Source organism: Physcomitrium patens, chromosome 6 (assembly GCF_059467195.1).
Source record: "Physcomitrium patens ecotype Gransden chromosome 6, ASM5946719v1, whole genome shotgun sequence".
Classification (NCBI taxonomy): domain Eukaryota; kingdom Viridiplantae; phylum Streptophyta; class Bryopsida; order Funariales; family Funariaceae; genus Physcomitrium; species Physcomitrium patens.
The window spans coordinates 16487466-16559554 of NC_143415.1; the positions used below are offsets into that span (position 1 = coordinate 16487466).

The 72089-nt window shown below is 32.7% G+C and overlaps 4 protein-coding genes and 2 long non-coding RNA genes across 7 annotated transcripts; 4 read left to right on the plus strand and 2 right to left on the minus strand.

The window, feature by feature from the left end:
• Positions 1-28723: 28723 nt before the first annotated feature.
• On the plus strand, positions 28724-29496 carry LOC112283193 (uncharacterized). Its single transcript, XR_002970036.3, has 2 exons — positions 28724-29038; positions 29341-29496. It is a non-coding gene; the product is annotated as an uncharacterized LOC112283193 (long non-coding RNA).
• Positions 29497-30735: 1239 nt separating this feature from the next.
• On the plus strand, positions 30736-33764 carry LOC112283190 (uncharacterized). Its single transcript, XM_024521615.3, has 3 exons — positions 30736-31498; positions 31625-31769; positions 32193-33764. Exons 1-3 carry the CDS (start codon positions 31388-31390, stop codon positions 32354-32356), a joined length of 420 nt encoding a protein of 139 aa, XP_024377383.2. The 5' UTR covers positions 30736-31387; the 3' UTR covers positions 32357-33764.
• On the plus strand, positions 31807-33764 carry LOC141044372 (uncharacterized). Its single transcript, XM_073534592.2, has one exon. It carries the CDS (start codon positions 32524-32526, stop codon positions 33538-33540), a length of 1017 nt encoding a protein of 338 aa, XP_073390693.1. The 5' UTR covers positions 31807-32523; the 3' UTR covers positions 33541-33764.
• Positions 33765-34535: 771 nt separating this feature from the next.
• LOC112283192 (thylakoid lumenal 17.9 kDa protein, chloroplastic) lies at positions 34536-36067 on the minus strand. The gene is made up of 4 exons (XM_024521618.3): positions 35748-36067; positions 35390-35507; positions 35197-35266; positions 34536-34989 (listed from the first exon to the last, which is right to left on the minus strand). The coding sequence occupies exons 1-4, from the start codon at positions 36065-36067 to the stop codon at positions 34757-34759; spliced, it is 741 nt and encodes a 246-aa protein (XP_024377386.1). The 3' UTR covers positions 34536-34756.
• On the plus strand, positions 35686-36754 carry LOC149989186 (uncharacterized). The gene is made up of 2 exons (XR_016503451.1): positions 35686-35826; positions 35998-36754. It is a non-coding gene; the product is annotated as an uncharacterized LOC149989186 (long non-coding RNA).
• On the minus strand, positions 36529-40771 carry LOC112283191 (uncharacterized). Of its 2 annotated transcripts, none has more exons than XM_024521616.3 (12): positions 40685-40771; positions 40106-40232; positions 39420-39724; positions 39139-39179; positions 38754-38808; positions 38573-38645; positions 38353-38425; positions 38026-38108; positions 37654-37762; positions 37363-37441; positions 37138-37202; positions 36529-36963 (listed from the first exon to the last, which is right to left on the minus strand). In XM_024521616.3, the coding sequence occupies exons 3-12, from the start codon at positions 39682-39684 to the stop codon at positions 36904-36906; spliced, it is 903 nt and encodes a 300-aa protein (XP_024377384.1). In that variant the 5' UTR covers positions 39685-39724; positions 40106-40232; positions 40685-40771; the 3' UTR covers positions 36529-36903. The 2 variants fall into 2 exon arrangements, with proteins under 2 accessions (XP_024377384.1, XP_024377385.1); XM_024521617.3 differs by having other exon boundaries at positions 39420-39734.
• Positions 40772-72089: the final 31318 nt, after the last annotated feature.

Genomic DNA, 72089 nt, shown 5'->3' on the forward strand with positions numbered 1-72089 from the left:
GATTTTTAAGAAGGAATTCAATTACCATTTGGATCAATCTATAGCTTATTGCAAAACAAGTTGGCTACATTCAAGAAATATACTCACAAAAACTTAGTTAAGAATTTCATAGACCATTAAAAAAATTTAGAATGTATTCTTATTTTATTTATATAAAAAAAAAGATAGATCATTACAAATGTGTATAGATTATAAACGACTCAATAAGATCACCATCAAGAATATGTATCTTTTATCTTTGATTTCAAGACTTCTTAATCAATTCAATCAAGCAAAAATCTATACAAAAATAAATTTATAAGAAACATAGAATTTGATACATATTAAAGAAAGAAATGAATGAAAGACTACATTTCAAATCAAGTATGGATATTTTAAATATAATGTCATGCCTTTTAGACTTACAAATGCATATGCTACTTTTTAATATCTAATGAATGATATTTTTTGAGATTTTCTTGATGACTTTTTTGTTTTTTTATCTAAAGGATATTCTAATCTACTTTAAGAACAAATAAGAATATAAAATTCTTGTATGTTGTGTATTACAAAAACTTAGAGAAGTAAGACTATATGCTAAGATGAAAAAATTTGTATTGCATAATACTTAAGTTGACTTTTTAGGATATATCATTTTAAATAATAGCCTTATGATGGATCCTAAGAAGATCTAGATCATCATAGATTGGAAGGTCTCAAAAATGATAAGAGATGTTAAATATTTTTTAAATTTTTTTAATTATTATTAGATCAAATTGTGTCTCTTTTTATATATCTTACATATAGAGACAAACTTGAGTGGAGCAAAGAAACTAAAACATCTTTTGAAGCTTTAAAGACATCTTTTATTTATATACTAATTTTATATCATGTTGACTTTTCTAACATATTCTTTACGAAAATAGATGCATCAATTTTTTTAAGAGCAATATTATCACAAATAAAAAAAATAATAAAATTCATCTATTAGTTTTTTATTTCAATTTTTTTTTGCAATTGAAATCAATAATGAGATCTATAATAAAGAACTTCTTATAATTGTGGATTCATTTCAAGAATAGTGTTATTATTTAGAAGACACTTTCAATTCAATAATCATTTATACAAATCATAAGAACCTCAAGTATTTTATATCGATACGTGTTTTAAATTGTTACCAAATCTACTGAAGCATGTCTTTATTAATATTTGATTTCAAGATCACTTATCAATCAAAAAAAAAAAAAAATTTATAAGATATGATTTAAAAATATTCTTATCTTACATTAAAAGAAAGAAATATAATTTTTAACTAAAAAAAATAATTCTCTTGAAGTCAAAGCTTTTTTATCTTTGAACAATGAAATCAGTATTGATTAGTGTTTCAACTTTTTTTAAGCAAGTTTGATTGAGTATGTCCTTTGATAATTTTTTTTATGATATTAAGAATAAGTTTTTTAAGTCTTATGATAATTCCGTATTAAAATTTAAAAATAATCTATTCTATTTTTAGAAGTACTTATATGTTTCAAAAGATGAAACATAATTATATGTTCTTTAAGCGTATCATAATTTCTCAACAATTGGACATTTTGGATACAAGATTTTGAAGCTAATATTTAAAGATTTTTAGTAGTTTTAAATATATAAAGCTTTCAAAGACTTTGTACAATCATTTAATATTTTTTTAAGATAAAAAAAACTCCTAGACATTGACCTTATAGACTTTTTCAGCCATTACTTATTTCATAACAACCATGGTCTTCTATTTCTATAGATTTTAATATGGATCTTTTAGTCTGAGATTTTTATGACTCTATATTTATGATAGTAGATTATTTCATCAAGATATCATATTTTGTATCATTTATAAAATCTACCACAAGTGAAGAAATAACTAAGTTTTTTTTTAATAATATCTATTATTATCATTAATTTTTTAAGGATATTATATTAAATAAGGGAATTCAATTTGCATCAAAATTTTAAAGAATTATTTTCAAGATTTCAAAAATAGACATGAAACTATCTTTGGTTTTTATCTTCAAATTAATAAACAAATAGAAAATATAAATCAAGTTTTGAAGTAGTATTTGGAATATATCATTAAGTATCAATAAAATAATTGAATAATTCTTTTTCCATTAATAAAGTTTGCTTATAATAACATGATACATTCTTTTATGTAACAAATATTTTTTTTTATTAATTATGATTATCATCCATGATTTGATGCTTTTAACTTCTTTAAAGTTGATAATCTTATGGTAAAAGATTTAGAAAATTGTTTATCTAAGCTATATATAATAAAAAAGGTCTAATTAAAAAAAAAACTCAAGAAAAACAAAAAATCAACATAAATGCCTATTGTAAGGAACAACCTCAATTTCACCTTAGTGAAAAGATATGGTTACTTCATTGTAATATCAAGACTAGCCACCCTTATAATAAATTGGATTATCATAAGCATGGACTATTTTCTATTAGTAAACAAATCAATCTAGTTGCTTGTCAGTTACATCTATCAAAGTTTATGAAGTTCCATATTGTTGTTATATGAAAATACGACTATATGGTGAAGGATTAAAAAAAATATGAACTTTATTATAAAAGAACCTAATAGAAAAATATAGTAACAAAATAAAAATAAATGATATGAAGATAATAAAAATTTTAGTCTTAATATTACTTTCTAATAGAGAAATTTTTTACTTATTTTGTAGAGACATAAATGAGCCAAATCAAAGTAGATGAGATAATTTATTAATGAATTCATCTTTAAGAGAGTTAAAAATATGGTTTAACAAAAATTATTGAATAATACTAAGAATTGATATCCAGAGAGGATCAATTATGAATAAGAGTAAGAATAAAATCTTGAGGCATAAAATTATAAATTGATAATAATTTCAAGATTCTTTGGTTGATCTAAGAATGGAAATTAATGACAAATTTTTGAAAAGATTTTTACAAATTGGTTTTATGTGATTTGAAGACATATTGAGTGTTTAAGGGCTTTTCAAAAAATAAGATATACTTAATAGTTTTGGATTTTGAGAAATAAATTGAAGGTCATTAATTTAAAATTATGTAAATTTTTTAGGTCATTTATAGGTGAAATTTTTTGTAGCTATTATTGTACTTATTTTAAGTATATTTAAAAAATTTAATTTTCATATTGGTTTAGAATTTGATTAAAATTTTGTTAAAATTAGTTTAAGATTTGATTAGAAATTTTTAGAATTTAATGAAGATTTATTAAGATTTATTTAAGATTTTATTAGAATTTATTTAGAATTTTTTAGAATTTCTTTAGGATTTATTGAAGACTGTATTAAGTTTTGATTAGGATTTACCTAAGATTTATTTATGATTTATTTAAAATTTATATTTAATTTTTCAAAAAGATTCATATTTTTTCTTTAAATATATTATTTTATTATCTTATTCTGATTTTTTTAAATATTTTAAAAAAATTAATTTATGATTTGTTTTTTAGAAATTAAAAAAAAATTCTTTTGAATTGATTAAATTTTAATTAGGTTTATAAAAAATTACTTAAAATTTATTTAAGATTCTATTAGACTTGATAAGATCTTGTTTTTATATTTTTTATTTAACTTCCACAACTATGTGCCTAGTGCATTTTCAAGCAAGAATTCACAAGATATGACATTGTATTTCAAGCATCTCTTTTTGAACCATATAAGATAATGAATATGTAGGAAAAAAGACAAATGCCACTATTTCATATAAAAGTGAATAATTATCAAGAGTTTGAGATAGAAGAAGTCTTAGACTCAATACAGTGTTGAAATAGTTTAGAATATCTTATTCATTAGCATAGATATGATGTTAATAAATATACATAGGACTTAACAAGAAATCTTACAAATACAATAAAAAATGTTAATACTTTTCATCCACGATATCAAAATCAAGATGAAGAATAATAAATCTTTGCTATAAAAGAAATACAATTTAAGAAAAATTATATTCTACTTTCTATCCATGTTTGTAGTTTCTAAGTATTTGTGGTACTATAGAATTAGAGAATCAGCAATCAACAAATTTAACTCAAGAACTATTGTTTATTGACTTATCAAACAAGATGTTACAATTGTCACAATCTTTAAGATGACATAATAGAGATGAAGGCCTTCAAGAATGACATGTCATTTCTTGAATAAATGGTAAGATATAACTCATTTGGTATCTTAACCTTAGAAAAGACTCTCCATGTGTCAAGAACTCGATGAAAAAATAATTCAGACAAGTGAGCCTTCACTCAAAGAGAGGTAAAAAAATATATATAAACAACTATATATATTGAAAGAGAAACTGGAATGGCTATTGCCTAAAGACAAGAAAATTATAGACCCTTGAAACTAGACTAGAAGCAAGAAAGGAGTTGACAAGAGTGAAGAAGCCTTCACTCTTGTCTCTATATATATTATCTAACTAGGGGCTACGTGGCGACGTTCTATAGGACCTCCAATATGTGTTGACTTTGTAGGACACATGCCTTGACTTACAAGGCAAGTTTTTCTATGTATGGGCCACATAGTTAGCTTGATCTTCAAGCTAACAACATGTGTTGCACATGGCCAACTTGTTGACCACGTTTCTAATCCAAAAAGTCAATTAAAGACACCTATGAAGTCAAAGCAGCGTCTAGAGAGCTTCTAAGAAGCTTTCATATTAAATATTATAGAATTAACTTACTTTTACCTACTTTTACTTACTTCTACCTATTTGTATATGTAATTATTAGCTTACATGATTATGGCCATGACACCATGTTTGGTAATTTTATTAGAAGTAGGAACGACTCTTAATGGTGTTACAAATGTTTTATTTGAAAAAAATTATAAAGGTCTCAATAGTGATCAAATATCAAGGTAGTTGTCATACCTTGAAATGAGATATTATTGATGGCTAAGATAACCTATCAATTATCTATGAAAGACATGAACTGGAAATAGATGCATAAACCTAAGAAATCTATATAAAAAAAGTGACAAAATGAAAATAAAATAATGTTAATATTATAAAAAAATTGAAATATCTATTGATAAAAGACAAAGAAACTAGAAACTCTTAAATCTAGACTAAAAGTAAGAAACAAATTGAAGGGAATGATGAGGGTTTACTCTTACCTCTATATATACTATCTAATTAGAAATTACATGGCAATATTCTATAGGACCTCAAATATGTGTTGACTTTCCAAATTACATGCCTTAGCTTATGTCAAGGACAAAGACTCGATAAGGGAAAATATACACAAAAAGGCTATCTCGATATAATAAGTCAAAATATAAACAAGTAGATATATTAAAAGGAAACTGGAATGGCTATTGTCACAAGACAAGAAACTAAAGACTCTTGAACCTGGATTAGAAGCAAGAAAGAAGTTGACAAGAGTGAAGAAGCCTTCATTCTTGTCTCTATATATACTATCTAACTAGGGGCTACGTGGCGACGTTCTATAGGACCTCCAATATGTGTTGACTTTGTAGGACACATGCCTTGACTTATAAGGCAAGTTTTTCTACGTGTGGGCCACATAGTTAGCTTGATCTTCAAGTTAACAACATGTGTGGCACATGGCCAACTTGTTGACCACGTTTCTAATCCAAAAAGTCAATTAAAGACACCTATGAAGTCAAAGCAGCGTCTAGGAAGTTTCTAGGAAGCTTCTATATTAAATATTATAGAATTAACTTACTTTTATCTACTTTTACTTACTTCTACCTATTTGTATATGTAATTATTAGCTTACATGATTATGGCCGTGACATTACCTCCCCTTCTAGAGACGAGTTCCACGAGGAGTGGTCATCATATGTTGAGGAAATCTATGATGCGACGAATTGTATTCGCCACATACTCTGATCTCTGTTCTCTTCGAAGATGATTGATAGGGCCTCTCAACCATCGGTAGTGTCCCATACCAGGGCGGGAAGTCCACCCAGTTATTTGATCATTGTTGAAGCCTTCGTAACTTTCTTCGAATAGAATATTTGGAACACCATCAGGAGTTGTTCCTACCTCTAGCAAAATCACCAAACATTGGGAGTCCCTTCCCAAATCGTGATACCAAATGCGTTGTATCTCACCATCTATTCGAGGAAGAACATGTTGTTCTTGAAGATGTTCATCTCGATTGCGTCGTCTTGAAGGTTGTAACAATCGTAATGTCTCGTCCGACAGGTCAGCAAATGAAGGTTGTTGAGTTGAATCCGCTGGTTGTTGGCTCTACATCTAATTAGCGTCACAAATGCAAAGAAGTTACAAACAAGGATAGGAAATTGAATGTTATCTTGCCTCAATCTTGTCTCTTTTATAAGAGAGATTTTCATCTTGGTTTCGATGGATGTCGTTGATGAAAAACTTTGACTTTAGCTGATGCATTTGCTAGATTCCTGGATGACTCCCATGTGCGTTCACTAATATCATATCCGTGCCAATGAACAAGATATTCCAACTTATTTCGGCGCCGCCTTGAGTCTAATATCTCTTCCACCTCAAATTCTTCATTATTATCTACTTCTATAGGAGGCGGTGGCATTTGTCTTCTTCCTTGTATATCCACTATCTTATATGGTTCAAGAAGAGACACGTGGAATACAGGATGGATCTTCATTGACTCCGGTAGATAAAACCGATATGCAAGTGGGTTGATCTGTTCAGAAATAGAAAAGGGGCCAAGCCTACGATAGTCCAACTTCTCACAAGGTCGAGTAGTCTTGATATTACGACGAAGTAGCCATACCTTATCACCCACATTGAGTTGTGGTTGCTCTTTACGATATAGATCTGCGTTTATCTTTTGTCGTTCTTGAGCTTCCTTCAATTGCGTCATCATTATTGCATGTAACTCTGACAACCGATTTGCCATATCTTCTGCTGCAGGATTATCAACTTTTGAAAAATCAAAAGTATCAAGTCGTGGATGATAGCCATAATTGGCAAAGAAAGGTGTTTGTTGCATAGAAGAATGTACCGTATTATTATAAGCAAACTCTGCCAATGGCAGAAGGGTTGTCCAATCATTTTGTTGGTAGTTGATAGTATACCTTAAATATTGCTCCAAGACTTGGTTTATGCGCTCTGTTTGTCCATCAGTTTGAGGATGGAAAGCCGAAGATAGCTTTATGTCCACTTTTAAAATCTTGAAAAGGGTCCTCCAAAAACTTGACACAAATTGAGTTCCCCTATCCGATATGATATCTTTAGGTAATCCATGATAGCGATAGATATTATCAATGAAAAGCTTAGCTGTTTCTTCACCTGTGATAGATTTTGTACATGGCACAAAATGTGCCATCTTGGTGAAATGATCTACTATCACAAATATAGAATCATAAGATCTTGAGCTTGGAAGATCTGTGATGAAATCCATAGAAACAGAAGACCATGGTTGTTCTGGTATAGGTAATGGCTGAAGAAGTCCGTAATGTCGATGACGAGGAGTTTTTGATCTTGAACAAATATCACATGATTGTACAAAGTCTTTAACTGACTTCCACATTTGTGGCCACCAAAAATCTCTTGATATGAGTTCCAAAGTCTTATTATATCCAAAGTGCCCTGCTGCTGGAAAGTCATGACGTGCTTGAAGAACACGTAAACGTGCTTCTCCTTCTGGAATATATAGGCGTCCTTCAAAATATAATAGATTATTCTTGAACTCGAACTTACAAGGATCATGAGACTTGGAAGAATTATTCTCGATATCATGAACAAGAGGGTCTGAGGACATACTGGACTGGATTTGCTTGAAAAAAGTTAAATCAACAGTCAATGTTGATTTCATTGCTCGGAGATGAAATTGCTCCGGTTTCAAGAGGACCGTTCTTTGTTGCTCAAAAGCTGCATCTCCTTCTTTTGGTGCAAAATAAGAACGTCTAGATAGGGCATCGGACAAACCTTGTTGTTTTCTTGGCCGATAAGTGATAATGAACTCGAATCTTGACAAAGACATACTCCAACGAGCTTGACGACGATTCAACACACGTGCTGACATGAAATACTCGAGGTTCTTGTGATCTGTATACACAGTGACTGGACTAGAAGCGCCTTCTAGATAATGACGCCATTCTTGAAAGGAATCCACGATCACAAGAAGTTCTTTATCGTGGATCTCATAATTGATCTCGGCTGCTGAGAATTTTCTTGAATGAAAAGCTATTGGATGAAGTTTGTCATCTGTTCCCATTTGTGATAAAACTGCACCCAAGGCAAAATCTGATGCATCTGTTTCCATAAAAAATGCCTTGGAAAAGTCAATACGATATAAGACTGGTGCAGAGACAAACGATGTCTTCAAGGCTTCAAATGCTGCTTCCGCTTCTTGATTCCATTGGAATTTATCTTTACTAGTCAAGCGTGTAAGTGGAGCTGCAACTCGTGAGAAATCTTTGATGAAGATCCGATAGTAATTGGCAAATCTCAAGAAACATTGGACATCTCTTACTGTCCTTAGAATCTTCCAATCCATGATTGTTTGGACTTTCTTAGAATCCATCATGAGACCATCATTTGAAATGATGTATCCTAAAAAGTCAACTTGAGTAGTGTGAAATACACACTTTTCCATCTTGGCGTACAATCCTGCATCTCTAAGTTTCTGTAATACTTGACGAATATGTATTTCATGTTCTTCGACGTTCTTAGAATAGATCAGGATATCGTCTAGATAGCAGACAACAAAATTGTCTAAGAATTCATGAAATACATCATTCATGAGATGTTGAAAAGCAACTGGTGCATTCGTGAGTCCAAAGGGCATGACATTATATTCGAAATGTCCATACCTGGTTCGAAACGCAGTCTTCCATTCATCTCCTTCTTTGATCCGTACTAGATTATATGGTCTTCTTAAATCTATTTTTGTATAGATCTTAGCTTGATTCAACTGGTCAAGGAGTCCTGATATCAAAGGTAATGGATACCTGTTCTTGATTGTGATCTTGTTGAGTCCTCGATAATCAACACACATTTGTAAAGATCCATCTTTTTTCTTTACGAATAGAATTAGAGCTCTTGCTGGAGATTTTGAATAGCGTATGAAATTCTTTGCTAAATTCTCGTCAATATATGTCTTGAGTTCAGCCATCTCATCTTGCGATAAACTATAAATTGGTCCAAATGGTGGCTGAGTTCCTTCCTTGAGGTCGATTGAACAATCATATGGACGATGCTCAGGAAGAATATCTGCATTCTTTTTCTCAAAAACGTCTTGATACTCTTGATATTGACTTGGAATGCCACTTGAAGTCTTTACGTTTTCAGAAATAGGTGTAGCATAAACAGCAAAAGTTGATTCTTCTTTTGCTGCGTGTATAAATGCTTTTGCACCTATCAGTACGGGTTTTACTATACTAGACTTATAATTTTTTACTTGGTTAGTAGAACTATTAATAACGCTCTAGGAAAAGTCAAGTTTACACGAATTCCAATCTATTCGAGGGTTATATTTTTCTAGCCAGGATAAACCTAAAATAACTGGATTGGACGGGGATTTAATTATGTTAAAAGCTATGTAGCTATCATGACCGTCTATTGTTACTTTTATAGGATGAGTTTCATGAGTGACATCTCCAGAAGACAAGGGACGACCATCTATGACTTCTACATGTATTGGTTTAGGTTTCTGTACAAAGGATATTTTACGACTTTTAACAAATTGTTCATCTAAAAAACATGCTGAGGCTCCCGAATCTAATAAAGCAGAGGCTTTGTAATTCTTAGGTCCTAAATATAAGTCTATTATAAAACAAAGAGATGGTTCTGAGGAGAGGATAGGACCTTCATTAGGAATTGTACAAGGTTCCAGCTGCACGGTCCCTATTGTAGCTGGACGAATCTGTTTTCCGACATGTTGTCTTCTTTGATCGTCGTACCCCTCATTTTATAGTTGCGTCGTTTCTTTGGACAATGTTGAGCAATGTGCTTAGGTTCTCCGCAATATAAACATAATCCTTCTTGACGAGGACGAATCTTTTCTTGCTCAGTTAGGGGTTTAAAACGTACCGCGTCAATTTGCATGTCTTCTACTTCTGAATGTACGTTTGGCAAAGATGTTGATGTTGCCATTGAGTAATAACGTTGAGGTTCCCATGAATGATTCTCAGATCAAAATTCGAAAAGTCGATTATCACATTTTACTGCAAAATCGATTGCTTGACTCAAAGTTTGAGGATCAGGTAAGTTGAGCATCAATTTCTTTACTTCGTATTGCAATCCATAAAGAAATTGACTAATGAGTGCAACATCATCCTACTTGATGTCAATTGTAAGTTGTCGAAATTGTGAAGCATACACTGTTACTGAGTGATTTCCTTGTCGCAGAATTCGGATCTTATTTGTTGCAACACGAGTTGCATCGTGTTCACCATATATAGATCGAAACTCTGCCAAAAAAGCTTCCAAATTATCCAATATTGGATTTCGTTATTCAAGAAAAGACGAAAACCATGATAATGCAAAACCAGAAAGTAGAGTGCCAATAAACCTGACTTGTGATCCTGGAATTGGATAGCTTTGCGGTTGAAGTTCAATTACCAATTGTACTTGATTGATGAATCTTCAAAACTTAGATCTCGTACCATCAAATTTCTCGGGTAAGGCAATTCTTGGTTCTCTAGTGCTTACAGGGTGTTGTACAATTGGAGAAGGAAGGTGATTTGTTGTAGATGTTGAAGCAGCTCCGATCATCTCTATATCTCCACTTTCTGCTATTCTTGTTCTTTCCTGTGTTGGTGAATTGAGTTGATGCATCGCAAGCATTAACTCCCTAATTTGCTCTTCCATTTGTGCCATTGCACTCTTCATTTCAACAAGCTCTGCCATAATGACACTAAGAAAAATTTGTATGATACTGCTCAAGACAAAAGAAAAGAAAGACTAGATAACAAAGAAGATACTAAGAACAATATCAGTTTAGAAGTGGGTAATCCGCAAACTTCTAATACGCTTATGTCTTGTCAAGAGAAAGAGATAATCCACTCTCACTCAAGAAAAATAAAGCTCTGATATTGTAAGTGTACTCTTGTCAATCTGTCAAGGACAAAAACTCGATGAGGGAAAATATACACAAAAAGGCTATCTCGATATAATAAGTCAAAATATAAATAAGTAAGTATATTAAAAGGAAACTGGAATGGCTATTGCCACAAGACAAGAAACTAAAGACTCTTGAACCTGGACTAGAAGCAAGAAAAGAGTTGACAAGAGTGAAGAAGCCTTCACTCTTGTCTCTATATATACTATCTAACTTGGGGCTACGTGGCGACGTTCTATAGGACCTACAATATGTGTTGATTTTGTAGGACACATGCCTTGACTTATAAGGGAAGTTTTTCTACGTGTGGGCCACATAGTTAGTTTGATCTTCAAGCTAACAACATGTGTGGCACATGGCCAACTTGTTGACCATGTTTCTAATCTAAAAAGTCAATTAAAGACACCTATGAAGTCAAAGCAGCGTCTAGGAAGTTTCTAGGAAGCTTCTATATTAAATATTATAGAATTAACTTACTTTTATCTACTTTTACTTACTTCTACCTATTTGTATATGTAATTATTAGCTTACATGATTATGGCCGTGACAGCTTACAAGGGAAGTTTTTCATGTGTAGACCACATAGTTAACTTGTTCTTCAAGTTATCAACATTTGTGGCACTTAGTCAACTTGTTAACCACGTTTTTAACCTAAACTATTAATTATAAACACCTACAAGATCAAAGTAGCATCTATGAAGCTTCTAAGAAGCTTTTATATAAGATATTATGGAATTAATCTACTTTTAATTACTTTTATCTAATTATATAGGTAATTATTGGTTTATACATATATCTTAATGACATTATCTCTTCTTTTAGGAACAAGTTCTATGAGGAGTGGTCATTATATGATGAAAAAATCTAAGATGTGGCAAATTATATTTGCAACATACTCTAATCTTTGTTTTCTTCAAAGATAGTTGATAGTGCCTCTCAACCATTGATAGTGTTGAATACTAAGGCAAGAAGACCACCGAATCATTTGATTGTTGTTGAAGCCTTCAAAACTTCTTTCCAATAAAATATTTGGAATACGGGAAAGAGTTGTTCTTACATCTAGTAAAATCACCAAACATAGGAGTTCCTTTCAAGATTATGATACCAAATGTATTGTATTTTGTTGTCGGAGTAAAGAGAGTTTGCCTCAAGAAAGTACTGGACTCTTGGCTACCACTAATTTCTCAATCAAGACTTGAGATAAGAAAGACTAAGTTTGAATATATATATATATATATATATATATATATATATATATATATATATATATATATATAAAACTTTTAAGAAAAATCACATCAAATATATAAGTCTTAAGTTCATAAAAACATCCAAGATATGATAAAAAACTTTGAATCCTTATATATCTTTGTGGGATATTATACTTGAACTTGAAGAACTTATATTTTTCAATTGGACCATTCAAACACAATCAAATTGTACATAAAGTACTGATGTATTTCTAACAACTATCACAACAAATTTCAACTACAAATTAGTTGTGGATCTTATGATATCACCAAAATCCTAAAAATAGCTTCAAATCCTAGTTTTTATATATCCTCATGTAATTTTCTTCATAACTCACAAATTAAGTACTTAAATACCATAAAATTTAAATTTTTAGCTTTTTAATGTAATAATCTATCTTGTTCAAAAAGTTTGAATGAAAAATTTGTCTAAAAACTCAAGATATGGTTCCAACCATTACTATGAATAAAATCACTTACTACCTTTGATTAGGATGCACTAACTTCAACTCTGTATAATTTTTTCATCTTGATCCCAAATTCATCAAATAGTATATGAAAAATATAGTCAAAAAAGTGTTCTCTCCAATCTTAGTTGTTGATCCTTTGTTGCTCTTCGAAAGCATATGTTATATCTTAAAGAGTGACCCTAGGTATGAAATTAAAACCTTAACTTTGGGAACCAATAACTCCTTCATAGAAACTCTAAATCATACAAACTTTGTACTTAATCTATATCCAAAATCCTAAACTTATTGATTTTATCCTTCAAAGCTCAAATGACCTCAGAAGAAAAATCCTAATCTCTAATAAGACCTTGGGTAGCCTCCTTGAAGTCCATTGAACATGGCCTTTGACCAATAGGGATGAAGATCCTTATTCCTTGCCTTCATCCGACCATACCATACTTTCATCTCTCTCAATAAGCCTCTTGCTAATTAAAATTTTTATCTTTAGGTGTTGGAGACCATATATAAGAAAAGGATTCAAGACTAAGGAATGGAGTTAACTCAACATTAAAAAAACAACTAGATATAAGGCAAGAAGGTCCTGGCTAGACCACAAGATGTGAGTTGTCGAGAGTGAGGATTCCCTCAACCTCAACTCCTATATATACTAGGTTCTAGGAAGCTTTTTGAGAAGTTTTTATGAGGCTTGAGAACAAAGCAAGCCTAAGATCCTTCTTAAGTAACTTCCTAAATCATCTAAGGCCTCCTAGAATCTTCTAAGATATCTTCTGATCTTCTAAAACTTTCTTAGAATCTACAGGAACCTTCTCAAATCTTTTGGAATCTTTTAAAATCTTCAAGAGTCTTCTTAAAATCTATTGGTACTTTTTGAAACCTTTTTTTGTTGTATGTCTATGACATCACCTCCTCTTCTAGCTTTGAGGTCTCCGAAAAGTAATGTTACAACAAGCTAGTATATGCGAAAGAAATTGAAGTTTTGTCGCATAGTGTCTGCTATATATTCTAGTTATTTTTTGCAAGGTAAATAGTCCATAGGTCATTGTAGCCATTGATAGTACCTCAAGCCTTCTACTTGTGACCAAGCCTGAACTTTGATATCTTCATTATAGAATTGTCCTGCAAATACTCCTTCTAGACGTCCTTCATAGATAGGTTCTACCTCAAACACAATTACCAATGATCTATTACTAGGTATTCTTCATCATCTTCATGATTCAGGTGACTCTTCATTTCAAGGTCATCTCTACGAGCTACTTGGTTGGGATGGTATGATCAACAAGGCGTCTATCTCTTAACTATCTATATCATATAAAGTATATAAGATGAAAAGAATATAAATAGGCTATGGTCGTGAACTCAAACTATTGACTTATACTATTCTAAATATTTGACAATAATTGCCTCTTTAGAGGTTGCTTCATCCCATTCTTTATGAGGCCAAGAACTAAAAATCTTCATGATGAAGACATCTTACTAAGCTATTGTTCTTCATTTTGCAGCTTTTAGTTTGGATAGATGTTATTGATGGAACCTTCGAACCTTCATTTTTACATTTATAAGGTTGCCAGTTAGTTCCTATATGTAATCGTTGATATCATATTTGTGCCAATGAACTAGATATTCAAGCCTTCTATGTCTTATCCTTGAATTTAATATCTCCTCTACTTCAAATTCAACTTGATCATTGATTTCAACTATAAGAAGTAGTGGTTGTCTTTGACCTCATATGTTTGATTCATTATACCTTTCCAAAAGTAAAACATAAAAGACTAGATAAATCTTCATGGATGAAGGTAACTCCAAGCAATAAGTTACGGAATTAATTTGTTTCTAAATTAAAAATGATTGCAGCCTTTGGTAGTCCAACTTATCACATGGCATGTTAGTTTTTATACTTTGTCAAAGAAGCCATATTTTGTCACTAACTTGGAATGGAGGATGTTCTTTCTTCAATTCATCTTCCAATAGCTTACAACATTGTTGAGCCCTTTCTAGGTGACTCTTCATGGTTGCTTGAAGTTCGGCCATCTTTTTAGCAAATTCTTCTACTGCTCGATTTGTCAACCTTGAAGGTTCTACTATATCCAACTTTGGATAATGATCGTAGTTTGAGTAGAATGATGTTTGTTGCATAGATGCATAAATTGTGTTATTATATGCAAACTTTGCCAAAAACAAGTAGGAAGTCCAATTGTCTTGTTGATAATTGATGGTACACCTCAAATATTGTTCAAGAATTTAGTTGATCTGCTCCGTTTAGCCATCTGTTTGAGGGTGGAAGGTAGAGAAAAAGATTGATATCAATCTGAAGAATCTTGAAAAGTACCTTCTACAATCTTAATACAAATTGAGGTCCACGATCCAATACAATATCATCTGGCAATCCGTGGTGATGATAGACATTGTCAATAAAGAGTCTTGCCATCTCTTCACTAGTAATTGACTTCTTATAAGATATAAAATGTGCCATCTTGGACAATCAATCAACAACTATGAAGATAGTATCAAATAAGTTTGATGGTAAGAGATCTATAATAAAATCCATAGAAATAGATGATCATGGTTGTCTTGAAATAGGAAGGAATTGAAAAATTCCGTATGATCAATGTTGAGGGTTCTTTGACCTTGAATAAGATTCTTATGATAGTATGAATTCTTTAACGTCCTTTCACATTTTAGGCCACTAAAAGTCTTTAGACAAAAGTTTCAAGGTCTTGTTGAATCTGAAATGTTCGGCTCTAGGGAGGTCATGGCGTGTTTGAAGAACATGAAGGCAAGTTGGTCCTTTAGGAATAAATAATCATTCTTCAAAGAATAAGAAGTTGACTTCATACTTAAATTTAGAAGATTCTTTAGGAAGCTTTTTGATAAGATGCTTGATATTAAGAACAAGAGGGTCTATGTTTGAGACTTTACAAACCTGATCAAGAAATGGTAAATCCACAAGTATTAATATATTAGCTGCTCAAAGATGAAATTGCTCAAGTTTTAATAAGGTTACCCGATGTTGATCATATGATGCCTTGCCTTCTTTTGGTTTAAAGAAAGAACATCTTGATAATGCATCTGATAATCTTTGTTGGCTCTTGGATTGATATGTGATGCAAAAGTCAAATCGTGATAAATATATACTCTAATGTGCTTGGTGACAGTTCAATACTTTGACTCACATGAAATATTCAAGATTCTTGTGATTTGTATATACAATCACTTGACAAGAGGCGCCTTCAAAAAAATGGCACCATTCTTGGAAAGAATCTATGATAGCAAATAGCTCTTTATTGTAGATTTTATAATTAATTTCTACTATTGAGAATTTTCTAGAATGAAATGTAATTGAATGAAATTTTCCATCTATTCTACATTGTGATAAAATTACATCCAATGCAAAGTGTGAGGCATTGGTTTCCATAAAATAGGGCTTGTTGAAATCTAGATGTATTAAAATTGGAGCTGTTGTGAAAGCATCTTTTAAGATTCAAAAAACTTTCTCTACTTTAAGACTCTAGTCTATTTTGTTCTTACATGTCAATCACGTAAATAGAATAATAATCTTAGAATAATTCTTAATAAAAATCTTGTAGAAGTTTGCAAATCCAAAAAAGCATTAGACATCACGTACAATTTTGGACTTTGTCCAATCGATGATTGCTTATACTTTCTTTGGATCCATAAAAAGGCCATTGTTGGAAATAATATATCCAACAAATTCAACTTGAAGTGCATGAAATACACACTTCTCTAGTTTTGCATATCATCCAATACTTTGTAGTTTTTCCAAAACAAGGCAGATATGTTTTTGTGGTCTTCTGAATTCTTAGAAAAGTTCAGAATATCATCTATATAGATCACAACAAATTCATGGAGATACTCACAAAATATGTCATACATTAAATATTACAATATAGCTGGAGCATTGGTAAGTCGAAAAGGTATGACATTGTATTCAAAATGTCCATACCTAGTGCAAAATACTATCTTCCATTCATCTTCTTTGTTAATGCATACCAAGCTATATGCACCTCGTAAATCAATCTTTGTAAAGATCTTTGCTTGGCTAAGTTGATCAAAAATTTTGGATATTAAAATGAATGGATATTGATTCTTTATTATGATTTTATTAAGACCACAATAACTGATACACATTTGTAAGGATCTATCTTTCTTCTTCACAATTAATATCAGAGCATCAGTTGGTGACTTGGAATGTCCAATAAAATTCTTAGCAAGAATTTCCTCAATATATTCTTTTAAAGTCACAAGCTTATTTTGAGATAAATTGTAGATGGATCCAAATGGTGGTTGAATCCTTTCTTGAAGGTCAATCACATAATCGTAAGGGCAATGCTTTGGTACAATATCTACATTTTTTTTTCAAATACATTTGTAAAATCCTTTTACGCCTCTAGAATTGTTATTGTAGCAACCACAAGTTTCAATTGTAGATTTTCATAGATAACAAACGTAGTACCTTGTTTGGCCGTCTTTACAAATACTTTAGCTCTGATAAATAAATGTTGTTTAAATTTTGGCTTATTGGATGTTAGAAGCTTTTTCATAGATTTAGGTATTCCATGATCTACTAGAAGAAGTTCTAACTTTTGTGATATTCAATCTATTTATGGATTGTATTTTTCAAGCTATGAGAGTCTTAAAATGATTGGACTTGATAGTGATTTAATGACGTTGAATGCTACTTGGCTGCTATAGTTGTCAAAGGTTATTTCTAATGGAATTGTTTCATGAGTGACATCTATAGAGAATAAAGATCAACTATCTATTACTTCTACATGTATGGCTTTAGATTTTTTAATTATACATTTTTTTTGTGATTTAAAAAATTCTTTATCAATAAAACATATAGAGGCTTTCGAATCAAGGAATGCATGATAATCTAATTTTATGACTTCTAATCATACAAGTATAGTAAAACAATGAGAAGGATAGGTAGAGAGTATAGGACCTTTTTTAGTTTCTGATAGTAAAGAATCTAGCTACATAGTCCTTACAGTGGATGGACACCCTCATTTTCTTGCAATTCTTTTGATGATGTGACCACACTCCTCATTTGATATGTACGCTAGCATTTTTTTGAACAATTATTAATATTATGGCCAAATTTTTTGCAATATAAGTATAGGCCAAGTTTCCTTTGATGCTTTTTTTTTGCTGAAAAAGAAGTTTGAAGCAAACTGCATCAATTTGTATATCTTCTACTTCCAATTCCTCATTAGAATTGGGTGGTGAAGAAGCTGCAGAATAATTGGTGTATACATGTGACATAATTGAAGAACATTTATCTTGTTGTCATTGAAATAAATGGTTATTGGACTTCTCAGCTTGACTAATGGCTTTATTGAGTATAAGACAATCTGGCATAGACAACAATAAGTCCTTGACATAGTCTCTTAATCTCCAATAAAATTGACTCATCAATGTATCTTCTCCTCAATTTATATAACATTATCAAGTTATGGTTCGGCTACTATATGAAAATAATATAATTATATACTTAATATATAATTTATTAAGTAACATGGTGAGAGCCATGTTAGTAGATTTTAGTTGGTTGTAAAATATAATTTGATTATTACTTTGAGAAGAGGTTCTTTAAAAAGATTACTATAGAATTTGTATAATTGTAATTTTCTTTTGATAGTGGCTTTTAAGATTGGTTTTGGTTGATAGTAACTTCTAAATATTTAGAGTCACTTTTGTTAGACATTGGTGACCTTTAGAAACTTATTTTGATTCTTTTATTTGGTGTTTAGAGCATAAATTATACAAATCTTATAAGAAAAAGGATTGAAGAAGGATTTTGGTAACAAAGGGAGTAATTAGGGCACCAATATAGATGAATGGAGATGGATGATGAAAATCTCCATTCCTATTGGTCAAAAATCATAACCAATGGGCTTTGAGGAGGCTGCCCGAGGCCATATTAGAAATTAGGGTTAGTTTCTTGAAGCATTTGAGCTTTGAATGCTAGGGTCAACAAGTTTAGGTTTTTGGCTATGGTTTTGGTGCAAGATTTGTATGGTTTAGAGTTTATATGAAGGGGATACAAACACTCAAAGTTAAGGTGTTGATTTGGGAGCTATTGTCACTCTTTTTGGCATAATGCATGCTTACATATAGCAATTGAGGATCGGCAACTGCAACTGAAGAGAGCACTTTTGCGGCTATACTTTTCATATATTGCTTACTGGATTCCAAGTTGAACTAAAGGAGTTATTGAATTTTGAAGTCAGCGCATACAATCTAAGGGTAGTAAGTGACCCAATTTACTAGTGGTTGTGTCTTGAGCTATATCTTGAGTTTTTTGATAAGGTTTTGGCTCAAAATTTCAAGAAATGTGTAATTGCATGTTAGTAAACTTTTTACATAATTTTTATGATATTTAAGTATTGAGTTCTTGAGGTACAAAGAAAATAGTACTCGAGTGCTTGTAAATTAGGATTTAGAGCATCTGATAGGATTTCTTAGATGCTAGAAGATCGGGGGTGAATTTGCGGTCGGTTTTTTTTAGATAAAAGTTAAGGATGAATTCTACCTATCCTATAAATTTGAGACAAACTGAATGATTAGATCAAGAGATATGAATTTCTAAAATTTGGAAAAAGAAAACCCTTTGCGAGAAAAATATGTTTTTAAGGGGATTTTGTTATATTTTGAGTTTTATGCAAAATAAAGGAGTATTGGAAGCTAAGACAAGATTAATATAAAGGTTTAAGCTACACTCTCTATAGCTAGATACCCAGTGTATTCCGAGATAGTAAATTATACCATACGAAAATGTACTAATTGTCAAAAATCTGAGGCATATGTTGATGCAGAGCGGGTTTTTTTATTGAAGGCTTTGAATTGTAGGTTTCAAAGAATGAACCTTATTATATTCATCAAATACTTCTGCAAATGCTATCAAAAATGCTTCAAATTATACAATATAGGAGAATATTTTTCAAATAATGAGGCAAACAAGGATAAAGCTTGATCTGAGAGTATGGTTCCAATCAAACCAACATGAGAGGCTTCAATGGAATATTGTTGAAGTTGAAGTAAGGTGATTATTCGTACTTGGTTTACAAAGCCACGAAATTTTGAGCGGGTACCATCAAACTTTTCCTGAAGGATGATCCTTGTTTCTTTTGTTGTTATTATTCTCATATCATTGCATTGAATAGACACACTTTCTATGTTTGAAGTACACATAGTCATTTGAGAATTTGGAACCTTTGTTACAATTTGATGTGGTAGTTGAGGCACTGTGACTCTTTAACCATTATGTATAGTCAAATATAATTCTTCATTCTGCTTTGACAAAGTCTCTATCCTAATCTTCAATGCTTCAAGAGCATTAATAATAGAATCTAACCTTCTACCATAAAAAATCAGAGAAACACACGCCTTCAAAAGAAAAAAACTTCATCTAATATATAAAGAAATGAAATAAAAAGAATATTAAAAAAAAAATTAGTATACAGGAAAGTAATTTGTAACCTTTAGAATATTATAATACTTCCAAGAAGAAGGGTAATCCATTCTCTATCAAGAAAGATCAAGCTTCCAATATTGTTTTATGGCAGTCTCAATAAACTGTTAGGGATCATATACAAAAGAAGGATTAAAGACCAAGGAGTGGAGTTAACTCGATATTAAAACAAAAACTAGATACAAGGCAAGAAGATCCTAATTAGATTACAAGAAGTGAGTTGTCGAGACTAAGGATCCCCTCAGCCTTGACTCTTATATATATTAGATTCTAGGAAGCTTCTTGAGAAGTTTTATAAGATTTGAGAACAAAGCAAATCCAAGATCCTTGTTAAGTAACTTCCTAAATCATTTAAAGCCTCCTAAAACCTTCTAAGATCTCTTATGACCTTCTAGAACTTTCTTAGAACTTGTCAAAACTTTCTAGAACCTTCAAGAGCCTTCTTAGAATCTATTGGTACCTTTTAGAATCTTTTGGAATCTTCTAGAACCTTCTAAAATCTTCTTTCATTGTATGTCTGTGATATTAGGCTCTAATCTCCTCTCAAGACTTCATTCTAAATATCTAAATCTTACATAATATAAACACTATAATGAAAATAGATAAACCTCCAATTAAATTTTCTTATATCAAATTTCTTTAAATTTAGTTACTAACCACTTTAATCTACATCAAGACTTATAAATATAATATATATTTTAATTAATTTTTTACATATTATAAGCAATTATAATATGATATTGTTATCTATTCAAGGAAGAATATGTCATTCTTAAGGATCTTCATCTTGATTGTGTTATCTTGAAGGTTATGGCAATTGTAATAACTTATTTGATAAGTCAAAAAATAAAGGCTCTTCAGTCAAATCCGCAGGTTGTTGGTTCTCTATTTCCTTAGTGTGACAAATATACAAAAATTACAAATAAAGATAGAAGGTAGAATGCAAACTTTTTTGGACCTTATTTCTTTTATAGCAAAGCCTTATTATTCTTCATCTTAATTTTGATAGATGTTGTCAATAAAAAGCCTCCATCACCTTTGTTGCATTTATAAAATTCTTTACTAGCTCTCATGTGCGTTCACCAATATCATATCGACACTACTAGATAAGATATTATAATTTATTTTGGCATTACTTTGAATCTAGAACTTCTTCCACTTTGAATTTTTTATTATTATCCACTTCTATAAGAAGAGGTGGGGCTTATCTTCTTCTTGGTATATTCACAATGTTTTACAGTTCAAGATATATAGAAGACATGATGGATCTTCATTTCTTTTGGTAGATGTAATCGATAAGCAATTGTATTGATTTTTTCACAAATAGGAAAAGATTCAAGCTTACAATGATTCAACTTATCACAAGATAAGTAATCTTAATATTATGATGAAGTAACCATACCTTGTTTCTTACATTGAATTATAATAGTTCTTTTTGATAGGCATCTACGTTAATCTTTTGTTATTCTTGAGCTTTCTTTAATTGCACCTTTATTGTTGCATGTTGCTCAGACAAACAATTTGCAAAACCTTCGGCCATAAGATTATCAACTTTTGAAAAGTCAATAGTATCAAGTTATAGATGGTAATCACAATTGACAAAGAAATATGTTTGTTGTATAGAAAAATGCATCATATTATTACAAGCAAGCTTTGCCAATGGTAAGAGGATTTTTCAATTGTCTTCTTGATAATTGATGGTACACCTTAAATATTGCTCCAAAACTTGGTTTATGCACATTATCTACCTATCAATTTGAGGATGAAAGGCCAAAAAAAGCTTTATATCTACGTTTAGAATCTTAAAAATATTTCTCTAAAATCTTATTATAAATTGAGTCTCCCTATCTGATATAATATCTATCAAAAATTCTTGATATTGCTAAATATTGTTAAAAAAAAGCTTGGTGGTTTTTTCATCTGTGATAGATTTTGTCTATAGTATAAAATGTGCCATTTTGGTGAAATGATTTATTATTATAAATATAGAATCACACGAATCTAAGATTGGAAGTTCCATAATAAAATTCATAGAAATAACAAATCTGGATATTAGTTCTAAAGTCTTGTTGTATCCAAAATGTCTTACTATTGAAAAGTTATGAAATGCTTGAGGAACATATAAATGTTCTTCTCCTTGTAGCATATATAAACATCTATTAAAATAAAGTAGGTTATTCTTGAACCCGGACTTAGAAATATCACTAGACTTAGAAATGTGAAATACTTGAGGTGCTTGTGATTTGTATACCCGATGATTGGACTAAATGCGCCTTCTAGATAATGATGCTATTTTAAAAAAGAATCCACAATAACAAGAAGCTCTTTGTTGTGGATCTCATAGTTAATCTTGACTGCTAAAACTTTTATGCAATAAAAAGCTACTAGGTGAAGTTATCATCTATTCTTATTTTTAATAATACATCATCCAAAGCAAAATTTGATGTGTGTGTTTCCTTAAAGAATGCCTTAGAAAACTCAATGCGATATAAGATAGATGCAAAAGCAAAGGCTATCTTTAAAGCTTCAAATACTACTTTTACTTCTTGATTCTACTGAAGTTTGTGTTTATAAGTCAAACATGTAAGTGGAACTATAATTTGAGAGAAGTCCTTGATGAAGATTTAATAGTAGACAAATTCTAAAAAACATTGGACATTTCAAACCATTTTTGAGATCTTCTTATTCATAATAATTTAAATTTTCTTAAGATCCATCATAAGTTCATCATTTGAAATGATGTAATATAAGAAGTTTACTTGAATAGTATAGAATATATACTTTTTTTTTTTTATCTTGGTATAGAGTCTCACATCCTTTAATTTTTGTAATATACAATAAATATAAAGTTTATATTCTTTTATATTCTTAGAATAGATGAAGATATCATCTAGATAAAAAACTATAAAATTATCCAAAAACTCTCTAAAAACATCATTCATAAGATGTTGAAAAGCTACTAGTGCATTTGTAAGTTCAAAAGGCATGATATTATATTTGAAATGTCTGTACCTGATTCAAAATGTAATCTTCCATTTATCTCCTTTTTTGATGTGTACTAGATTGTATGCTCTTCATAGATCTATTTTTATATATATCTTAGCTTAATTCAATTGATTAAAAAGTCTAGATATTAAAAATAGTGGATACTTATTCTTGATGGTGATCTTGTAGAATCCTTAATAATTAACATACATTCGTAATGATCAATCTTTTTTCTTTACAAATAAAATTGGAGATCATGCTGGAGATTTGAAATAGTGTATAAAGTTCTTGGCTAGATTTTTTTCAATATTAAGTTCAGCCAACTTATTTTGTGATAAACTGTAGATTGGTCCAAATAGCGGTTCTGCTCTTTCTTGAAGGTCAATTGAATAGTTATAGGGACAATGATTTGGAAGAATATGTGCATTTTTTTTCTCAAATTATATCTTGAAATTCTTGATATTTGCTTGAAATGCCACTTAAAGTCTTTGCATCATTAGAAATGGGTGAGGCATAAATGACACAAGATGATCCTTCTTTTGCAGCATATAAGAAAGCTCTTACACCTACAAATACACGTTTAATTATACTAGACTTATGATATTCTACTTAATTAATTATATTCTTAATTATACTTTTAGAAAAATAAAAAATAAAAAAATTTTAATCTATTAAAAGATTATATTTTTGTAACCATGATAAATCTAAAATAATTAGATTAGAAAAAGATCTAATAATATTAAATATCACAAAGCTATTATGACTATTGATTATTATTTCTATAAGAAGGATTTTATATGTAATATCTTCAAAAGATAATGGACGATTATTTATAACTTCTACATAAATAAGTTTTGTTTTCTTTCTTAAAAATATGTTAAGTCTTTTAGCTAATTCTTCATCTAAGAAACATACTAAGACTCCTAAATCTAACAAGACAAAGGCTTTGTAATGTTTAGATCCTAAAATAATATTTAATATAAAACAAAGAGAGGGTTTTGAGGAAAAAATAAGACCTTCTTTAAGTATTGTATAAGGTTCTAGTTGCATGGCATCTATTAGAGCTAGACAAATTCATTTTTTGATGTATTAGCTTCTTTGACATTTATACTCTTCATTTTATAATTACATTGCTTCTTTGGACAATATTGAATAGTGTGTTTAGGTTTTCTATAATATAAGCATAATCCTTCCTAATGGCAGTGAATCTTTTCTTGCTTAGTAAGAAGTTGAAACAAACTACATCAATTTACATATCCTCTACTTTCAAATGTATGTGTTGAAGAGGCATTGGTGTTGCCATTGAATTATAATAATATTGAAGCATATTTGTTTGACTCTGAAATTGAAATTCAAATATTTGATTGTCATACTTTACAACAAAATAAATTACTTTATTCAATGTTTGAAATTTAAGTAAGTTGAGCATTAATTTTTTTACCTCATATTATAATCCATAGAAAAATTGGCTAATAAATGCAGCATCATTTCACTTGATATCAGTTGTAAGTTGTCAAAATTATGAAGCATATAATATTACAGATTCATTGCTTTGTCGTAAAATATGGATCTTGTTGGTTGCAACATAAGTTGTATCATGCTTTTCATACATGGATCAAAATTCCACCAAAAAAACCTCCTAATTCTCTAATATTAGATCTTGTCATTCAAATAAAGATGAAAACCATAATAATGTTGAATTTGAAAGAAATGTACTAATAAATCTAACTTAAGATATTGGAATTGGATAGCTTTGAAATTAAAGTTCAATCACAAGTTGTACTTGATTAATAAATCCTCAAAACTTGGATCTTATGCCATCAAATTTCTCAAGCAGGAAAATTCTTGATTTTCTAATATTGAAGAATGTTCTACCATAGGAGAAGAGACATGATTGGATGTAGATATTGAAGCAATTCCAATCAGATCTATATCTTCACTTCTTACCATTCTTCTTGCTCCTTGTAGTCATAAATTGAGTTGATTCATCACAAGCATTAACTCCCTCAATTGCTCTTACATTTATGCCATTGCATTCTTCATTTCAACAAGCTCTGCCATGATAATATTTAGAAAATAAATATCTAATATCTTTCAAGATAAGAAAAAGAGATGACTTGAGAATAAAGAAGATACTAAAAATAATATTACTTTAAAAGAAGGTAATCTACAACTTCTAATATGCTTATGGCTTATCAAGAGAAAGAGATAATCTATTCTTAATCAAGAGAAGATAAAGCTTTAATATTCTAAATGTATTCTTATTAATTTGTCAAGAAAATAAACTGGAAGAAGATGTATAAACCTATGAAATCTGTGTAAAAAGAAAAGTGAAAAAATAAAAATAAAATAGTATGTATATTAAAAAAAAATTAGAATGGCTATTGCTAGAAGATAAAGAAATTAAAGACTCTTAAATCTAGACTAGAAGTAAAAAATGAGTTGACAAGAGTGAAGAAGGCTTCACTCTTATTTTTATATATATTATCTAACTGAGAGCTACGTGGTAATGTTCTATAGGACCTCTAATATGTGTTGACTTTGCAAGACACATGCCTTAGCTTACAAGATAGTTAGCTTATTCTTCAAGCTACTAATATATGTGGCAAATGGCTAACTTGTTGACCACGCTTCCAACCTAAAAAATCAATTATAGATACCTATAAAGTCAAAGTAGCATCTATGAAGCTTCTAAGAAGCTATTATAGAAGATAATACAGAATTAACCTATTTTTAATTATTTTTATCTAATTATATAGATAATTATTGATTTATACATGTATGTCCGTGACACTATCTTTGAAGAGAACATAGATTAGAATATGTGGCAAATACAATTTTTTGCACCTTAGATTTCATTAACCTATGATCATTGCTTTTTATGGAACTCATCCCTTAAAAGAAGGAAAAAGAAGAAAATAATATCATATATATATATATATATATATATATATATTTATTTCAATAATTATTTAAGTAATATATTTAAATAAAAATAGATAAAAATAGATTAATATAATAATATCTTATAGATATAGTTTCACCTTTATATATGTCTAAAAGTGATTGGTAGATTGAACATTTGGCTAATAAGTTAGCCATGTATTATACATGTTGGTAGTTTGTATTATAAGCTAACTATATAGCACATATTTAGAAAACTTGCCTTACAAGCTAATTTACATGTCTTATAAGTTTGACTCATGTTGGAGGTTCTATAGAACATTACCATATAGCTTTTAATTAGATAGTATATATAGAGGCAAGAATGATGCCTTTTTCATTCTTGTCAATGTCTTTTTAATCCTTTATTTTGTTTCAAGATTTTTTTAATCTTTTTATCTTTGATAATAGTCATTTTAGTTTTATATATTATTATCTTTGAATAGTTAGTCTTTTTGAGTGATTTAAAAATATATTGAATCTTTAGTTCTTTGAGATTTATATCCTTGACACATTCTATACATGGAAGAGATGTAGAGGAAGAAAAATAGTTGGATTATGCATTTGTTGCAAAATCTTGGCAATCTTAGCATGTAAGGCTCTTCTTGTCATGCAATTTAAGCATAACCATAGATGTGAGATTTGAGCTTTGATTTGGCATGGATCTAAATGTAGAATTTATATCCTTTATTTTTATTTTTTTTAATATTTATCACAAATACTTATAGAATGTAAACTTGGGAGAAAATAAATTCAACTTGTTTGGCATCTATGTTAATTGTTTCCATCTTTAAATCATAAAATCCTTAAGTTGCAAAAGGTTGGATTTGAAAATCACAAGTTATAGCCATCAAGTCAATTTCTTTATCAATTTGTCAGTTTTTAATCTCAGTATCTATGAAACTACTTTCTTTACACTTACGAGAAGAATAATTATTCTTCACTTTGGATGTCACTAAAATATATAATTCTTTATTATATTGATGCAATAATATAAAATTTTTATAGTATATGATGGATTTGACTAGTACATTTTTTTTTTTTTTTTTTTTTTTTTTTTTTTATGTTAATTGATCACCAAAAGTATTCAAAGATGTAGTTAAATTAGACAAGTACATTGATAAGTTTAGAGTCTACAAGTTGTATCATCCTTATGCTTTACAAATTGATAGAAGAAAAAGAGGTAATATTTTTGTAATTATTGAAAAATCAAAAACTAGACAAGGCCAAAATTTGTACAACAAAATGCACACAGTTTGGACCCCAAATGATGATTAAAAAGAAAGATTGGTGATACCTTATCTTATTTGAGGATAAATTTACTATTAATATAAAAACAAGAGGTAGATTTTCTATTATTAAAAATATATGGATATTTTTGATATTTTAGCATATTTTAGGGATAAATATATATATATATATATATATATATGATATTTTTTCTAAAAAATAAAATAAAAATGTAATACAAACAATTTTTTTTTTTTTTTTGTTATCACTAATTTTATAAAGCATAATCCACCACGTATAGTGACATATTGATAGTTCATACATAAATCTATATTTGAAATTTACAAAAAAAATAAAATAAAAAAATAATATAAAAAATCTTAGATACAAAATGTCAAATATATTATGTCAAATAAATCAAAGTTATCACACTCAAATAGAATAGAGAAGTAATTTTGTACCACCTAATATCTATTCTATAAGCAATTTAAGTGCAATTTAAGTATCTCATATTCAAGCTATACATAATTAGATAAAAAGATAGAATTGAATCTTTTGGTTATTCATTTTTTTATTTTTTTATTTTTAAATGAAATGTATATTTGTAAATGTGCTTCAACCAAATGACAAGAATTTCTTCTAACAAACTACATTTTTTAATGGATGGAAATTTAAAAATAGTCTAAAATCTTAAAAGAACTTGATCTTATTTAGAATCAATGATATAAATACATTATGATGACGTAAGGCACTTTCCAAACAAATGATTGATTATTTATTCATTTTCCCAAATATATAACTGTCAAATGTTGATTAATGTGTTTCATTCCATTTGAAACGATGACCTGAGATGTACTCTGCTGGGTCTCTGCTGCGTTCATCAATAGGAAAAGGTACCCTAACTCACTTGTTTCAATGGGAACAAATGAACAGTGCCAACGGGGTGAGTTTGAGTTTGTTGGGATCTTTGTCAAAACCACCATGTCTGGCGCCCATTAACAAGTACCTTTCATGAAGAGCAATCTAGGTCACAGAACCAAAGCAATAGTTGGGTGTTAGTAATCTAGCTGACATACACAACTCAGGAGGTTTCTGAAGAAGCTTTCTACGAGGCTGAGTGTGTACTGTGAGTTGCGGAAAGAAACAGGTGGCCAGACACAGTGGATCCATCAAAAGGAAAAAAAAGACAATTGAAGAAGAATGCCACATCATGGTGCGCCACAATTTAAAGTCCTTGAGAGCTGGTGGCAGAGATTTGGTCCCTCACTGCAGGGCAGCAGCAGCATTATTTCCCCCTTTCGTTTGCGGAAGCTGATGCTTTGCAATGCTGGCCAGAATATGAAGCTCAACCAAAAGTGGCGTTGTTCTACCTGTCTTCTCTCCAGTCTGGTCTCTGGTTGTGTCCCTTCTGGCCTCATGGGTGTGTCAACACCAAAGCTGGCAAAGTATCAGTCTGGCATGGCCCTCGGCACACAGCTGACACAGGATTCACTTCACCAGTGAAGTGAAGGTATCGGGTGGGTGGGTTGGTTTTCGATCGCCGACTTTCTTCAACACGGAAGTTTACATTGTAGCCGACGTTGTTGTTGCTCTGAAAGTCCTAGTAGAATCAGAAACGGTGAGGCCGTGGTCTGCTCTTAGTCATTTGACTTACTTATTTGCAACATGATTTTGGATATTCTGGGGTCTTTATCATGGGATGGGTGGCAGCGATTTCTACAAGTAATGTGGAAGGCGGAGTTCTGTAATGAACTGCAGTATATATGCTGAGAATGTTCTGCCTCATCTTTGTCCTTTTACCCTGGATCGGGTTGTAGTTCTTTCGGCTTCTCAGCTGCTAGGATGGCCATCAGTTTCAAGGAATGTATTGTCGTTATTGTTTACGCTCTGATATTCGTTTACTGGGTGTTTTCGTGTTAGCGTTCAGAAGGTTTCGAGTTGCATGGACAATGGGGTCCCAATAACAGGGTCCTGTAAACCCGCAGAGGCAGCAGTTAGGGTTTTTACTTGCTGGTGAGAAGTTTCGCAGAGGTGATTGTATTAGGACTTAAGATAATGGACAAAGGTTGCCTTCTATGATTGGTCGTGGTAAATTTGGTGAACATTTTCAGCCGATTGATCATCTCCACCTTTGAGTAGTTGGCTTTTGAAGCACTCAAAGATCTTGCACCCAAAGATGAAGTATCATCAGATCTCTCCCTCTTTCTCATGTTTTGAAAGCCGATTCTCATTACATTTTCTGTTTAAAGATACATGATCGAAGTTCACATACTACTCTTTCTGCATATCTTCAATTGCGAACTCTACAAGGTACTTCAGTCTCAGTGTGTGATGCACTTACTTTGGGTCACTGGAAATGAAATAGATCTCATATCTGAGCATTTTCGGTGAACATGGAAGGTTTTCCGGAGCTACAAAAGTTAGGAATTGTTGTTAGCCATCTGTATGAAAAGGTTGGTTCCACAGGGAATTTTCATCAAGATATCTTTGGTTTTTGTACTGCGCTTCACCACTCTTAACTAGACAAGGCACTTATGAATACAAATCTCAGAATTATAATAGAATAGAGCTTTCAGATTTCGTTTAGTTTTTAGATACAAGCTTTTAAACACAAGAGGCTCTCACCAGCTTCAATAGTTCACCTCTGATATAATGTTGAATTTGAGAAGTACATGAACTCAAAAGTCTTCCAAGCCTTTTGGAAACATATTCCTGTTGATAAATTACAGTGATGGCTATTACAGAAATAGATATGTCACGTCTGTAGCATTCAATAGACATCGAGAGGTTGGTCACAGCAACAGCTTACCAGTAGGATTGGACCAGAATCAAAAAGAAATCAAAGAGTCATAGTATATCGCATTTCAATTATATTCACACCAGTTCTGGTGTGTATTTTTGAGGATTTTAGTTGTGAGCCACATCCTCCGAACTATTCACAGCCCAGCTGCTGCCATTAATCACACGAGTTCTTCACTTTTGCACTTTCAATGCACTTTGTGCCGGCAATGTGAATCTAGCAAGAATGGCAAAGAATGTGGTCAGCACAGCCCCTTGTTCGAAGCGTGCTGAGTTAGCCGCATGCTTTCAGCAAGAAGACATGGATCAGTTAGGAATGTCGAGCCATAAAATAAAGTAGAAGAGATCAGCACTCCAGACTAACTTTTATCAAGCTCAACGCCAACGGGTTGTGAATGCTCAGGAATATCACCCAGATCTACACGATCTTCTTGTTCAATTTCTAGTACAGAAGCTCTTGTCTAGATTTTTATCGTCATGTTGCATGAGGTACGAGACTCAGAGGAGGAATGGAGAATCCAGATCCAGCAAAAGTTCATAACATTCAAATGGTACTCAAGGTACTTTTAATGTAGCTCAATTGACCTAGCATTCGCAGCTCGTAGAGCTGTATTCAATGAACAAGTAAGACAGAATATGAAACGACGCCCTCTTTTCTTGTTTCCAAAAGCTTGCAAATGTGTAAAACAGGGATTGCCGATTCCGGATTTTAGGGATTGGACATGCCCTACGTGAAGTGGACTCAACGCCAGTGGCAGTTTAGTAGCATCATATTTTGAATATTCACATCCATGATAGTGATTCAAGAGCGAACAGTTCCATGCTTCTTCGACAATCCAAATTGTCATTGTAATTCAAGGCGAGAAAAATAAAAACAAATCTTAAGGTTGATATACTTCAACGAGCGTCAACTTTCTTTAATCGTGAAAAAGCAAAAAACTATTGTACTTCCTCAGAGATAATTCCTACCATAATTTCATCTCCTATAGAAAAGCAGGGAAGCAAAAACCTCACACACTCTCGCTGGATCTCATCCGCTGCAGGGATTGCTGTCGACGATCCGTCCATAACCGTACGCTGCTCAGAAATAGACAACCGTTGCACATATTCTTGTGGAGGAGCCTACTGGCACACACATTCTACTCTCGTTTCCTACAATGCATTGCACATGTTGACTAGTCTCCTGCAATGCGTAGCACATTGTGACTCGTCTGGAGGAATGAGCGAGGAAACAATCGAGAGCGAGAGAGCAATCGAGAGAGAGAGAGAGAGCAGTGAGGTACGTGATCAACACGGAACCTAATCTGGTTGCCAATCCGATAAGTTAGCTGGCTCTGGGCTCCACCTGGCCTGCATGATTCCTGCAAACTCCTCGGAGGGCTTATATCTGTCTTTGCTACTGCAGACATACTTTTCCTCCTCCCCCTGTCGCAGAGTCGCGTCTTTTTGCACCGTCCTTCGTGCGTGTTGTCGCTGTCGATCGTTTTCATCTACTGGACGGATCGGTAGCAGTTCCCATTTGCCGTTGGTGTTTCAGCTAGACTTGGCAGGTGGGTTTGCTTGGGTATCACGTTTCTTCATTCCGCGTTACCTTTCTCGGAGTTTTCCGATTTTGCGGCGTCTGTTAGATGTGTAACATGTTGTATCCTATTGGGTTGGATTATTGTTATGTTAGTGTGACAGTGTGTTGAAGTTGGAAGGTTGTGTTGGGTTTTTTTGGTTGGTTTTTTGGCAATACCCTAGTTCTGTTTTGCAGTTGTAGTCGTTTTTGAACCGAGTATTTGAGCTATGTGAAATTTGTGTACATTGTGACGTGATTGACGGTTTATCCATCTCCTGCATTGAGCCCTAGGTCCCTTGAATGGTTGCTTTATGAGTTGTTTTTTTGCGAGGTTCGTGGCCGTCTTCTTCGTCTCGTGAATCGAAGGATTTTAGTTGTTGCTGAATAATTGGTAGGCTTCGCGTGTTTGCAGCTCCTCGTGCCGTTGAATTCTGTACATTCGAGAACAGAGCGGCTACCGCATTCAGCCTAGGGCTTCTTTGTGGATCTCGAACAGAAGCTGCGAAAGAAGGATTGGGGATACGTGAACAAAACGTCTTTGCGCTGTATGTTCTGGACACAGGCTATCTCACTTAGTGGAAACGTCATTGTGGCCTTTCTCGCGGAACCTTTACGACAGACTTGTGAGGGTAAAGTTGGTGCAGCGTGAGACACCCAATATCATCAAGTGTGAAGGGATCTGGATCGGTCGTCACCTTTTTGGATTGTGAGAGGTGCTTCAGGTTGCGTTGTGGTCTCGCATAATGGACAGGGAACCGGATGAAATGCGCAGTTTAGGTGTGGTAGGAATCTGCAAGGAGGCATATAACATTTTGCAACTACACTTACGTCTGTTCTTCTCCTTAGCTCTAACTCTGGTGCTGCCCCTCGGTGCTGTTATCTTCTGTCACGACTTGATAACTCACCCGTTATGGCGGAAGATCCACTGGGACTCAAATGAGCTTGACATGGAACAAGCAGGCTCAGCTGCAAGAGCTCAGACCCAAAGCCGTCTGGATGCTGAGCTTTTCGGCTTAGGTGTGATAACAGTCGTCTACGTAATATTCGTCCTAGCGTTCTCTCTTCTCTCAACAGCAGCCATTGTGTACAGTGTGGCCAGCATCTACACAGGAAAAGGGTTATCCTATTTGAAGGTTATTAGCGTGGTTCCTAAGGTCTGGAAGCGTCTGTTTTTCACCTTCCTCTGGGCTCACGTGCTAATTTTCTTATACTACGTCGCATTCTTCACGGTGCTCTTCCTACTACTCGCGTTAGAACACGCTACTGGCATGAACGTGCTGTTTCTTGGCATTCCAGTGCTGATAGTATTCTACACCTTTCTGTTCTATTTCAATGTGGTGTGGCATCTGGCAAGTGTGGTGTCCGTTCTAGAAGGCAGCTATGGCATTGACGCGCTAAAGAAGAGCTCTGAGCTCGTCAAGGGCAAGAGATGGATAGGATGCTGCGTGTTCCTCATTTACACAGTGTGCACTTTCCTCGTCCTGTTCATGTACAACCTCATGGTGAGGACGCATCATCATGTGCAGAGCTTGGTTGGCAGGGTCTTCTTCGGATTGATGCTGTTGCTGCTGTGGACGGCTGTGACTCTGATTGGCATCCTAGTGCAAACAGTTGTATATTTCGTATGCAAGTCATATCACAACGAAAGCATCGATCGGTACGCGCTCTCGGAGCACTTAGATGGCTATTTGGGAGAATATATGCCCCTTAAGGGTCCTGTCTCATTGGAAGCCCTAGAAGCCGAACTGGAGGAGATTTAAGTAGTTCTTCTTTAGATTACGGTTTTGTGTTGAATTCTCCAACATTGGCGGTGCATCAAGCTCAGCGGTCTGACTGTTGTAGATAAAGTTGCAGACAGGGATTACGTACCAGACTGGATGACTTGTAAATTTTAGGCTTAGTTTTTTTTTGAATATGAGATTGTAGATGGAAGCTGCGCTTGAGCAGCTCTGTTACCAAATTGCATCTCCCAGGTTTTACTACACATGCAGGCCCTATTATCCTCCATCAAATTTCACGTTCGCATGTTAACTGGTATACACGATGCGAAAGACCTCAGGAAGTCAGAGAGTTTCACGTAGTTTTACCCTCGAAAGTTTTCAACGATGTTGCTCCTATGGATGTGATGTAAAACAAGTCCTGTATTAAAAGTCAATTTGGGCTGAACACATTTCGTAAAGATTCAGCAAAAACCGAATTCTTGCAGAGGGAGGGTGCGAATGGAAGAGATGTAGCAAATTTATACATTCTCTATTTTCCAACTTCTTTGTGACACTGCACTAGCTCTGCTGTTATGTGTAACAAAAGTAAAATAGCTTAGAACGCACATAAAAAAACATCTTGGGAAGAGAATATTAAGCGAGAGAGAGATTTGTTGGGGAATTTTCATGGAAGTGGGAGGGATGCAATGTAGATTGTTTTCCTTGCATCTTTGATCATAGTCAAATGCCATAAATAGAACACAGCAGGAGAGGGAACGCTCGCTCTAGGATGTGACACCCTCTGATGAGAATTGAAGAGATGCTTACTTATCTGCTCCTCAAATTCTATGAAAAGATCCTACCAACTTTGTACATCAATTTAGGGTAACCCAAAAGTGTGCTAAACCAGTTATCTCCTGTGCCAGACACAACACAACACCCCCAAGGCACAGGCTCTGGAAAATCAGAATCTACGTCTTACGTATCACATGCCTTGATACCCAAGCGCCATGAACAGGAAATCACACACAATTTCATGGGACTTAGTCAGAAGCTGTAGCAACTCCGCAACATCAATTAAAGCAAAACTTCCAAAAACCGGGAAAAGGAAAAGCTCACTAACACCAATCTGACATGAAACTCACAATTCCATCGTAAAGGAGGAAATGAGAGTTGCTCTCAACTTGTCATTCGTCTAAAAATTGGTCATATACTACTTCCGAGTACAATCTCCTCGGTGAAGGGACTCCGAGTACCATCTCCCATGGTTACAATTCTACCTGATGGTATCAAAATCAGGTAATAACCAACCCAGTTCATCTCCCAAGGTCTTGATGTGCTTCTGTTGACCATCAAAATCACCCAGGGGCGTCGTGAAAGGGTACACATACCTCACCTGGTTGGCCATGGATCTATATGTCACAATGTCGTCTCGCACCAGAAACTCTAGTGTGTCACGGCCCAAGAAACCATCCACTTCTGCTACCAAGTACTTGCCAGACCGTTTCCCTATAGGAGTCCCAATCAATTCACAAGAACTCACGTGGTCACAAGCACATCACATTGTCATTCTTCATAAAAGCTGATGTTCTCGGATCCTCGATGTTTTGCAGCGCGTTTGAAACTTGAAAGCAAGCAAGTTGCATTGTCAAATTGTTCATGCAAAATGGAAGAGAGGAGATATAATTGCGAGGGAAAAAGTGGGATACAGCGTACCGTCGGATATGTTTTCCACCTTCACAATCTGTGCGTTCTTTTGAGTCCCTAAAATGGCGTTTTCAATTTTCTGCCACACCGTCATATCCTTCCAATTAGGGTAAATGTCTCAGAATTCAGAGTACAGAACGTGGAAGTGACACGGGCAATACAATCAGGGCTTCAACATCTGTTAGCCGAGATGAATTTTTACCTTTGTAGCTGTGGCAGAGTCTGAAGGAGGGATTTCCCAAGGAAACGCGTAAGCTTGGTTGCTGGAGGAAGTGGAGACGCAATTGGGATTGATGTCGAGAGGACATGCGCGGATTCGCCTGCGAAGGCCAGCATTCCGACCACACACTCATTTCTACCAGCTATTCTCATTTCGGGCACCGTTTAATAGCCAGCCAATTTTGTTTAACCTGGCAACCCAGCCGCTAGAGAAAGACCCATCCCTTGAATTTTTGAATATCCATTCTGATTCGCGAAGCCAGTCGGAAGCCTATCAAAGCAGGAAATAGACAAGATGTAGCACTGCATTAAGGAGAGGGCTAGAATGCCAGAAAGCTCACCCGTTGAGAAGACCTATCTGCAGACGCCCCGTTTGAGTCTGAGACTGGGAATAAGGTGTGGCTGCCACGGCCATTTCCGGTAAGTTCCACATCAATGTCGCCGCACTCATCACTGTGCATACCGCGTTCCGGATAATTGTTGCGCCAGTTCTTCCCAATTCTACTCGGTCTGCAACAGCGTTAGAAGAACCCTTAGTAGCGCTTGATCTGGAGTCATTTCTGCAAATTGGGTGGCTGATTCTAGGTGAAGTAGTGGCAGGTTTGGCAAAGACTTGAAAGAGGTGACTCTGGGGACGACAAGAGCAGCAGAGCGGAATCATCGTGAATGAAAGGATTGTCTGTTTCGCCTAGAAATCACAATCGCGCAACGAACACGATGGAGATATTGAAGTGCCGCAAGCGTTGCCCCTGCGAACGACGAACTAGAGATTTTCGGACTCTTTTGGTTATCCTCTGCGTTGCTGGCTGCCACCAAATGGCAACTCGCAAAAGGATTCGTACCCAACCTTCATCTGGGCTCCGTCCTGCCAACCATTCCGTTATCAATCTGATTACAGAAACATACTGGCGAGTATTGTGTTTGAAGTGCATTTTGTTGCTCTACGCGAGATTTCTTCCTCACAGGAGATCTCCATCCTTACAGTTATTTGTTGGAACGTCAGTCGATTCCCGAACTATCAGTGTGGCAGAGACAATCAGTGTGGTGTTGATCTCGGAAATTTAAGGAGAGCAGTGGTGAGGTGGGAAAGGAAGCCCTTCTCATATACTCCATGACAACGAATTTTAAAAAGTCAGGTCTATGCCTGATGAAACTTTTCATGTCATGATAGCCGTGAATGAAATCTCTGTTTGGTTCTCTCTTGCGAATTCACAGTCGAATAGCACTTGTAAAAAATAGCAATAGTCAACGGTGGTGCTGTATGTACATCTCTAAAGACTATCCTACATGGAAAATTGGTGCTGGTTCGAACGAAGCAAGGCAAAACTATAACGTTTTACAGCTTCTACTGCGGTGTGATGGTAGATTGGTTGTTGTGATTTGCTAAATGCATGACGTGTTCATTCTTTCCTTCAATCACGGGTTCGTGCATTGTCATTTCTCTGGAAAAGATTCTTCACATTGCTTGAAATGGGTGACAACAAAGTGCGTGCTTGATTAGAAGCGCAGATTTTTAGCTTGCTTTTCCTTGACCAATAGTCTAATTGCATTCAGCACCTGTCACCAACACGAAGAAAATGGATTCACATAAGTATTTCCATCGAGACATCTTGATGGAAAAAAAGCAGAGAATCAGCTCAAATCTGACCTGCCTGAATCATCATCAAGGGGACATGCATATTTGTATGTAAAGCGTCATGCGATCTCATGACAAAGGAAAGATTATCCAACCTGTAGCGCAGTCATGGCTGGGGTTACCAAGGAAGAGTCTTCGATTCCTAACTGAGCAGGTAAGACTGTCTCTCACCACAATACATAACAAGAACTTAGTATCAGAAATTGGCTCTGCACGAGCATTTATTTCTACCCGAAGATGCACAACAATTGTAGCGGAACTATAAATTATGAACAAGCAGCTACTCAATAAAACACCATCAAAATCGATATTCCAAGCACCTTGAATTGACACCGTGGCATCTGCGTTCATGTATACTTCTTTCCTCTCCTCGTACATCTTAGTTAATTTAGACAAAGCCTGTCAATACATGAACTTTAGTAATGCTCTTCGGCTACACCTTCCCAGCGCCAACCTTCTGATTACAATTTCAACATTACAAAAGCTGTATTGAACAATTGTAACAGTGCAGCTTCTCAATGCAAGGTGTAACCCAGCCCTAGTTCGAACCCGTATGATAATTAGATCCTTTTCGTACTTGAGAGAAAATAACATATAGCTACGGTATATACCTCATCATCTGAACTGTTTGGAACTAGAAGTTGTCGAGTCTTGGCATCCTTGGCTACAGTCTCCACCGGGATATCAATCCACACAACTATACCATGCCTTAGATAACCCCTGCGTAGGCACGCGGAGGTCAACGAGCAGTTCATATGCTACTTCTAGGGCATGAACATATAAGTTTGACACGCCAAGAAAGAATTGAAGTGATTAAAATTTAAGCTTCATAAATCCATCCCAGGCCACTCCATCTTGAAGTTTATAAATCTATGGACAAATGCGTGAGGCAGAGTCCCTATTCCATTCCAAACCCATGCATCCATCACCAAGCCTTGAATTAGGAAACATTGAGCAAGTTTAGAACATATGGGTATACTTGCCAGTTTTCTGTATTTAGTACAGTACCAGCCCCTGTGGCAACGACCAAGCGACCCATCGAAGACAGTTGTTTGAGCACTTCAGTCTACACATCAAAGCATCACTGGTCAAAAAGATGTCATAAAATCGAGTAAGGACTCAATAATGCAGTAACTCAAGAACTACGTCCCGAAAGGGGATGACTGAAAAAGAGAAAAAAAGAAAAAACCAGTACACCCTACATCACAACTCTTCATCAAGCGACGCACTGAATGCGTGGAACTTGGGATACTCGTCTATATTATCAATAGAGCATGTGAAGGAAGAAATCGGTTCCAGTTAAAATGTACCTCGGCCTCTCTATAGCCCTCCTCGTTTTCAGATATTTCTTCTCCATCTGCCGCCTGTTGTACTAGGTCGTTGCTGCGAAGTACACACGAACATGGCAAGTAAATTAAGAAAGACAAAGTAAGACCCACTGCAACCAACTAGGTATTCGCCAGATTGTTCGTATAGCGAGCCAAAATGTAAATTTTTTGGGTAATAATTCTAAGAAAGGTAAATAAAAACCTGTCAAAAAAGTAGTAGCCGAGCTCTTTCGCTAACATCTTCCCTACGGAAGCTTTTCCATTGTCCATCATACCTAAAAATGAATAGCCTTAGACATAAGCTGTGAATCGAGTAAAATTCAAAATTAAAAATCTCTACTTGAATCGATTTGTTCACGGCGATATAGTTTTGAGCCTTTTACCGATAAGAAATATGCAGGTTCCCTGCAGTTCATCTCGCAGTTCATCTGCCTTTTCCTGCAAAGAAAGAAGAGACATGATTAGATCTAATGACTAGTAGTGGATAGAAAACGTCGGTAATGAAAACTAGCTCCTCACAATTAGAGTAATATTGTGAAAGCCTGAAAATAAAACCTTTGCCCTTCAGATTGACCTGCCGAATTACACAATCTAAAGGATAGTGATAAAACAAAAATGAGATCTGCAAGAGAAGAAAAGACACAGCCAAATTCTCAAAACCTAGTACATGATCAATGTCTCGTAGAATTAAGGGGAAGGAGGTTCAATGCTAGAAGCCCTGAGATTCTATGCAATTGGAAAGAACGCTACGTGCACAAAGCATCTTACCTTCAATAATAGGTCAAAATCTGGACTTGGTTCTTCAGCCACTGTACAGAAGCGATTATTATGCTCATAAATCAATTTCATGTGGACGATTATGCACAGTGCAATACTCAAGACAAGCACTGATCCCTGATGCGGGTGATAAATTCTATGTTGATAAATTGACTTATTGATCATGTACATGATACTACAACATTCATACGAACAAAAGGCTGACTTGAAAAGGAGTAAGGACAAATCCCTCATACATAAAACTTTGCAACTTGAAAGCAGCCTTGTATTACCTGGTTCTTCTCCCTGTGCGTCCTTACTCAAATTCGTTGTCGATAGATTTTGGCCACTGCCAGCAGCTGTGACGTAATTAAAATGTTTACGAAAGCTCTTTTCGGAAAATCGAGGTGCATTTAGTGTACAACAACGCTGGAAGATTAACCGAGCGGCAGGTAGCTGAAATCTTTGGTGGACTTCCAGATGGCATGGCCGAGGCGCAGTCTCTCGTGCAGGGACGAAACATTTCGTGGGGACACTAGCAATAGCAAGGGCCGCCATGGTATGGTTGAACTTCGCTACTCTCGCGCCCCTCGCTTACCTTTTCCAAGCTACGGTAACGTTAAAATCATCGCTGATATTCAGAAAAAGTTTCTAGCGAGGTCTACCTCGAAGCCGTGGACACATTGCCCTCGGCGAACAAGAAAAAAAAACTGCAAGTGCTATGTTCTTCGCAAATCTCGTTAGGAGAAATTGCAAGACGATGTCTAGTGGAACCCTGTAGTTTTGGATGATAATCCAACCAATAATTGGTACAGCCAAAGTGCATTCAGTAGCTTCAAGGGGCGTAAGGATTTAGAGTAATTCTGTAGGCCAACCAAATCCTCTAAAGCTTCATGAAACAAACATTCTAGACAAAAAATAATAAGAAATCCGTAACTCTACTATTCTCGAAATAGATAAATTTCAGCAGCGGTTTTACCTGGAAGTCCACAGGGAATTTGCACAGGCGATTGTAAGATCAAAATTGAAGTGACAACACCATCGCCTTCATTCCTTTCTATCCGAAATTCCCTTCCAGTGTTTCAACACTAGGAGATCAAAGGTTCCTGACAAATTAAGGACACAAGACTTGTGAGCTCAATACAATTCAAATCCCGATTCAAGTGCCATTTCTGTAAGCGCAACGTTCAAATGATCCTCACGTATCCTCGTACTACATTCAATGAAACTAGGCAACTTGTGCTCGAGGGACATCTCAAATAATTCACAACAATGCTCGGAAAGTGAGGACATTCATGATTAATCAGCAAGACAAGAAAAATTAGGTTCCAATCACAGCATTCGAAACTCTAACTGTTCCGACTCAAATATTCGTATGCTTTGAGATTGTGCCACAAAGCAAGCTCGAAATGCTATAGCAGGCGTTAAATTACGCCGGCAAACAGATGCAAACCGGCAGCGAAAACAGACTTCAGAAGCCGTTGAAGCCGAGAGTAAGCCATTTTTGATAACACTCTCTTCTACACACTAAAATTTGATGGCCATGCAGTACACGCACCTTTATTCGCGAACTGGTAGCGTTCATGTAAGAAGCATCCACGCAGATCGATACTGCAGGGGCCTAAAAACACCGATCGAGACACAAATTGGGGTGCATTCGAAGAAGAAGATGATGATCGCGGCCTTATCCACACTGTGCTCGCTTGCTCGCTCCTCAGTCGCCTCCGAGGTCCTCCAATGCCGCATTTCCGAACTCTACATTCATCCAGTGTCTGTCTACGTGGATGAATGTATTCATGCTTCAGCAGTTAAACAGGTGACACACCACTCCTTTTCAGCTGCTGAACTTGTTAGCATGGTACATTCATCCATTTGTCATCCGTTAGATTCATTCGTCCGGGGATATAACCCTTAAGCTTTGTCATTCGCAATGGTGAAGAATCCGAAAATCTACGTGGGAGGAAAACGTGAATATCTTCTTTTGAGGAAGATTTTTTTGGAATATAAAAATATATTTACTACTAATTTTTTAGTATAATATTACAAATTTTATTTTATAAAATTTTACAAATCATAATATGAAGATTATTAAAAATATATTTTTAATCTATATATAAATCATTATTTTTCAATATATCTCTAAAAGATTCCTGATGTGTTATAGTTTATGATTTAGGACAATACACTCTTCCAAAGAATTTTTAAATTTTCATAGTGTTTGATAAAACCTTAAGAAAAAAATTTAGTACAAAATTATTTAATGAAATCTCTTTAGAACTACTCAAAGCTTATAATAAATTGTAAATATTGTAATATAATTTAAAAATGTATACTAATTATTATACTTTGTCAAAAATATTACTAATATTCACAAAAGAAAAAAAATAAACTAAATAATTTCTAAAAAATATTATTATTATTAAAAGTAAACAATAAAATTATTAAATTTTAAAAGCTTTTAAATATAATACTATTTTATATTAAATAAATATACTTTATTTTATTTTAGTTTTATAATCAACATACCTATTTGTATATCAAATATATATACCTTTATATCAATATCACATTGCAGTATTAAGTGCTCACACAATACTATTTCATATCAATTTATTAACATATTTTCTCTTTATTATAAATTAATTCTATCTTTCTTATCTAATATGTTCCACTTATTACTTCCTTACTGCTTATAAGTAAAATAGATACGCAAGAAGTGGGGCAAAGTCTTTTATTGTCATGGACATATATAATTACTTCAATAATTACTTATATGATTAGATAGAAGTAGGTAAATATATATTAATTTCATAAAGACTTTTAGTGAAGCTTTCTAGAAGCTTCATAAACATGGTTTTGACTTTAGATATATTTGTAGGTCAAAAACTTGGCCAACAAGCTAACCACGTATTGGTAGCTTGTAGAACAAGTTAACTCCAAGTAGTAGCTTATAGAATAAACTAACTATGTGGCACATACATAGATAACTTGCCTTGCAAGTTAAGACATGTGATTAGCAAAGTCAACATGTTTTAGAGGTCCTATAGGACATTGCCACGTAACTTCTAGTTATAAGTATATAAGGAGGCAAGAGTGAAGTCTTCTTCACTCTTATCAATGTCGTTCTAGTCCTTAGTCTAGTTTCAAGACTTTCTAGTCTTCTTGTTTTTGGTAATAGCCATTCTAGTTAATATTATATTATCTTTTGAATGACTTTCTAGTTCTCTTAAGTGATACAAGAGTATATTGAGGATTCTCTTTTTTTGAAATTCATGTCCCTGACATTTATTTTTATTTAACCTATTAAAATAATATTTCATTGGATAGTATTAGAATAAATTTATTTGTTCTTTATCCAATCCTCATAACCACAACCTTGCAAATTATGACAAGAAAAAAGATTAAAGTAGTTGTTGTTATAGATAAGGCCAATAGTTATAATTTCAAGAAGGTACCAAAAAAAATATTTGAAAGTGGTATCGTATTATAATATGACTATAAGATAAAAGAAAAATATATAAATTATACTTTATATTGCATCCATTTGATAGATGTAGTGATTATAAATAGTAGCAAAGGCGGATAATAACTTTGGAATTTTTTTTTTTAATTACAAGTAAAAAAGAATTGATGTAATCAATGCCTTATTGTTAAGAGAATTTGTAGGTAATAAATTAGGCCTTGTAATGAGTAAGATTGTTCTCAAAGTTGTATTTACAATAGAAGTGTCACTTAATGCTAAGCATTGAGTAACCAAATAATAGATTAATTAGTGAAATGGGACTAAATTCTCTCTAAGATTTAAAACTCTTCTAATCTATAGCAACTTAAATTCCATTACAACATAAGACAAAGCAAACCAGTAAAAAACTAAAAAAAATTAAACAAAATGGAATAACAAAAGATTGAACATAACAAAAGAAAATAGAATAGAATAGAAGAAAAAAAATGCAAACCAAATTTAACTGAGAGAAAGAAACCAAAGCCATACTTGATTAAATATCCAAATGGCCTTGGCTAGTCTTATTAGTACTATATCCAATTATTTTGAAACTTTCTAGAATGTCCCTAATATTAGGCCTCATTAAAATAACTCTTCATTCTAAAAGATTCTAAAAGTAGGTCCTACCTAAATAATTGTCTTAAGCCCTTCTAAAATATTCTATGGTACATCCCACATGGACCACCAACCTAGTCCCAATTCTAGAAACTTCTATAAACTTCTTTAAAACAGCTCCAACTACTTATTTTTATATGTTAATAATATAAATGTCTCGTTATAATTAATCTTCCTCTATTAATATGGTATTATATTATAATTTTTTATAATATGTAAAAATTAAATAAAATAGATAATATATTTATAAGTGTTTATGTACTTTAGAATGGTTAGTATGTTAATTTAAAGAGAATTGATGTAAGAAAATTTATTTTAAGGTTTACTTATATTGATTATAGTATCTAAATTATATAAGATTTAGATTTTTAGTATAAAACTTAAAGAGAAGATTGGGACTCAAAGGTGAAGATTTAAACCTCTAAGGTACTTATTTGGAAGAATGAAAGGAAGAAATAGATGAATGAAGGCAAAAGATAAAGATCTTTATCTCTACTGATCAAAGGCCATGCCCAATAGATATTTAGTAGGCTATCTGCAACCATAATAAGGATTTTGGAAATTTCAAAGGAAGTATTTGAGAATATAAAGTAAGGATTTCAAGATTTACGATTTGAACTACAATTTGTGCATAAATTTTAGAAGATTTGGAGTTAGGATGAAAAAATTATAGCCGTTTGAAATTAAAGTGTCTTTTTAAGACATACTATTACTATTTTGAAGATACGAGAAGTTTTATGATGGATTTTGGAGATCAAGAGGTTAGTCACAAGAGTAATTTTAAGATCTACATCCATTAAGAAAGATTTTTTGCATTTGAAGTTTTTATGAAGAATTTATAGAGCATTGAAGATAGCACATGTAATTCAAAAGCAATAATTAAGTCGTTTTGTTGATAGTAATGGTTGGAGCCATATCTTGAATTCTCGGATGAATTTTTGACTCAAAATTTACAAAATCATACGTTATTAGATTAAAAATATATATATATATATATTTATATATATATATATATATTTATATATATATATATATATTTATATATATATATATATATTTAAATTTTTTGATATTTAGACACTTAGTTTGTGAGATATGAAGAAATTTACACATGGATGTATGTAAGTAAGGGTTTGAAGCTAATGTTAGGGTTTTGGTAATATCTCAAGATTCATAATGAATTTTGAAGTTAAAATTTGTTATAGTAGTTGTTAAAAGTATATCAGTACTTTATGTAAAATTTGGATTTTTTGGACAATTCAATCGTGAGATATAAGCTATTGAAGTTTAGAAAAAATTCATATTAAGGATATACAAGGTTTTATAGTATTTTTATCAAAATTTTGGTGATCTTTGGTACTTAGGGCTTATATATTGATGTAATTATCCCTATATGAGCAAATTTATATATAAACTTGATATTTTTTATAATCATGAGGCTTAATTTAGTAATTAGTGATAGCCAGAAGCCTAATACTTTCTTAAGGCAAATTCTCTCTATTCCAACAACGAAGTGTCTTTATTTTGATTCTAATGGTATTTCCAAATTTTCTCTAGACAATAAATTAGATTCTATAAAAATTCTTACATTGCATTGTGGATAGGATAACCTTTCTAAATGACTTTATACTAAAGTTGTAGATATTTATTGCCACGACAAAAATAACAATACTCCAAAATATTATCTACTTCATATTTCTACTAATCATCAATCACAATTGGTGGTGGTGGTAGTTGAGGTTGATCTAAGAAGAGCCTCGGTTTAGTATAAAATTCTTTAAGTTTCAAAACATAAAAGACCAAATAGATCTAAATATATCCTGAAAGCTCAAGGAGGTATGGAACATCAGAAATCATTGTAGAAATACAAAAAGATCCAAGCCATCAAGGCACCAGCTTACGTACTTCAATTGATGTAGCAAGTAGAAAATTGGCATTGGATAATAATCCTTGATCTTTCTTTTGAAAGATCTTGTATTATTGGTGATTATCTGCATATTTCTTCTATTAATTCTATATAATAAGGGGGCAGTGCTATGCCTCTCGTAAGACTGTTCTAAGTCATTATATAAACTCATCCATTGTTGAGTTATTGGTATCAATGGGACAAAAAAAAATTTCCAACATAATTAAATGTTGATTGATATTAAGGAAGTATTGTAAATAACTAGTACTTGCTTGAATACTATCAAGGTCAGTAAATTCCAAAGGTATCAAATATTCATCTCAATTATTATTATAACATGGCATAGATAGGATATTTATATTATTTGTATATAAAGAAATATAATTGGAGTCATTTTTGAGAAGTTTCTAATATTGAGGTTAGAATTATGGTTCATATAGAATCTACCATAGAATCTTCTAAAAAGACTTAAGGTGATTATCATGATAGGGCCCATCTCGCAAATCTTCTAAAAAGATGGTTATCTTGATAGGACCTATTATTAGAGACATTCTAAAAAGTTTCAAGATAGTTGAATAAAGTATAAATAGGATTGGTTGAGGCCATTTAGGCATTCAGTTACACATGGCTTTAAATTCTTTTTTTCAATAAAGTTTGGTTGTTTTTTCTTGTTCCATTCTGTTTGATTATATTTGATTTTATTTTCATTTATTTAATTCTGACTTTCACGTTCTATTATATTTAGTTACTTTTAATTTTGTTCTAGTATACTTGGTCTTACGTTGTGCTAAGATCTTTGTTGTTATGGAGTTAATAAGATTTTAGACCTTAAAGAATTGAGCCTTGTTTCATTTTATAGAGCATCAATCTCTATTGGTTGTTGCACCATAGTATTGGCTAGTGGCATAGGAGTCCTTCCTATAAGTTGTACCCTTTAATATTGAAATCTATAGCATCAACTTTCTTTAGAATCCTAACTGTCTCCTTAAATGTTTCTAGATTCTTTAATTTCACATCTTGCTAGACCACAAGTTTCAACCCTTGTATAAATTGATCCATCATCTTTGCCTATAAAATACTGGCAATTTGGAGACATAGGGACTTGAACCAGTACTAGAACAAAGAGAGTTTGCCTTAAGAAAGCATTAGACTTCTAGTTGCCACTAAATACTCAATCAAGTTTAAAATATTGAAGTTCTAAGTTTATATATATAATATTTTTTTTTAGGATAATTACATCAAAATATAAGCCTAAGTAGAAAAAAAGCACCCAAATATATGATAAAATATCTTAAAACCTTATATATCTTTATGAAAAATATTTTTTAAATTTTAAAAATTCATATCTCACGATCTAATTGTCTAAAAAAATTAAAATTTTACACAAAGTACTAATATACTTTCAACAACTATCCAAATAAATTTTAATTGTAAATTCATTAAAAAACTTGAGATATTGCCAAAATCCTAATAGTAGCTTCAACCCCTTGCTTACATACAATTGAAAGTAATTTTTTTTATATCTCACAAACTAAGTAGTCAAATACCATGAAACTTTAATTTATAGCTTTTTAACCTAATAATACATACTTGTAGAAATTTTGAGCTAAAAGTCATCTAATAACTCAAGATATGGCTCCAACCATTACTATCAACAAAATAACTTACTTACTATCTTTGAATTACATGTGATGTGTTCAACACCTTATAACTCCTCCATCTAGACTTAAAATTCATCAAACAATGTATAAAAAGTATAGACAAAAAAGTGCTCTCTGATCCTAGTTGTCGATCCTTTGTTGCTCTCTATAAGAATATGTTATGCCTCAAAGAGTGATAATAGGTACAAAATTGACACCTTAACTTTGAGTGTCTATAACTCCTTCATAAAAACTCCAAATAACACAAAATTTGTACCCAAACCATATTCAAAAATCTAAACTTACTGATTCTAGTCTCCAAAGCTCAAATGACCTCAGAAGAAAAACCCTAATTCCTAATAAGGCCTCAGATAGTCTCCTTGAAGTCTATTGGACATGACATTTGACGAATAGGAATGAAGATCTTCACTCCTTACCTTCATCCAACCATACCTTGCTTTCATCCTTCTCAATAAGCTTCCTAATAGTTTAAAATTTCAACTTTAGACTACAACTTTTTTTTAAGCTTTATATTAAAAATCTAAATCTTACATAATATAAATACTATAATCAAAATAGATAAATCTCCAAATAAATTTTCTTATATCAACTCTCTTTAAATTTACTTATTAACTATTCTAATTCACATTAAGACTTTCAAATATAATATATATTTTAATTAATTTTTACATACTATAAGTAACTATAATATAATATCGAGAAACATAATTTTATAAGAACTTGGATTGTATAAGGTTAGCCAACTGATCACATCCTAACTTCTTCGCATTGATCGACCAAAATTAACTCTTAAGCTTGGTCTCAAACTCCTCTCAATTACAAAATTTGCCTTAAATTTTATAGCTTTGAGTTCGATGTTGCAACCAAATAACTGCTGCATCTCTCAAATAACTAGAGGTATATATAATTCCTTTGCTAGTATTTGCCTCAAATAATTGCAGGTAGTATCGCATGTTGATAGCCATTAAAATACATCTTCTTGCCTTAAGGTCCATGAATATGTATTAGGCTTATTCAATTTTAGCCGAACAAATGTCAGCTTATCAAGGACTGGAACTCGATGAAAAAACAATTCAGACAAGTGAACCTTCACTTAAAGAAAGGTAACAAAATATAAATAAACAAATATGTATATTGAAAGAGAAATTGGAATGGCTATTGCCAAAAGACAAGAAAACTAGAGACCCTTGAAACTAGACTAGAAGCAAGAAAGGAGTTGACAAGAGTGAAGAAGGCTTCAATCTTGTTTCTATATATACTATCTAACTAGTGGCTACGTGGCAACATTCTATAGGACCTTCAATATGTGTTGACTTTGTAAGACACATGCCTTGACTTACAAGGCAAATTTTTCTATGTATGGGCCACATAGTTAGCTTGGTCTTTAAGCTAACAACATGTGTGGCACATGGCCAACTTGTTGACCACGTTTCTAATCCAAAAAGTCAATTAAAGACACCTATGAAGTCAAAGCAGCATCTATGAAGCTTCTAGGAAGCTTTCATATCAAATACTATAGAATCAACTTACTTTTACTTACTTTTACTTACTTCTACATATTTATATATGTAATTATGAGTATGTCCATGACATTACCCCCCCTTCTAGGGACGAGTTCCACGAGGAGCGGTCATCATATGTTGAGGAAATCTATGATGCGACGAATTGTATTTGCCACATACTCTGATCTTTATTCTCTTCGAAGATGATTGATAGGGCCTCTCAACCACCGGTAGTGTCCCATACTAGGGCGGGAAGACCATCCAGTTATTTGATCATTGTTGAGGCCTTCGTAACTTCCTTCGAATGGAATATTTGGAACACCATCAGGAGTTGTTCCTACCTCTAGCACAATCACCAAACATTGGGAGTCCCTTCCCGAATCGTGATACCAAACGCGTTGTATCTCGCCATCTATTCGAGGAAGAACATGTCGTTCTTGAAGATCTTCATCTCGATTGCGTCGTCTTGAAGGTTGTGACAATCGTAATGTCTCATCCGATAAGTCAGCAAATGAAGGCTCTTGAGTCAAATCCGCTGGTTGTTGGTTCTCCATCTCTTGAGTGTCACAACTACAAAGAAGCTACAAACAACGATTGAAAGTAGAATGTTATCTTGCCTAGATGTTGTTTCTTTTATAAAGAAGGTTTTTATCTTGATTTTGATAGATGTCGTTGATGAAAAGCCTCCACCGCCTTTGTTGCATTTGCAAGATTTTTTATTGGCTCCCATGTGCATTCACTAATATCATATCCGCACCAATGGATAAGATATTCCAATTTATTTTGGCACCGCCTTGAATCTAAGACTTCTTCTACATCAAACTCTTCATTATTGTCCACTTCTATATGAGGAGGTGGAGCTTGTTGTCTTCTTGGTATGTCCACTGTCTTGTATGGTTCAAGAAGAGACATGTGGAATACTAGATGGATTTTCATTGACTCCGATAGATGTAAATGATATACAACTAGATTGATTTATACAGAAATAGAAAATGGTCCAAGCCTTCAATAGTCCAACTTGTCACAAGGACGAGTGGTCTTGATATTACGATGAAGTAGCCATACGTTATCATCCAAGAGAAATGGTAGTTATTCCTTTCGATAGACATCCGCATTGACCTTTTGTTGTTCTTGAGCTTCTTTTAACTGTGCCTTTATCATTGCATGTAACTCTGATAAATGAATTGCCAAATCTTTCGCAGTAGGATTATCAACTTTTGAAAAGTCAAAAGTATCAAGTCGTGGATGATAACCATAATTAGTAAAGAAAGGTGTTTGTTTTATAGAAAAATGTACTGTTTTATTATAAGCAAAAGAGTTGTCCAATCATCTTGTTGGTAGTTAATGGTACATCTTAAATATTGCTCCAAAACTTCATTAACACGCTTCATTTGTCCATCAGTTTGAGGATGGAATGCCGAAGATAGTTTTATATCCACTTTTAGAATCTTGAAAAGAGTCTACCAAAATCTTGATACAAATTGAATTCCCTTATCTGATATAATATCCTTGGGTAATCCATGATAGCGATAGATATTGTCAAGAAAGAACTTAGTTGTTTCTTCACCTGTGATAGATTTTGTACATAGTACAAAATGTGCCATCTTGGTAAAACGATCTACTATCACGAATATAGAGTCATAAGAACTTGAGATTGGAAGATCTGTGATGAAGTCCATAGAAACAGAAGACCATGGTTGTTCTAGAATGGATAATGGCTAAATGAGTCTAAAAGATCGATAATGAGGAGTTTTTGATCTTGAGGAAATATCGCATGATTGTACAAAATCTTTGACTACCTTCCACATTTGAGGCCACCAAAAACCTCTAGATATCAGCTCCAAAGTCTTATTATATCCAAAATGTCCTACTACTGGGAAGTCGTGACGAGCTTGAAGAATTCTTAAACGTGCTTCTCTTTCTGAAACATATAAGCATCTTTCGAAATAAAATAGGTTTTTCTTGAACTTGAATTTAGAGGGATCATGAGATTTAGAAGAATTATTCTTGATATCATGAATAAGAGGGTCTGAAGACATACTTAACTAGACTTGCTTAAGAAAAGTTAAATCAACAGTCAACGTTGATTTTATTGCTTGAAGATGAAATTGCTTCGGTTTCAAGAGAATCATTCTTTGTTGCTGAAAAGCTGCATCTCTTTCTTTTGGTGCAAGATAAGAACGTCTAGACAAGGCATCGGACAAACCTTGTTGTTTTCCTCACCGATAAGTGATGATGAACTCAAATCTTGATAAAGACATGCTCCAATGAGCTTGACGATGATTTAATATACGTGTTGACATAAAATACTTGAGGTTCTTGTGATCCATATATACGGTGACTGGACTAGAAGCGCCTTCTAGATAATGACACCATTCTTAAAAAGAATCCACAATTGCAAGAAGTTCTTTGTCATGGATCTCATAATTGATTTCTGCTGCTAAGAATTTTCTTGAATGAAAGGCTTTTGGATGAATTTTGTCATCTATTCCTATTTGTGACAAAACTGCACCCAGAGCAAAGTCTGATGCATCTGTTTCTATAAAGAATGCTTTGAAAAAATCAACACAATACAAGATTGGCACAGAAACAAACGCTGTCTTCAAAGATTCAAAAGCAACTTCCGCTTCTTGATTCCATTGGAATTTGTCTTTACAAGTCAAACGTGTAAGTGAAGTTGTAACTCGAGAGAAGTCTTTGATGAAGATCCGATAGTAGTTGGCAAAATCCAAAAAGTATTGGACATCTCTTACCTTTTTTGGGATCTTCCAATCTATAATAGTTTGAAGTTTCTTAGGATCGATCATAAGTCCATCATTTGAAATGATGTAACCTAAGAAATCGACTTGAGTAGTGTGGAATACACAATTTTTTATTTTGGCATAGAGTCCTACATCTCTTAATTTTTGTAACACACGACAAACATGAAATTCATGTTCTTCTTAATTCTTAGAGTAGATCAAGATGTTGTCTTAATAACAGACTACAAAATCATCCAAAAACTCTCGAAAAACATCATTCATTAAATGTTGAAAAGTTGCTGGTGCATTTGTAAGTCCAAAAGGCATGATGTTGTATTCAAAATGTTCATACCTAGTTCGAAATGCAGTCTTCCATTCATCTCCTTTTTTTATGCGTACTAGATTGTATACTCTCCGGAGATCTATTTTTGTATAGATCTTGATTCAGCTGATCAAGAAGTCTAGATATTAAAGGTAGTGGATACTTATTTTTAATAGTAATCTTGTTGAGTCCGCGATAATCAACACACATCTGCAATGATCCATCTTTTTTCTTCACAAATAGAATTGGAGCTCCTGTCGGAGATTTAAAATGATGTATGAAATTCTTGGCTAGATTTTCTTCAATATACTCCTTGAATTCAGTAAAATCATTTTATGATAAACTGTAGATTGGTCCGAATGGCAGTTGTGCTCCTTCTTGAAGGTCAATTGAGCAATCATAGGGACGATGTTTTGGGAGTGTATCTGCATTCTTTTTTTTGAATACATCTTGAAATTCTTGATATTGGCTTGTAATGCCACTTGAAGTCTTTCCACCAATAGAACCAAATGTGGCATAAATAATATATGGTGATTCTTTCATAACAGCATACAAGAAAGCTTTTGTACTTATAATTATGGATTTAATTGAACTGGACTTATGGCTCTCTACTTGATTAATTACACTGTTAATTATACTTTTAGAGAAAGTAAGAGTTCGAAAAATCCAATCTATTTGACGGTTGTCTTTTTCTAACCACGATAAACCTAAAATGATTGGATTAGAGGGAGATCTAATAATATTAAATACTACAAAGCTATTATGATCATTGATTATTACTTCTATAGGAAGGATTTTGTGAGTAATATCTCCAGAAGACAATGGACGACCATCCATGACTTCTACATGAATATGTTTAGTTTTCTTTATTAAAGATATGCTATGTCTTTTAGTAAATTCTTCATCTAAGAAAGACGTCGAGGCTCGTGAATCTAATAAAGCAGAGGCTTTGTAATATTTAGGTCCTAAAATAACAATTAATATAAAATAAAGAGAGGGTCCTGAGGAGAAAATAAGACCTTTACTAGATATTGTGCAAGGTTCTAGCCGCAAGGTCTCTATTGTAGTTGGACAAACTCGTTTTTCGACATATTATCTTCTTTCACAACCATACTCCTCATTTTGTGATTATGTTGTTTCTTTGGACAATATTGAGCAGTGTGCTTTGCTTCTCCACAATATAAACATAATCCTTCTTGATGACGACGAGTCTTTTCTTACTCAGTAAGAGATTTGAAACGTATTGCATCAATTTGCATATCCTCTACTTTTGAATGTATGTGTTGAAGAGGTATTGGTATTGCCATTGCATTATAGTAACGTTGAAGTCCACTTGTACGATTCTCAGATTGAAATTCAAAAAGGTGATTGTCGCACTTCACAGCTAAGTCAATTGCTTGACTCAATGTTTGATGATCAGGTAAGTTGAGCATTAATTTTTTTTTACCTTATATTATAATCCATAGAGAAATTGACTAATAAGTGCAGCATCATCTCACTTGATATCAGTTGCAAGTTGTCAAAATTGTGAAGTGTACAACATTATTGATCGATTACTTTATTATAAAATATGGATCTTATTGGTTGTAACACAAATTGCATCATGTTCTCCACACATGGATCAATACTTTGCTAGAAAAGCCTCTAGATTATCGAATATTGGATCTCATATTCTTCAAAAAAAGATGAAAACCACGATAGTGCTGAACCTGAAAGAAGCGTACCAATGAATGTAACTTGCGATCCTGGAGTTGGATAGCTTTGGAATTGAAGTTCAATCACAAGTTGCACTTGATTGAGAAATCCTCGAAACTTGCATTTGGTGCCATCAAACTTCTCGAGTACGACAATTCTTGATTCTCTAACACTGAAAGGGCGTTCGACCATAGGAGAAAGGACATGGTTTGGTGCAGATGTTGAAGTAGCTCCAACCATTTCTATATTTTTACTTCTTGCCAATCTTGTTGCTCTTTGTGGTGGTAAATTGAGTTGATGCATTGCAAGCATTAACTCCTTTAATTGCTCTTACATTTGTGCCATTGCACTCTTCATTTCAACAAGTTCTGCCATGATAACACTTAGAAAAGAGAAGATGTCTAATATCGCTGAAGGCAAATAGAAGAGAGGACTTGAGAAAAAATAAAATACTAAGAACAATATCAGTTTAGAAGAGGATAATCCGCAACTTCTAATATGCTTGTATCTTATTAAGAAAAAGAGGTAATCCACTCTTAATCAAGATAAGACAAAGCTCTGATATTGTAAGTGTACTCTTGTCAATCTGTCAAGGACATGAACTTGATGAAAAGCAATTCAGACAAATGAGCCTTTTTTCAAAAAAAGGTAACAAAATATAAATAAACAAGTATGAATATTGAAAGAGAAACTGGAATGGCTTCTGCCAAAGACTAGAAAATATGAAGACTCTTGAAACTAGATTGGAAGTAAGAAAGGAGTTGACTAGAATGAAGAAGGCTTCACTCTTGTCTCTATATATATTATCTAACTAGGGGCTACATGGCAATATTCTATAGGACCTCCAATATGTGTTGACTTTGTAGGATACATGCCTTGACTTATAAGGCAAGTTTTTCTACGTGTGGGCCACATAATTAGCTTGGTCTTCAAGCTCACAACATGTGTGGCACATGGCCAACTTGTTGACCACGTTTCTAATCCAAAAAGTCAATTAAAGTCACCTATGAAGTCAAAGCAGTATCTGTGAAGCTTCTAAAAAGCTTCCATATCAAATACCATAGAATTAACTTACTTTTATTTATTTCTACATATTTGTGTATGTAATTATGAGTATGTCCGTGACACACTCCCTTATCTTAGATCTTCTATTTATCCTTGTAGAGCGGCTATCTAATCTAGGAGATATTGTATTTGAATCTCTATCTAGGATTGCTTTGCCATGTCTCCCATGTTGTAATTTTCTTGCTAAAATTTGCTATTGTAACACCTTTTGCCCTTCTAGTTGACTTCTTAAATAGCTTTTCGTGGCCTCAAAATAGTACTTGATGTGATCACAATAATTGACTTTCAACTAAATGGTGGATATCAACATACTACCAAAGAACAGACTAACACTCACTCTGATACTATTAAAACAAGACTGGATTCTTTAAGGTCTAAAATCTTATCAATTCCATAATAACAAAGATCTTAACACAACGTAAGACCAAGCACACTAGAACAAAATTTAAAATAATTAAATAGAATGGAGTATGAAAGTTAGAAATAAGTAAAAAAAAAAAGAAAAAAAAAAAGAAAAAAAAAAAAAAACCAAATAGAATCAAATAGAACAGAATAAGAAAAAACAACCAAACTTTATTAAGAGAAAGAGTCTAAAGCCATATCTAATCAAATGCCTAAATGGCCTCAGCCAATTTTATTTATACTTTGTTCAATTATCTTGGAACTTTTTAAAATATCTCTAATGGTGGACTCTACCAAAATAACTTTTTTTTTTGAAGATTCTAGATATGGATCCTATCATGATAATTACCTTAAGCCTTTTTAAAAGGTTCTATAGTAGATTCTACATGAATCACCATTCTAACTTCAATACTAGAAACTTCTCAAAAACTACTTTAATTACATATCTCTATATTTGAATAATATAAATATTCTATCCATGTCTTGTTTCAATTATGGTAAATTCCTACAAATGCTCGTAATATATCTTCCAAGGTCCAATTTACAAGCTTTATTTGTCTATCTATTTGAGAATAGAAGAGTGTAGATATGATAAGTTGTGTATCTAATAGCTTAAATAAAGCCTACAAAAAAATCCATGTGAAGTGCAAATCTCAATTTGAAATAATGGTACAAAATAATCTATGGTGATAAAAGAGAATATCAAAGAAGATTCATGTAAGTATTAGGACATCAATATCAAAGTACACCACAACCATATAAAGTTGCTTTAAGAGTCATTCCATAAAGATAGCAACTGCAGTGTGATTGTAAGAAGTTTATGGCAAATTATCAATAACATAAACTAGAAGAAGATGCATAAACTTGAGAAATCTGTGTAAAAAGAAAAGTGTCAAAATAGAAATAAAGTAGTATATATATTAAAAAGAAAGTAGAATGGTTGTTATCAAATGATAAGAAAACTAGAAATTCTTGAATCTAGACTAGAAGCAAGAAAGAAGTTAAAAAGAATGAAGAGGGCTTCATTCTTGCCTCTATATATATTATCTAATTAGGAGTTATGTTGCAATATTCTATAGGACCTCTAATATGTGTTGACTTTGTAGGACACATGCCTTAGCTTATGAAGCAAGTTTTTTTTTTACATGTGAGCCACATAGTTAGCTTGTTCTTTAAGCTACCAATATGTGTGGTACATAGCCAAGTTGTTGACCATATTTCTAATCTATAAAGTCAAAGAAGCATCTATGAAGCTTCTATAGAAGATATTATGGAATTAACCTACTTTTACTTACTTCTATCTAATCATATAGGTAATTATTGGTTTACACGTGAATGTTCATGATATTATCTTTCCTTCTAGTGATAAGTTCTATAAAGAGTGTTCTTCATATGTTGAGGAAATCAAGGATGCAACAAATTATATTTTCCACATACACCAATCTTTATTCCCTTTGAAGATAGTTGATAGGCCCTCTTAGCCATTGATAATATCCCATACCATGACAAGAAGACTATCCTATTATTTGGTCATTGTTGAGGCCATCATAACTTCCTTCAAATAAAATATTTGAAATACCATCAAGAATTATTTCTACCTCTAAAAATATCACTAAACATTGAAATTTTTTCCAAGGTCGTGATATTAAATATATTATTAAGATAGAAAAAATTTGCCTCAAGAAAGCACTAGACTCTTAACTGTCATTAATTGCTCAATGAGGTCTTGAGATAAGTAAGACTAATTTTATATATATATATATATATATATATATATATATACATACATACATATATATCACTTTTAAGAGCAATTATACCAAACATATAAGTCTTAAGTTTCCAAAAATACTTAAAATATGATAAAAAAAAACTCTAAATCCTTATATATCTTTATGGAATATTATTCTAAAACTTCAATAACTCATATGTCTCAATCTCATCATTCAAATATACTCAAATTATACAAGACATATTGATATACTTCTAACAACTACCACAACAAATTTTAATTGCAAATTTGTTGTGAATCTTAAGATATTGTCAAAATTATAACAATAATTTCAAATCCTAAGTTTTATATACCTACATCCAATTTTCTTCATATCTCACGAATTAAGCACTCAAATACCATGGAATTTATATGTATAGATTTTTAATATATTAATCTACCTTATCTAAAAGGTTTGAGCCAAAAATTCATCGAAAAACTCAAGATATGGCTCCAATCATTACTATCAATTAAATCACTTACTTACTGCTTTTGATTTGGATGTGCTCACTTCAACTTTCTATAACTTCTTCATTTAAATTATAAATGTAACAATTCTTTCATAAAAGATGTAATTTATAAAATTATCATTCCAATTATATCTTTTGATTTCCAAAACTATCATAAAACTCCTCATATGCTCAATAGAGCAACAAAACATCTTAAAATAATACCTTAATTTCAAATCGCTATAATTTTTTTAATCTAACTCCAAACTCATTAATTTTTACATCCAAATTATAGTTTAAATCCTAAATCTTAAAATCTTAACTTTTGATTCTCCACTACATTTTCAAATTTCTAAAAAACTCTTCTTATGGTCGTTGATTGCTTCTTAAAAGCCTATAGAATATAGCCTTTGACTAATAGGGATGAAGATTCCCATCCCTTACCTTCTTCCAACCATGTGTCATGGACATATGCATGAAATCTAGTAATTACTTATATAAATAGGTAGAAGTAAGTAGAAGTAAGTAAAATTAAATTAATTCTATAATATCTTCTATAAAAGCTTTCTAGAAGCTTCATAAATGCTGCTTTGACTTCATAGGTGTCTTTAATTGAGTTTTTGGATTAAAAACGTAATCAACAAGTTGGCCATGTGCCACATATTTTGTTAGCTTGAAGATTAAGCTAACTATGTGGTTCACATATAAAAAACCTTACCTTGTAAGTTAAGACATATATCCTACAAAGTCAACACACATTGGAAGTCCTATAGAACATTGTCACATGGCCCCTAGTTAGATAGTAATAATAGAGACAAGAGTGAAGCCCTCTTCACTCTTGTCAATTCTTTTCTTGCTTCTAGTTTAGTTTCAAGAGTCTCAAGTTTTCTTATCTTTTGGCAATAAGTCTTTCTAGTTTCTTTTAATATACATACTTTATTATTTTTATTTTTTCACTCTTTCTTTGATATGGATTTCATTGGTTTATGCATCATCTTTTAATTCATGTCCTTGACAGATTGACAAGAGTACACTTAAAATATCGGAGCTTTGTCTTGTCTTGATTAAGAGTGGATTATCTCTTTTTCATGATAAGGCATAAGTATATTAGAAGTTGTAGATTATCCTCTTCTAAACTAATATTATTTTTAGTATTTTTTTTATCCTCAAGTCCTTTTTTTTACTTATATTGAGTGATATTAGATATTTTTTTGATTATTTTTATGGCAAAGCTTGTTGAAATGAAGAGTGTAATGGCACAAATGCAAGAGCAATTGAGAGAATTGATGCTTGTGATGCACCAACTTAGCTTACCACCACAAGAATCAATAAGAATATCAAGAAGTGAAGATATAGAGATGATTAGAGCTGCTTCAACATCTGTACCAAATCATGTCCATCCATCCACGATGGAACATCTTTCAAGTATTAGAAAACCAAGAGTTGCCATGTTCGAGAAGTTTGATGGTATAAGTTCCAAATTTTGAAGATTTATCAATCAAGTATAAGTTGTAATCGAATTTCAACCTCAAAGCTATTTAATTCCAAGATCACAAGTTAGATTCATTGGTACATTTCTTTCAAGTTCAGTACTATTGTAGTTTTCATCTTTCTTTGAACGATGAGATCCAATATTGGATAATTCGGAGGCATTTTTGGCAGAATTCTGGTCCATGTATGGAGAACATGATGCAACTTGTGTTGCAACCAACAAGATTTGTATTTTGCAATAAAGCAATTGATTTGTAACATTATATGCTTCATAGTTTCAACAACTTGCAACTGATATTAAGTGAGATGATACTAACCTTATTAGCCAATTTTTCTATAGATTAAAATATGAAGTAAAGAAATTGATGCTCAACTTATTTGATCCTCAAGCATTGAGTCAAGCAATTGACTTTGTTGTAAAATGTGACAATCGACTTTTTGAATTTCAATCTGAGAGTCATACAAATGGGCCTCATTGTTACTACAATTTGATGGCAATACCAACATCTCCTCAATACATACATTCAGAAATAGAAGATATGTTAATTGATATAGTACATTTTAAACTTATTATTGAGTAAGAAAAGGCTTGTTGCGGTCAAGAAGGATTATGCTTATATTATAGAGAACCTAAACACACTACTCAACATTGTCCAAAGAATCTACTTCCAATCACAACTTCCAATCTATGGATGGGTTATCCTTTTTTAACCAGGAAAGACCAAGAATAACAGGATTTGATGGGGTTCTAATAATATTGAAAATAATATGACTACTATGGCCCTTAAACGTCACTTCTATAGATTCTGATTCATAGGTGACACTACCAGACAATAAAGGTCGTCCATCTATGACCTCAACGTCAACAAGTTTGGATTTTTGTACTAAAGGGATCTTATGATGCTTCATAAATTCTTCATCTAAGAAACAAGCAGATGCTTTTGAATCTAATAATGCTAAGGTTCTCAGTTTTTGAGGGCTAATAAACAAAGGGATTATAAAACAAAGGGCAGGTTGAGCGGAAAGAAAGGAACCTAGTTGTTATTGTGATGTTTCACTATTCAGCCACTTGGTTCCTATTGTGGCTGGGCATCCTCCTTTTCCTGAATAAACCTGTCCCTAGTCTTGACAATATGTCGATTTTGCTTCTTGGGATAGTTTCCAACTTTGTGGCCTTTTTCACCACAATACAAGCATAGACCTTTCTCCATACGCCGCTTTTTTTCTTCTAGAGTAAGGGATTTGACACGTACCGCATCAATTTACATGTCTTCTACCTCTGAATATGAATTCACGCTGCTTGCCGACATAGTTGGGGCGTGGCAAACCGTATGTTGTCTTGAACGTTGGTCTTGGCAGCGTTGGAATAGGCGATTATCGTACTTCACAGCTTGGCTAATAGCTTCGTTGAGCGTTTGTGGATCAGAAAGAGTTAACAACAAATCCTTCACATTGTCCCTTAAATCCCAATAGAATTGACTCATCAATGCTTCTTTGTCCTAATTGATGTCGCATGCTAATTGCCTGAAGTCCGATGCATAAACTGATGTAGAGCGCATCCCTTGTCGTAGTGATCGGATCTTTGTTGTAGTCCATCAAACCTTATCGTGTTCACCAAATGCTTCCGCAAACGCCTCCAAAAAGGTTTCAAAGTTGTTTAATATGGACGATTGTTTCTCAAACAAAGGAATAAACTATGATAGAGCTTGTTCTATAAGTAAGGTTCCAACAAGCCCAACACGAGACTCCTTCGTTGGATAGCGTTCGGGCTGTAAAACTATTATCAACCTGATTTGATTGACGAATCCTCGAAACTTGGAACGCATACCATCGAACTTGTCCGAAAGGCTAACTCGGGGCTCTTTATGTTGTAGAACCAACGGTGCTTGTCGAACCTGAGACAAATTTGCTTCTCCAAGTACAGAAGTTTGAGGTTGGTGCAACCTAGATTGTGCCATCCCAGATGTTCCATCATTATGAAGCCTTGCCACGACTCCTTTAATCTCTGCAGTTCTTTGCGATAATGTAGGAAGGGCATCCATGATAGCATCTAACTTGGACTCCAAACTTTCTGTCATACTAATGTCTTGGCCCTCGGCCATTCTAAGAGAAGGACAGAAATGACTCTACAAGAAGACAATATTGGTTTAAAGGAGGGTATTCCGCAACCTCTAAAATGCCTTAAGAGCTTCAAAAAAAGAGATAATCTACTCTCTCCAAAAAGAATAAGACTCCAATATTGTAACAAAAGAAGTATTAGTTTAGAGGAGGGTAATTCGCAACCTCTAAAATGCTAGTATACTTCCAAGCAGAGGGGTAATCCACACTCTAACAAAGAAGAAACTAGCTCTGATATCTGAGGTGAGTGCAGTCTTGACAAACTGTCACGGACATAGAAATACAGACTTGAGATTTAACAAGAAGTTCAAGAAGAACTCGCAAGAATTAGATTAATCAGATGAGAACAATACCAGAGAGGTGAGCTAGAGCTCCAAGAGATGTATTGTCGAGACTGAAGAACTCTTCAGCCTCGATTCTAATATATACTTCTATTTAGGAAGCTTCTCAAGCAACTTCTACCAACTAGGAAGCTTCTAGAAGGTTCTAGAGACTTGCTTCTAGAAGGTTCTAGAGACTTGCTTTTAGAAGGTTCTAGAAACTTATCTCTAGAAGGTTCTAAGGACTATGTCCCTAATATCTTCTACCAACTAAGAAGCTTTTAGAAGATTCCAGAGACTTGCTTCTAGAAGATTCTAGAAACTTGTCTCTAGAAGGTTCTAAGGATTATGTCCCTAATACACTTTAACTTGGAATACCTACATCTCCTTCACAAAAACTCAAAAATACACAAACTCTTCATCCAAATTTAATTAAACCTATGTTTGTAGGTACAAGAGTTTTCTTACATGTTGCAAAAAAAAGACCACCTTGTGTCATTTACACCACACCTATTTCTAATGATGTAAAGATTTTAAGTGGCATCCTCATCCAATGTCAAGAATTTCAAGATATATTTGAAAAAAAGAATATGAATACTCTTCCAAAACATCATCTCCATGACTGCTCAATTGACCTTCAAAAAAGAGTACAACCGCCATTTGGACCAATCTATAGTTTATCACAAAATGAATTGGTTGAATTCAAGGAATATATTGAAGAAAATCTAGCTAAGAATTTCATATGTCATTTCAAATCACCAGCAGCAGCTCCAATCTTATTTGAGAAGAAAAAAAATGGATTATTGTAGATATGTATTTATTATCGAGGACTCAACAAGATCACCATCAAGAATAGATATTCTCTATCTTTGATATTTGAACTTCTTGATCAACTGAATTAAGCTAAGATCTATACAAAAATAGATTTACAGAGAGTATACAATCTAGTACATATTAAAAAAAGAAATGAATGGAAGACTGTGTTTCAAACTAGGTATGGATATTTTGATTACAATGTCATGCATTTTGAACTTACAAATGCATCGGCAGCTTTTCAACATCTAATGAATGATGTTTTCTGAGAGTTTTTAAATGATTTTATTGTATTTTATTTGGATGACATCTTGATCTATTCTAAGAACACAAATGAATATGAACTTCATATTTGTCGTGTATTACAAAAATTAAGAAATGTGGGACTCTATGCCAAGATAGAAAAGTGTGTATTCTATACTACTTAAGTCGACTTCTTAGAATACATCATTTCAAATGATGGACTTATGATGGATCTTAAGAAAGTTCAAACAATTATGGATTAGAAGATTCCAAAAACGATAAGAGATGTCCAATATTTTTTGGGCTTTGCCAACTATTATCGGATCTTCATCAAAGACTTCTCTCAAGTTGCTGCTCCACTTACACATTTGACTTGCAAAGACAAACTTGAGCAAAGTAAAGAAATTGGAGCATCTTTTGAAACTTTGAAATCAACCTTTATTTTTGTACTAATCTTGTATCGCATCAACTTTTTAAGGCATTTTTTTATGAAAATAGATACATCAGACTTTACTTTGAGTACTATATTATCACTAATGGGAGTAGATGATAAACTTCACCTAGTGGCATTTCATTCTAGAAAAATTTTAGCAGCCGAGATTAACTATGAAATCTACAACAAAGAGCTTCTTACAAGCATGGATTCATTTCAAGAATAGTGTCATCATCTAGAAGGCGCTTCTAATTCAATCACCATATATACAAATCACAAGAATCTCAAGTACTTCATGTTAACACGTATTTTAAATCATCGCCAAGCTTATTGGAGCATGTCTTTATCAAGATTTGATTTCAAGATCACATATCGACCCAAAAAATAACAAGATTTGTCAAATGTCCTTTTTAGACATTCTTATCTTATACCAAAAGAAAGAGATGCATCTTTTGATTAACAAAGAATAATTTTCTTGAAGCTAGAACATTTTCATCGTTGAGTAATAAAATCAATGTTGATTGTTGATTTGAGCCTTGTGAAATAAATCCAATCAAGTATGTCTTCTGAACTTTTTGTTCACAATATCAAGAATCTTTCTTCTAAGTCCCAAGATACTTCTAAATTTGAGTTCAAAAAGAACCTACTCTATTTTGAAGGTCTATTATATATTCCAAAATGAGAAGCACAATTATGAGTTCTTCAAGCATGTCACGACTTTCTAGCAGAAGGACATTTTGAATACAACAAGACTTTGGAGCTTATATCCAGTGATTTTTGGTAGCTACAAATGTAGAAGGGTGAGAAAGACTTTATTCAGTCATGCAATATTTATTCAAGATCAAAAACTCCTTGTTATTGACCTTATAAACTTCTTCAACCATTACTTATTCCAAAACAACCATGGTCTTTTATTTTTATGGATTTCATCACGGATCTTTTAATCTCAGATTTTCATGCCTCTATGCTCATGATAGTAGATCGTTTTACCAAGATGGCACATTTTATATCATGTACAAAATCTATCACAGGTGAAGAAATACCTAAGCTCTTTCTTGACAATATCTATTCCTATCATAGATTATCCAAAGATATTATATCGGATAGGAAAACTCAATTTGTATCAAGATTTTGACAAACTATTTTTAAGATTCAAAAAGTAGATATAAAACTATCTTTGGCATTCCATCCTCAAATTGATGGATAAACAGAGCATGTTGTCGGAGTAGAGAGAGTTTTGCCTCAAGAAAGCGCTAGGCTTCTGGCTGTCACTAATTGCTCAATCAAGCTTAAAATAAGGAAATCCTAATTTTATATATATAAGTTCTCCTTTTGGGACAATTACACCAAATACTTAAGTCTTAAATAATCAACAACACCCAAAATATGGTAGAAGTACTCTAAAACCTTGTATATCCTTGTGTGGAAATTCTCCCGAACCTCAACACCTCATAACTCTTGATCCAACCGTTCAAATAAGATCAAAATTTATATGAAGTACTGATATGTTGTTATTAATTTTTACAACAAATTTCAACCGCAAATTCGTCGCGGATCTTGAGATATCTTCAAAACCCTAACAGTCGCTTCAAACCCTAATCTTTATATATCCGCGCGCAATTTTCTTCATATCTCACAAACCATAAGTCCAAATTCCACGAAACTTGTATAGAGAGCTTTTCAACACAAATTTTTACATTCTTCCAAAGTTTGAGCCAAAATTTCGTTCGAAAACTCCAGTTATGGCTCCTAACACTACTTTGAACAAAACCGCTCACTTACTGCCTTTGATTTGAATGCGCTGTCTTTAACTCCCTATAACTCCTTCACATAAATTCCAAATGCAAAATTTTCTTTGCAAAAGATATATGTCTTGAAGTTGCCCTTCCAGCCGCACCTTCCGATCTCCAAAAGCTTCCGTAAGACTCCTCTTAAACTCAAAAGAGTAACAGTAGGTCTTAAATTGACACCTTAACTTCAAACGGCTATAACTTATTCATCCTAACTCCAAACCCTATAAAATTTGCACAAAAATTGTAGCCAAACCCCTAAAATTTACAATCCTTGCCTTTGATTTCTTAATGGCCTCTTTGAAGTCGCCGAAACCCTTATCAAGGTCGCGGGCAGCCTCCTAAAAGCCCATTGGGCATGGATTTCGACCAATGGGGATGAAGATCCTTATTTCTACCTTCATCCAACCATGCCTTGGTTTCATCCCTCCCAATTAACCTCCTATTAGTTTAAATCTTCATCTTTAGGCCCCTATCTCCTCTCAAGGCTTCATACTTAACATTAAGGTTCTATAACTTTTATTTACTATAATCATACTAAATAAGGAAAATAAAATAAAGTTTTTTCATACCAACTCTTTTTAATTTAATCTATTATCTACTCTAACATACATTTAGATTTATTAACATTTAATGTGTTCTAACTAATTTTTACATGCTATAAGCATTTACACTACGACAACGTTAATCAAGTTTTGGAGTAGTATTTAAGATATATTATAAATTACCAACAAGATGATTAGACAACTCTTTTGCCATTGGCAGAGTTTGCTTATAATAATACGGTACATTCTTCTACAAAACAAACATCTTTCTTTGCCAATTATGGTTATCATCTATGACTTCATACTTTTGACTTTTTAAAAGCTGATAATCTTATGACAAAAGATTTGGCAAATTATTTATCAGAGCTACATACAACCATAAAGATGTAGTTAAAAGAAACTTAAGAACAACAAAAGATCAATGTAGATGTCTATCAAAAGGAACAACCACCATTCTACACAAGTGATAAGGTATGATTACTTCGTCGCAATATTAAGACCATTCATTTTTGTGACAAGTTGGACTATCATAGAATGGACCATTTTCTATTTCTGCACAAATCAATCCAGTTGCATATTGTTTACACCTACTAGAATCAATAAAAATCCATCCAATATTTCACATGTCTCTTCTTGAACTATATAACACAGTAGACATACCAAGAAGAAGACAACTTCTACCTCCTCTTATAGAAGTGGATAATAATAAAGAATTCGAAGTAAAAAAAGTCCTAGATTGAAGGCGACGCTAAAATAAATTGGAATATCTTGTCCATTGACGCAAATATGATATTAATGAATGCTCATAGAAACTAGTAAAAAATCTTGCAAATGCAATAAAGGTAGTGGAGGCTTTTTATCAATGACATCCATTAAAATCAAGATGAAAGCCTTTCTTATAAAAAAAAACAAGATCTAGACAAGATAACATTTTACTTTCAATCCTTATTTGTAGCTTCTTTGTAATTGTGACACTGTCGAGGTAGAGAGAGCTTACTTCAAGAAAATGTTGGACTTCTGGCTGTCACAAATTATTCAATCAAGCTTGAAAATAAGGAAAGCTCTAAGTTTATATATAATTTTTCCCTTTTTTAGTAATTACACTAAATACACAATCCTCAAGTAATCCACAACTTCCAAAATATGATAAAATCTTCTAAAACCTTGTTTATTCTTATGTGGAGATTTTTCCGAACTTCAACACCTCATATCTCCTAATCCGACCGTCCAAAAAAACTCAAATTTTATATGAGGTACTGATGTATTATTATTAACTTCTACAAAAATTTTCAACTACAAATTTGTTGCAGATCTTGAGAGAACTTGAAAATCCTAACAACCGCTTTAAATCCTTGTCGTTATATAACCGTGTGCAATTTTCTTCATATCTCACAAAATTTAAGCTCAAATTCCATAAAATTTGTATGTATAGCTTTATAACACAAAAATTTACATTCTCCAAAAAGTTTGAGCCAAAAATTCATCCAAACAGTAAAGTTATGGCTCCAACCATTACTACAAACAAAATCGGTTACTTAATGCCTTTGATTTGGAAGCGCCGCCTTCAATTCCTTATAACTCCTTCATATGAACTTCAAAAACAATAACTCTTTTATAAAAGATGTAGACCTTAAAATCGCCATTCCAATCGCTCCTTCCGATCTTCAAAAGATGCTGTAAAACTCCTCGTATTCTCAAAAGAGTAACAGTATATCTTAAATAAACACCTTAACTTCAAACGGCTATAACTTCTTCACCCCAACTCTAAATCCTCTAATTTTTGCACACAAATTATATCTCAAATCCTAAACTTTATAACCCTAGCTTCTAATCTTTGAATGCTCTCTTTGAAGTTGCCAAAACCCTTCTTAAGGTCGCGGGCAGCCTCCTCAAAGTCCATTGGGTATGGTATTCGACCAATAGGAATGAAGTTCTCCATTCCTTGCCTTCATCCGACCATGCCTTGCTTTCATCCCTCCCAATTAGCCTCCTATTAGTTTAGATTTTCATCCTTAGGTTTCCACCTTCTCCCAAGGCTTCATATTAAACATTTAGGTCCTATATATATATATATATATTTTAATGTCAAAATCAAAAGAAGTAAAGAAACAAAGTAAAGTTTCTTATATCAACTCCTTCTAATTTAATCTACTAGCCACTCTAACATACATCTAGATTTATCAACATATAATATGTTTTAACTAATTTTTACATACTGTAAGCATTTACAGTACGACAACGCTAAAGAGATGGAGAACCAACAACCAGCGGAATTGACTAAAGAGCCTTTGTTTGCTAATGTGTTAGACAAGACATTGGAATTGTCACAACCTTCAAGACGATGTAATTAAGATGAAGATCCTTAAGAATGACATATTTTTCCTTGAATACATAGCAAGATACAATGCATTTGGTATCACGACCTTAGAAGAGACTCCCAATGTTTGATAATTTTATTAGAGGTAGAAACAACTTCTGACTGTGTTTTAAATATTTTATTTCAAGGAAGTTATGAATGCCTCAACAACGATCAGATAATAAGATGGTCTTCTTACCTTGGTATAGAACACTATTGATGGTTGATAGGCTCTATCAATCATCTTTGAAGAGAACAAAGATTTGAATATGTGGCGAATTACAATTTGTTGCATCATAGATTTTTTCAACATATGATGATCGCTCATCATAGAACTCATCCCTAGAAGGGGAGAATATCACGGACATATGCAAGTAAGCCAATAATTACTTGTATAATTAGGTAGAAGTAAGTAGAAGTAAGTAAAAGCAAGTTAATTCTATAATATCTTCTATAGAAGCTTCGCAGAAGCTTTATAAATATTGCTTTGACTTTATAGGTGTCTTAAATTGATTTTTTGGATAAAAAACGTGGTCAACAAGTTGGCCATGTACCATATATGTTGTTAGTTTGAAGACCAAGCTAACTATATGGCCTACATGAAAAAAAACTTGCCTTATAAGTCAAGGCATGTGTCCTACAAAGTCAACACACATTGGAGGTCCTATAGAACATCATCACATAGCCCCTTATTAGATAGTATATATAAAGATAAGAGTAAAGCCCTTTTCATTCTTGTCAATCCCTTTCTTACTTCTAGTCTAGTTTCAAGAGTCTTAAATTTTCTTGTCTTTTGATAATAAGCCTTTTTAAATTCTTTTAATATACATACTTCCTTATTTTTATATTGTCACTCTTTCTTTGAGATGGATGTCATTGATTTATGCATCATCTTTTAGTTCATATCCTTGATACCATGTCTTACTTTTATCCTCCCTAATAATCCTTCTATTAGTTAAGATTTTTATCTTTAGAATCTAATCTCTTCTCAAGGCTTCATACTAAATATTTAGGTATAATAATTTTTTAAATGCCATAATCAAAATAGATAAAACTTAAAATAATATTTTTTATATCCAATCTCTTTAAATTAATTTATTAACCATTTTAACACATACGAAGACTTATGAACATATTATATGTTTCAACTAATTTTTATATATTATAAGTAATCATAATATGACAACGTTGAATCTCACCATCTATTTGAAGAAAGACATGTCATTCTTAAGGATCTTTATCTCAATTTCATCATCTTGAAGGTTGTGATGATTGTAATGTCTTATTTGATAAGTTCACAAATGAAAGCTCTTGAGTTGAATCTGTTGGTTGTTGGTTTTCTATCTCCTTAGCATCACAAATACATAGAAGCTACAAAGAAAGATAGAAGGTAGAATGTAATCTTCTTTGGACTTTATTTCTTTTATAACAAAGACTTACTAATCTTCATCTTTGTTTGGATAGATGTCATCGATAAAAAGTCTCCATCGTCTTTGCTGTATTTATAAGATTCTTTATAGGCTCCTATGTGTGTTCACTAATATCACATTCGTGCTAATAGATAAGATATTCTAATTTATTTTGGCACTGCCTTGAATCTAAAACTTCTTCTACTTTGAATCCTTTATTATTATCCACTTCTATAGGACGAGGTGGAGCTTATCTTCTTTCTGGTATGTTTATAGTCTTGTATGGTACAAGAAGAGATATGTGGAAGATAGGATGGATCTTCATTGCTTCTAGTAGATATAATTGATAAACAACTTGATTGATTCGTCTACAAATAGGAAAAGGTCCAAGCTTTTGGTAGTCCAATTTATCATAAGGATGAATAGTATTGATATTATGATAAATCAATTATGCCTTATTTCTTACATTGAATTGTAGTTATTCGTTTCAATAGGCATCTGCATTGATCTTTTGTCATTCTTGAGCTTTTTTTAATTGCACCTTCATTATTGCATGTTTCTTAGACAAACAATTTGCCAAACCTTGTGCCTTAAGATTATAATCTTTTAAAAAGTCAAAAGTATCAAATCATAGATGGTAACCATAATTGACAAAAAAATATGTTTGTTACATTAAAAAATGCATCATAGTATTACAAGCAAACTTTGCCAATAGTAAGTGGGTTTTCCAATCATCTTGTTGATAATTGATGGTGTACCTTAAATCTTGATCCAAAATTTGGTTTATGTACATTGTTTGTCTATCATTTTGAGGATGAAAGGCCAAAGAAAGCTTTATGTCTACCTTTAGAATCTTAAAAAGAATTCTCCAAAATTTTATTATAAATTGAGTCCCCCTATTCAATATAATAACTTTCTTCAATCCATGATATCGATAGATATTGTTAAGAAAAAACTTGGTAATTTCTTCACCTATGATAGATTGTGTACATGGTACAAAATATGCCATTTTGATAAAATGATCTACTATCACAAATATAGAATCATACAAACTTAACACTAGGAGATCTATAATAAAATCCATAGAAATAGAAGACCATAGTTGTTTTGGAATAGGTAATGGTTGAAAAAGTCCATAAAATTGATGCCTAGGAATTTTTGACCTTGAACAAATGTCACTTGATTGAACAAAGTTTTTTTACAGCCTTCTACATTTGGAGCCACCAAAAATCTTTAGATATTAGGATCAAAGTCTTATTGTATCCAAAATATCCTACTGCTAGAAAGCTGTGACATGCTTGAAGAATACATAAATCTGCTTCTTCTTCTGGTACATATTGCTGTCCTTCGAAATAAAGTAGGTTGTTCTTGAATTCAAACTTAGAAGTAATACAAGACTTAGAAGAATTATTCTTAATATCATGAACCAAAGGATCAAATAACAAACTTCATTGAATTTATTTGAAAGAAGTTGAATTAACAATCAATGTTGATTTCATTGCTTGAAGAAGAAATTATTTCGGCTTCAATAAAATTATTCTTTATTGATCAAAAGTTGCATCTTCTTCTTAAAGTACAAAATAAAAATGTCTAGAAAGGGCACCATACAACTCTTGTTGTTTTTCTAGTCATTAAGTAATATTAAATTCAAATCTTGACAAAAACATTCTTCAATGAGTCTAGCAATGATTCAAAATACAAGTTGACATGAAATATTTAAAGTTCTTATAATCCGTATATATAGTAACTAGATTACGAGCACCTTCTAGATAATGATGTCATTCTTAAAAAGAATCCGTAATTGCAAGAAGTTCTTTGTTGTAGATCTCATTATTAATTTCAACTCCTAAAAATTTTATGAAATAAAAAGCTATTGGATGAAGTTTATCATCTATTTCTATTTGTGATATTACAACATTTAAAGCAAAATTTGATGTGTTTGTTTCCATAAAGAATATCTTAGAAAAGTCAATGTGATATAAGATTGGTGTGAAAACAAAGGTTATCTTTAAAGCTTCAAATGATGCTTTCGCTTCTTGATTTTATTGAAGTTTGTCTTTACAAGTCAAACATATAAGTAGAACTGAAAATTTGACAAAAATCCTTGATGAAGATCTAATAGTAATTGGCAAATTTCAAAAAATATTAAACATCTCAAATTATTTTTGAGATCTTTTAATCCATAATAGTTTGAATTTTTTTAAGATCCATCATAAATCCATCATTTAAAATGATGTAATATAAGAAATCAACTTGAGTAGTATGGAATACATACTTTTCTATTTTGGCATAGAATTTTGCATCTCTTAATTTTTGTAATACATAATGAACATGAAGTTTATGTTCTTTTATATTCTTAAAATAGATCAAGATATCATCTAGATAACAAACAATAAAATTATCAAAAAACTCTCAAAAATCATCATTTATAAGATGTTAAAAAGTTGTTAATACATTTGTAAGTTCTAAAGGCATGACATTATATTTGAAATATCTGTACTTGATTCAAAACAAAATCTTCCATTCATTTCATTCTTTAATACATACTAGATTATATATTCCTTGTAGATCTATTTTTGTATAGATCTTACCTTGATTCAACTGATTAAGAAGTCTAGATTTTAAAAGTAGTAGATACTTGTTCTTGATGGTGATCTTGTTGAGTCTTCAATAATCAATACACATCTATAATGATCCATCTTTTTTCTTCACAAATAGAATTGGAGCTCTTATTGGAGATTTGGAATAGCATATGAAGTTCTTGGCTAGATTTTTTTCAATCTAGTCCTTTAATTTGGCCAAATTATTTTGTGATAAATTATAGATTATTCCAAATGGTGATTGTGCTCCTTCTTGAAGGTCAATTGAGCAGTGATAGGGACAATATTTTGGAAGAATATGCACATTATGTTTTTTTAAATATATCTTAAAAATCCTAATATTAGCTTAGAATACCACTTAAAGTCTTTGTACCATTAAAAACGAGTATGGCATAAATTACACAAAGGTAATCTTTCTTTTACAACATATAAAAAAGCTCTTGTACTTACAAACATAGGTTTAGTTCTATTAGACTTGTGATTTTCTACTTGATTAATCATACTCTTAGTTATATTTTTAGAAAAGTCAAGAGTATAAGAAATCCAATCTATTTAAGGGTTGTATTTTTTTAACCATGATAAATCTAAAATAATTAGATTAAAAAGAGATATAATCATATTAAATACTACAAAGCTATTATAACCATTAATTATTACTTCTTTGGGAAGGATTTTGTGAAAAAGGCAATGGACAACCATCTATGACTTTTATGTAAACATGTTCAATTTTCCTTACTAAACATGTATTAAATATTTTAGCTAATTCTTTATCTAAGAAATATATTTAGGCTTTTGAATCTATCAAGGTAGAAGTTTTATAATATATAGGTTTTAAAATAATATTTAATATTAAGTAAAGAGAGGGTTCTAAGGAGAGAATAAGACCTTCATTAGGTATTGTATAAGGTTCCAACCACACGATCTCTATTATAGTTGAATAAATTTATTTTTTAATATATTATTTTTTTTGACATTTGTATTCTTCATTTCATAATTGTGTCACTTTTTTGGAAAATGTTGAATAGTAAGCTTAGATTTTCCACAATATAAGCACAATCCTTCTTGATGGCAATGAGTCTTTTCTTGCTCAGTAAGAGATTTGAATCGTATTGCATCAATTTACATATCGTCTACTTCTAAATGTATGTGTTGAGGAGGTGTTTATATTGCCATTGAATTATAGTAACATTGAGGTCTATTTATCCAACTTTCGG

Coding starts and splice junctions, on each gene's coding strand:
- LOC112283190 (XM_024521615.3), top strand. CDS start 31,388: ATGTTGACTAGTCTCCTGCAATGCGTAGCACATTGTGACTCGTCTGGA. Junction 31,499..31,624: donor GAGAGAGAGAGAGCAGTGAG/GTACGTGATCAA, acceptor TTGCTACTGCAG/ACATACTTTTCCTCCTCCCC. Junction 31,770..32,192: donor GTTTCAGCTAGACTTGGCAG/GTGGGTTTGCTT, acceptor GCGTGTTTGCAG/CTCCTCGTGCCGTTGAATTC.
- LOC141044372 (XM_073534592.2), top strand. CDS start 32,524: ATGGACAGGGAACCGGATGAAATGCGCAGTTTAGGTGTGGTAGGAATC.
- LOC112283192 (XM_024521618.3), bottom strand. CDS start 36,067: ATGATTCCGCTCTGCTGCTCTTGTCGTCCCCAGAGTCACCTCTTTCAA. Junction 35,508..35,747: donor CAGATAGGTCTTCTCAACGG/GTGAGCTTTCTG, acceptor TGGCCTTCGCAG/GCGAATCCGCGCATGTCCTC. Junction 34,990..35,196: donor GGTGGAAAACATATCCGACG/GTACGCTGTATC, acceptor GGACTCCTATAG/GGAAACGGTCTGGCAAGTAC.
- LOC112283191 (XM_024521616.3), bottom strand. CDS start 39,684: ATGGCGGCCCTTGCTATTGCTAGTGTCCCCACGAAATGTTTCGTCCCT. Junction 38,426..38,572: donor GGCTACTACTTTTTTGACAG/GTTTTTATTTAC, acceptor TGTACTTCGCAG/CAACGACCTAGTACAACAGG. Junction 36,964..37,137: donor CAGCCATGACTGCGCTACAG/GTTGGATAATCT, acceptor TGTTGGTGACAG/GTGCTGAATGCAATTAGACT.